We start from the raw sequence: 72,089 nt of genomic DNA, 5'->3' as shown, positions 1-72,089 counted from the left end.
TAAAAAGGTCACGCCAAATGGGGCCTATATACTGGCAAACTCTGATGGAGAAGAGGCAATGCCCCTATTAATGGGCGATACCTAAAGAAGTACTATCCTTGATGTGCTCTTAAAATGAAGTGTATGTAGTAAAGTAAAAGAAATGGAAAAGAAAAATAGCAACCCAACTCAAAAGAAATTCATTTCTTTTATTGCAAACACCCATTATCAGGAAGGTTACAGATACAATATCAACAGTTGTTGTTGCTTCAGAGAAAAAGAGGAGGTTCATGTTGAAGTGTTACTCTTGCTTCTAAGGAGGACCAACCATTTCTGAGTCAGCTTCAATTCATCTGACAAAGTACGGCTAGTTTCCAGGAGAGGGAAGAAGTACTCTGATAAAGTCTATCAGACCTACAAAGCGGACTTCCCTGGCAAGGAGCTGGCCTATGGCGGATGTCCTTCCTCAGAAACAACACGGACTTCACTATTGTGCCGGAGGACTTGGCTTCCAACAAACCACAGTGGCTGGGCCTTCTCATTTGCCATCACTATTGACCCCCACAAGGCATTGTCGTCCATGGCCATCACAGCGCAAAACCCAATACCAAGGGCGATCATCGTCATGCATGGCTTAACGCCGCGGGTGACCATTGTCGCGAGCAGCTCAATGTCGCGTTCTACCATCACCGTGGGTAGGCCAACACCACAAGCGACCATTGCTGCGAGCGGCATGTTGTCGGGCATGACTATTGCTATGTGAAGCTCAACATCGCCTGAAGGCAGCACTGCATGCGACTTAATGCCGTGCATGCCCTTATTGTGCTTCGGTTCTCACCGTCCCCAATTCCTAGGGGGCATTAATCCTCGTGCCTCTTCGGTCTCCCCAACTATCGCCCCTCGGTGATGGTCAACCTTCTCATGACCTTTCGCTTCCCCTGCAACCTTTCGGGTTTATTTGGAAATTCACCTCCGTTTGTCGGGACCGTCTGACCCTGTTCTATCCCCTACTAGAATTTCCTTCCCTCGTCGGAAACACTCCTCCATCCTCCGGGAACCCTCGTCTGACCCTGTTCTTTCCCCTACCGACGTTTTTGGGAGACCCTTCCCCGTCTATTCCCTCTCTTCCACCGGTGACTGAAGCTAACGAAAAACCACCGGAATTCCTGTAGAAGCTCCCTTGTGATCCTACAGGATTCCTTTCTCCCTTCTTCGCACCCCTCCACTCATCAAAATTTCACTGTGTTTTCGATGAGCCCACTGCTGATCCTATTTCTTCTTTGTCAGAGTCCCCTGACCTCTCTGCAGCCTGCCGGCAACAACAGAATAATCGAAAGATCACTTGAACTCCGGCAACGTACCACTACGACCCTTGCAGTTTCGCTAGAGTCTCGGTGAAGCCCTGTGAAGCTCCATGTTCCCTGCTCAGAAGGTCTCAGCACTCTCTGAAGAAGTTCACAAACGCTCTGCGAAGACTCACGACTCGCTGAAGTTTGCTGAAGAACTCTTGAATGCCTGCACACTATGAGTTTTGCCCGGGAAACTCTTGCCAAAAGTCTCTTGACGGAAGCTCCGGCTCTCTATAAAAACTCTCTTCGTCGTTTTACCCTTTGGTAAAATAGTAAAATGGGGTTTTACCCCCTTTTATACTCAGCAATGCGTGCCCCCTCACAACTTCAAAATGACACTCAAGTCATGATCTTCAAATGGCGAAGTTCCAGGTCGGGGCGGGTCAAAGCCCGAGGCCCAAATACGAATCGCTACCGCCTGTGCCTCATGACCATTGCGATCGCTATGCCTTATCACCACGTGCTTCACCAAGAAGCTATCGTCATGTGCTTCACCAAGGAGCTATCACCGCACGCTTCACCAGAGGCTAACATCGTGCACTTCACCAAAAGCTATTGTCACGCGCTTCACCAGAGACTATCGTCGCGCGCTTCACCAGAAGCTTTCGTTCTGCACTTCACAAAGTGTGATCGTTGTACACCTCGTCAAAGGCTTAAACGTCGTGCGCTTCACCAATGAGCTATCGTTGTGCGCTTCACCAGAGGTCAATACCGTGCATTTCACCAAAAGCTATCGCCGCGTGCTTTACCAGAGGCTATCATCACGCGCTTCATTAGAGGCTACCACCGCGCGCTTCACCAGAGGCGATCACCGCGCGCTTCATAAAGTGTTATCATCGTGCACCTCGCCAAAGGCTTAAACGTCGTGCGCCAAATCTTTTACATTTCGTATGTGCCGTGCATATGCTATAGCGCTACCGACTATGGATTTGTCCCACTTTCCCCAGATCATGACCTGTCATCCTCACAAGTAGGCCACCACTTTGCATCCCCAGGGAGTCAAGTCATTGGCTACGGCTTTGTTCCCCAGGGAGTCACATTCCCTACCCACCTAATGGTCTAGATGCACGACCTTAAACTGCATGGTCCAAACTATATGACCATAAACTGTAGCGGAGGTCTAGTTGTACGACCTTAAACTGCATGGTCCTAGTTGCATGACTTTAAATTGACCTTAAACCATAGTGCACGTACTGGCTGCTTGACGATAAAAGGCTTAGCACCATGGTCCAAACTATATGATCTTAAATTGTAGTGGAGGTATAGTTGCATGACCTTAAATTGCATGGTTCTAGCTACAGGACTTTAAACTGTCAAAGCGACAAGACTTTAAAACTATAGCACAAGTCCCTGTAACAAGACGTTAAAATGGCACAATAAATAGTCCATGTGCGTGACTTTAATCTGTGAAATGGACGCACCTCCCTCATCCCCAGTAGGAGTCACATCCGTATAGCGGCCCGTTATCCCCAGTGGAGTTAGGGTCATTCTTATCTCTTTTATCCCCAGTGGGGTTGCACCTGTGCTCCGCCCTGTGATTCTCAGCGGAGTTACATGCATATTATTGCTTATTATCTTTGTGAAGTCATGCTTACCCCTTTAATCCCCTTGGGTCAGTCGCGCACCAAGCTATCCTATTCCCATGAGTTGGGTTACTTTCCCATGAGCCATGGAGTTCCATCTTTCACCTTAGGGAGTCATACTTGTCCCCTAATCCCCAACGAAGTTTGCCTCTCCATCTAAACCTCTTGCTGGTTTTAACCATTTTTAATCCCCAAGGGAGTCAGATTGCTATCCACAGACCTATTCTCCATGGAGAATCACCTGCATGGCAACCCTCCTAAACGGTCTAAGTGTACGACCCTAAACTGTATGGTCCAAACTATATGACCTTAAACTGTAGTGAAGGTCTAGTTGCACGACCTTTAGCTGCATAGTCCTAGTTGCATGACTTTAAACTGCATAACCACGGTCCAAGCTATATGACCTTAAACCATAGTGCGCATCCTGGCCGCATGATGTTAAACTACTTTGCTTAGGTCCTGAAGGCATGACCTTAAAGATGCCCCCACACATGCGCACACACCCTTAATTGTATCTTCAAGCACGCCTTTCCTAACCAACCCGTTCATGTGCACGCACCACCTTCATCATTTCCCCAGTGAATCCATTCACTTCATCATTACTATTCATCATTCCCCAATGAGTCTCACCCATGCTCACAAAATGGCAAACCATCCCACCATTCATACTCGTTGTAAGCTAGTGGGTCACCACTTTTCATCTTCTATTCATACATCTTCCACTTTTCATAGGTAACCTCGTACCATCTCTCCAAAGTGAGTCAAAACCACCACCACACTCCCTCTATGGCCTCTACAAACTGCTATCCATCCCCATTATGGTCCAGCTGTATGACCCTAAACTATAGTGCACGTCTTGGCTGCATGATGCTAAAAGGCTTCGCATAGGTCCCAAAGGCATGACCTTAAACACACATTCATAAAAAAAATTAAAATAACAGGCATGATGTATAATCGGACAAGGGAATGCCATAAGTGAAAATGACGGATGGGCATGGTCACGAAACCATGAGTAAAAGAGTTATGTGAAATCAAAAAGCCAGGCACGGTGAAAACCCTAAAAGGGCACTGTGAGAAAAAACAGATGAAAATGGTGGAAATGGCCGCAATTTCATGGGTAAAAGAGCCCAAAAATAAACGACGTTGGTGAAAACTATATTTACGGCACCACTTATCCAGTCCAAGCAAAAACCCACAAAGGGTGCTTGGACCAATAAAGTAGGTTGACACAGCATCACAGCCTCAGCCAGCACCCAATTGCCAAACAGGCACAATTCTAGCTAACGAGGTCCACACAAAGTCCTCAGCTGCCAGCATCCAATCACAACACAAAATGACTCACCCAGGAGTGAGAGCTTCACAAGATCTCCCAAACTTCAATATCAAAATAAAAAAGAGTCCCTGAGGGTGCGGGCGATGAATAATAAATCCCTCCAAATAAAAAAGAGTCCTTGAGGGCGCAAGCGATGAACAATAGATCCTTCCAAAATAAAAAAGAGTCCCTGAGGGTGCAAGCGATGAACAATAGATCCTTCCAAAATAAAAAAGAGTCCCTGAGGGTGCGGGCAATGAACAATAAATCCCTCAAAAGAAAAGAGAGTCCCTAAGGGTGAGGACGATGACTGAAAGATCCCTCCAAAATGCTAAAGACGCTCACGAAGGTAAGAAATTGACAATGTCAGGGCAGAACCTGTCAAAGACTTTAGGGTGATGCCTCGCTATGAGGCTGCCTCACCAAAATCCCTCCCTAGCCGACATGCCTAGACTTTCGGAATAGGCCAACAAAAAGCCCCTGACTAGACCTGATAGGATGAGGGCCCACAAAGGTACCTTGATTGTCAAAAGCTAACTTGGTGTAGCAGCAAACAATGCCGACCGAAGGCTCATAGCACTTGGCCGCTAGATAGGCCTGATTTGGACCAATGAGGTCCACACAAAATCCTCAGCTGCTAGAATCACAAATAGTCCCTTGAGGGTGAGGATTTCTACAAGATCCCTCAAAGTCTCTTCTCCCCCTAAAGTCTCAACTGATGGACCTGTACATTGCATCCAAATGTCTGAGCATCCTAGTTACAGCAATGCATTGATCACCTTGACGTTCGCGTGGTCTTATGGCTAGGAAGAAAAATGAAATAAAGCCAGAGGAAATTTTTCGAATGTTGTCCTTTTCGCTTCTCTCGAAGCACAACATTCGGTGGGGCATGCTGTTCGAAGGCATTTTTCAGTACCATGGATCCCCGATGTGGAACAAAAAGAGAAGCCTATCAATAAAGCCTGACAGACAATGGAAATTTTGACAGTCACATAATGGCCCTAGAACATGTCAAGATCTTCATAAGGACTCCAAAAAGTCTCCTACCCAAGTTTCGTAGTGTTTCAACAACTCTAAGGCAGTCCATACTGAGAAACAGTTTCGGCATAATCAACCTTTGGCACCCTGAAACCGACCCTATTAATTGGAACCCCACTTTCAAAGCATCAAATGGACGTGAGAACACTGCCATTCACTCTGGTACGGTTGAAAACCCTTCCGGGCCAAATTTCAGCTTAAACAGACACTCTAGGAAGAAGTTATGGGCGAAAGACCGAAACAGGAGAGGCCGCACACTATTCTCGTGTGGCCACTCTGCAAGTAATCTCCATTAAAGGGACAGTCACGAATAGTGACTTTTGGGATCCATATCTCATTCGTTCTTGGTCAGATCACACTCAAATTTTGTGAACGTGTTCATCTCGTCAAGACGAGCGTTTCTATATGCAGCACGCCTTGTGACGACGCCCGAGCGCGGAGAAAAGCTAGAGAGAAGTTGCTGATCCGTAAAGAAAGTTGCAGAAAAATCAGTAGCAACACGCCTCGCTCGAGCGGCCAAATCACGGCGCTTGCGAACCCGATTAACGTGAAACTAGTTGCATCACCGCATAAGGTCCATGGCTATCACTGGTCTGAACCCCGCGCATGACAAACAGTAAGATTTCTGACACAAAGCCGATGAAGTGGCTGTAAATTCCGGTGCTGGAATTCCAGATTCTAGCCAAAACTCAAAAGTTGTGAAATCTTCGTTCGGACACGAAATCGAGTTGCGTTTGTTGCCACACGACCATAACGGCATGCTCAGTGTGATCTAGTGAAATAATTATGGAAAAACATCAAGAAACGAGCACACTATCGATCCGAAGTTTGTAAGATTCATCCAAATTTCAAGTCACATGACCGTAGCTTAAACACACAATCCATAGCGCGAAGTTGGTATCAAATCGATCGCCATGCCGAGCCCTATAAGAAAATAATCATCTTTCGAAAAAACGGGTACTAGAGCAACCCCGAATCATCCATGAAAGATCACGCACATTCTAGGGCAACGACATGGACCGTTATGGAATTTCTCTAATTGTTAGGACGGGGCAAATCAGTCATTTTGTACCCTATTTTTTATTATATTTAATACAATTAAATCTTAATATTCAACAATTAGGTTTAATTTTGATCACTCCACCCATTTTTGGGCAAAACTCTATATATATCACTTACTATCATTGTACATGGACCGAACTTTGCTTACTAAAATTTCCATCTCTTCTTATTGTTTGGTCAAGTTTCGAGAGAGACAGGAAGGAGAGAGAAAATTTTAGGTTAATACCCTTGGGCTGAGGGTAAATCTCTTCTTCTCTCTTCTCTTATTTCCTCTCTTCTTCTCTCTCTTCTTCTCTTTCTTCTCCTTCGTCTGAGTTTCCTCAGAGGCCATGCACGATAGTGGCAGTGTCATCCATGCCTCTCTCTTTCTTTCCTTTCCTGTGGTTTCGCAGGTCGTGCATGACGATAGTAGCGCCATGCATAGGTTTCTTTCCCCCTCTTTTCAGTCGTTTCTATTTCTCAACGAAGTTCGTTGACGACGCTGCTCATCGCTATCTGCAGGCGTATCCTCGGCGTCCTGCGTAAGCGCAAACGGCGATGCCTATTGCCGCCCGCAGGGGTCTCATTTTGTTGCGTGTCTATCACAGATGGCGATTCCTATCGCCGCCCATGAAGGGTTGCGGCAATACCTATCGTCGTTCGCAGGCTTCTATTGCGTCACACACCTATCGCAGACGGTGATGCCTATCGCTGCCCTCGAAGGGTCACGGCGATGCCTATCACCGTCTACAAGCTTCTTTCTTATGCCCTATGCGTATCACAGACGGTGATGCCTATTGTCGCCTGCGAAAGACCACGGTGATGCCTAATGTCGTCTGAAGTTCGTTGCCTGCCCCTTTCGCCATGAGCGGTAGTGTCCAGTGCCGTTTAGAGGCCACGACACTGTTACTCCACAACCGTGGGTGGCGATCTTAACGCCATCGGGACCCTTCCCCTCTTCACCTTCTCGCACCTTCTTTTCATTTTCTTTTCTTCTCTTTTCTCCTCATTCTTGCTTGACTAAAGGACAGACTCAGTCTAGCACTGTTACAGCGGTCTGGCTGTCGAGCAGTATTGTCGTCGTGCTAGTCCTGAGTGTCATGCCCATCTTGCTGCTACACCAGATTGGGACAACCATATCAACCTTGGCTTCGAGTAGTATTGTCGTCGTGCCGGTCTAAGTTACCGTGCCTATCTTGCTACCATTCTAATCATTGTATTTGTCCAGCTATCATGCTAGCCTCGTCCCCTTGTCAAGTCCTCTTATCGTTTCTTTCTTTATTCAAATCTTCTTCTTCATCACCATAACTTCTTATCTTCTCTGCCATATGAATGTACATTGCCCTAAGACAAGGGCGGGTCCTTCGACCCACTTGTCTTGCAAGTTAAGCATAATAGTATTGTGCAGAAAACAAGGAGATTACAAGTCATGAGAGGCGATTCCGAACCAGCTAAAGCAGTTGGGAGGCTTTCCGTCGTGATCTAAGAGGGTGCCCTTGCGAGTCAGCCCGAGTAAGTCATAGACCCAGGTGAGGTTTGTCCCCACCTCATGAATAAAATTCCTCTCTCACTAATTGGGCACATGCCCTTGTTCTGTGAACAAGGTTCCCAAGAGAGCGATCTCAAGTCCCGGGTCTTTCGAACCCGAGACACATGTCACTTGATCACTTAGATCTGGGGAGGCGAGATTGAGGCATCTGACCATGGGGCCGCAGGTTTGCTGCGGTTCCAGGTTATTATGAGGATGAGAAGAACGCAACAAGAGATGGGGTCGCAGGTGCTGCGGCTTAACATGCAGCAAAGGAGAGAGGGTGTAAAGAGAGATGGGGTCGCATGTGCTATGGCTCTAAGAAGACAGGGTCGCAAGTGCTACAGCTCCGAGGAGATGGGGTCACAAGTGCTGCGGCTTCAAGAGTTAACACACGGTAAATAAGAGAAGGACACAAAGAGAAACGAGGTTGCATGTTTGTTGCGGCTTTGAGTTACTATGCGAGAAAGACCTTGTAGAGAGAGAAAGAGAGAGGATAGAGGAGAAAGAGAGGAGAGAAAGTAGGCTTGAAGTGTGACCTAGCCTGGGCACGCTGCCTCAGCCTCTTTGTTTGCACATGAGAGAGAGTGGTTAACCACGAGTCAGGGTTGGTGCGCATGGACTACGGGGTTGGCTAAGGTGTATAGGTTAAGGGTAGTTTCTCTTTCAAAAAATTTCTCTATCCTCACCATTGGATCCAAGTGTTAAAAGCAAAGCCAAGTAGACACATGCTAATGCCTCAATTTCATTAAAGAATGATTCAGCCCTTTTACAATTGACCTATGCATGTTTATATAGACCGACCCCCAAACATGGGTGGACCGCTCAAAACTAAGCCAAATTGCTAAAAATTACATATCAAATGAATTAAAATAAAATCCCTTTTTTGGCACAATGACCAAAGTACCCCTTAAAACTTTTGGGCTAATGACATAACCATTCCTCATTGAGGGGCCTCTTGCCATTGCTAGATTTCGAGAGCATTTTCGGATGGTTGTGGCAGCGGTTCGGACGATGCATTAATGTAGAATTGATGTTGGATCCATTTTGAACATTTTGATGCCTTTGATCATCTTAGAACGGATTTTTCCAAAAGGGTAAAAATCTGGCCAAGTCCATAAACTTTGACTGCCAATGCAGTGCGATCCGTAATGTTTTGAGTCCTCTTTTTTATCTTGAATTGAAGAGGACATCATCACAATTGTTTTGCATCAAGCTTTGTCCGATTTGGTTTCCATTTGAACGATTTCCAAATTTCGGGAAGTCATTGAAAGTGTGATTCCGGTGATCAGAAAATCTTTCCATTTTCAACCTTGAAATTCTCACTATCTACCCTTCAATTAAATGAAAACATTATAGAAAATTGTACCCCTTTGCGATGCGGTCGCAACGGACCCGTATCTTCAACAATATGATACCCGGATCTAAAGTTATGACTTCACTTATTTCAAATTCCTAATTTTCATGCTTTTTGGCTCATCGTCTCTCTAGAGATTCTCTCGTCTCGAGCTACGCCATGACGCGTGCTATATATCAAAATGATCGAGGGGTCGAGACCTAACTCGTATCCGGATTTGAGCTTGTTTCGATTCCAAATGGGTGAGCTATGAGCACTTGAAAATCATCCCAAGAGGTGAAAACATAGTTTCCACAAATGGCAACTGATTCACTGAGGCAGCACCGCAATAGTGTAAAGCCTACCATTTTAGGGTAATTTGGGCCAGAATGGACCTAGAATGTCCAATTGAGCTCAAATTGGGTCACTGGGGGCTTTTCAATGTTTCGGATCAAATGGCAATGGTATGGTATTATTTTGAATCCCTAAAAATAGGGTTGTAGTTATAATGTCCAGTTTTAACAAGATAGGAGCTGATTTTGTGAATTGAGTTTCGTTCTGATCATATCAAAATTTATCAGAATGTAACGAAACTTTGTGAGCATCCTTCAAGCATCCCAAAATACCATTTTCATACATTTTGAAGTTGTTCCAATGCTCTTTCAAGGTTGTCCAATTTTAGGCTTATTTTGCATTGTTCCCATGGTCTGGCGGTGTCTTGGGTATCGACAAGACCATGTTGTTACTGGCTCTCTCCTTATATGACTCAGAAATACAAGTACAACAAAAATATCGTATAACACTATGCAGATAACTTCGAATGATATGAAACTTCAAGGTGAGAGATATAATGCCTCAAATATAATTTCTTGAGAGTCTCGGCTCAATCCCAAAACATAAAGTTTTGGGCTGTGAGTCAAAGCATATTTTAACTGACAATTCATATAGATGTTGGTTTAAGCCAACTCCGAATATTGCCTAATTTGTATAATTCTTGGACTTAGAGGCATATTGGGACCTCATGACATATATTTTTAAGAATATACCTCATCATGATATCATATTGAGACGTTTTCTTATACCATTTCCATCAAGTACCATATCCTTAACTGATAATAAATAAAAATAATCATATTGCATCTCATCAAAACTCCCTACAATATCATCTGGAGAGGCATATATGGCCCATGGGAGTACATGTATCGCAAATTAAAACTTCTTCATGATTTCTTATCATCGACTGTTAGTCACGATGCATATGTGTGACCGACGATGGATGGGAAGCATATCATTTCATATCAAGTTCCTTCACCTATCACATAGAGAGGCATATAGGGGTCTTAGGAGTATATGTATCCTAGAATTTTTCTCGCATTGAGATTGGTTTGATATCTTCTATCATCACTTGTTAATCAATGAACATGCTTGATTGACGAGTCATTAGTATCATATCATATATCCTTAATATCTTGCGAAGAGGTATTTAGGAGTATATACATCCTAGAATATGTCTCATATTAAGATAGTTTGATTTCCTTTGTTATTATCAATCGTAAGTCAGGACATATAGGGGCTTCACTGATGAATCAGGACTTCAAAAGCATATTGAGGCCTTCATTTGATAAATCCTGATCATATCATATTTTTATTTCTTTCATTTATGCATATCACATCATATCATATCAAGGGCATATCTCAGTAGGTATTATCAAGAACTATGCTCATATCTTATCCTCCATCTGTTAAAACAATGATCCAGCATTCGTCAAATGACTTTGCTTTATAATGACACCTTTAACCTATCAAGTGTTGGTTAAAACCAACTTAGTCTCTCATATGATGACTAGAAGTACATTCAACAACCAAGACATAACTTCAAGGTTTTAAGCTTATTATGCCCATATATATTACTAGTCATATGTTGAGACATTATCCAATGGGCGTCTTTTGATCTCTTTTATAATCAAGCCCTCAATCTTATCAAGCATTTGTCACAATGTATCTAGTCTTGTATGTGACTAAAAATACACCAAATACTTAGGAGGTATTTTTCTCATCCGTTGCTGCCTAATAGGCGGCTCTTAGGCTAGAGGAGCTCATCACATTGCTCAAAGGGCTAAGAGGAGAGGTAGAATTCGCGACACACTGGCATCAAGAGATGCAGTGCACATGATAAACTCTTAACCCTACTTTAAGCATAACAATAAGAAGGGTAAAATGAAAAATAAAAAGAGGGGAGAGGAAAAGAAAAGAGGGAGAGAGAGAGAGAGAGAGTAAATTCAAGGGAAAGAGAGAAACTAGATCTTGTGGGCCACATATTAGAACTGTAAGTTCAATAAGACCCCTAAGGCTAATAGAGAACTTGTATGATTCGAGATATTGCTAGCCGACCCCAAGGGCATGTCTTGGTGTCTTTGTTGTATAGTATTTTTGATGCACTTGTATCCCTGATACGAATAAAATATGAGTCAGCGGCAACTTAGATCCGTAGGTACCAAAAATGCCTGTGGACTACGGAAACCCTGACCAAATAAGCCTTATTTTTTAGAGCCTTGATAATGATGTAAAATCAGCCCCAAATCAAGCATATGAGTCTCTTATGATGATCCAAGGATGCCCTTCACGTTTTGTTCAATTCGGGCGCGCATGGGAGAAACAGGTATAACATCAGTTTTTAGGTCAGGCTCCTAGCATGACTACCGTGCACCATAGCTAGAACTCTACTCTATAGGCCTCTAGTAACTATAGGACCACTACCAATGGATTCGGAAGGCAAAAAAAATCACCATGTCAAATTTTAGCTCAATCTGACCTTCCTAGGTCATACTTTCCATAAATGGAAAGATTTTTTTACTGATCACTTGAACCCATGTGAACCAATTACTATTTATGGTAAATGTGTTTTACAAAAATGAGAAAACTTGTGAAGTATTATTTTCCCTCGTCTTGAGGCGGATGGGCCCCAAATTCGAGTATGTTGTTCCTCACACTAAAAACTACGCTATAGCGGGTGGCACGCATCATGAGGACGCTCGAGTGAGAAGAAATATTAGAGAGAAGTTCACTAAAAATGAGCAAAATGCAGGAAATTTCAATAGCATACGCCCTTGCTCAAAGGGCCAATACTCAAGATTTCGAAACCCCATGACATCAATACTAGGTCTATTGCGATCGTGACTCAAAGAGCTTCGTTTTGTGTACTTATTTGCTCCAAATGAATGCTAGGAAGGTGTCCTATTGAAGCTGCAAATAAGACACATTTTTTTGCTCCAGAATCCTATTTTTCGGTGACCTTCAAAATTGCAAAAGTGATCAAACAGATACCAAATCGAGGGGTTTACGTTGCAAAACAAGCACAACAACTTCCCCTTTCAATTTGTGATAAAGAAAGTGACAAAAAAGGTAAAATGAGTACGATCGAAGATCGAAAAATTCAAGTTTATGGGTTTTGATCGGATTTTTTAATCAAGGTCAAAAACTCGATTCAATGCTCAAAGTTGATATCAAATCGATCGTCTTAAGTAGACCAACACTTCTACAGTGTTAGTTTGCTCGGAAGGTCACTAAAAAGCATAAAAACTCGGCCCAAACCGTGAGAGATGCAAGAGGCCCCTTTTTAGAGATGGTCTTGTCATTTCCCCAAAAATTGAGAGGAGCAATTTGGTCATTTTATTACAAAACGAAATTCACTTTTTAATTTAAAAAATGTATCTTTCATCAATTTGACGTTGTTTTGAGCATCTACCCTTGTTTGGGATGAATCCTAGATAAGCACTTTATGACATTTTGTAGCCCTAAGATTGCTAAGTTGGAAATATTATTGAAAAGTGGTGAGATCAAGCGTGTTTTTGTCTTATTATCTTCATTTCCCAACTTAAGAGAGATGCGAGAGAATGTTTTTACCATCTTGAGAGTTTCCCCTTAAACCTCCCACTTACATATCTGACACTCCCAAACTTCCTACTCCCATACACTCATACTCCCTAGACCACCATAACACATACTCCACCCCACTCCCCTAAACTACCGTAGTCCATACACCTTAGCTTCCCATAAGCCACCCAAAGACCTATACAATACATTCCATACGTCATACACCCTAGTTCACCTAGGCTAACCCACTTGACCTTGCACCTTAACCCCTTAACCCCAAGGCCCAAACCTCTCAAGGAGAAATCTACGCAAACCTAACACACAGACTTTAGCCATCGACTCACCACTAGGTACCCGTTCTTCTCTCTCTCCCCTTCTCTTCTACTTCTCTCCTCTCTTTATCTTCTTCTCTCTCTCTCCCCCTCTCGGTTTCTCCTCCTCTCTCTGTCTTTCTCCCTCTCTTTCTATTTCTCTCTTGTCCTCTCATTTTATGTGTCTCGTCCTCTCGGTTTCTCCTCCCCTCTCTCTCTTTCCCCCTCTCTTTCTATTTCTCTCTTCTCCTCTTAGTTTTTGTCTCTCCCTCTCGGTTTCTCCTCCTCTCTTTTTTTCTAACCCTCTCTTTGTTTCTCTCCTTTCCATTTCTCCTCTTCTCTCTCTTTCTCTATTTTCTCTCTTTTATTCTCTCCAGCTCTCGCTCTCTCTCTTGGGTGGTAGCCCAAGCCACCGGCTGGTTGCCCCCTTCCTTCTCATCCTCTCTCTTTCTCCCTCTTTCTTTCTCTCCCTCCCTCTCTCTTTCTCTCTCTTCTCCTCACTCTTTCTCTTCCTCTCTCTCATGGGGCCAGGACGTTGGCGCAGCCCCTCCCCTTTCTCTCCCTTCTCTCTTCTCTCCCTCCTTTTCCCTCTCCCTCTCTCTCACAGGCCAGGCTGCCAGCCTAACCCCTCCCCTTTCTCTCCCTGCTCTCTTCCATCACCATTTCCCTCTCCCTCTCGTCTCTCTCTTTCTCACTATCATCTCTCTCTCTACCATTATCTTGTCTCTCATTCTCTCTCTCTCCTACTCTCGTCTCTTTTTTCCACTCTTGTCTCTCTCTTCCCCATTCTCATCTTTCTCTCCCGATTCTGTCTCTCATTTTTTGTCTCTCTCCCCCCTATTCTCATATCTCCCTCCCTCTCATTCTTCTCTCTATCGTCCCTCCCATTCTCTCTCCCCCTATCGTCCCTTCCATTTTCTCTCCCTCTTTCATCTTCTCTCTCTCACTCTTTCATCTCTTTATCTTAACCTCTCTTTCTCCTTTGTTCTCTTTCTTATTCTCTCTCTTTACCTCTCACTTCACCCTTCTAACTCGGACTACTCTTAGGAGGCTCTTCCAAGGTTCATCTCGTTTGGGTTTGTCCCAAGGTATACTTCCTCAAGAATCCTTTGGGGTACCGTTCAGGTGTTGAAGAGCCTTCTTATCTCAACCCCTATCTGTCTTTTACTCTCTTTATTGTTCTATCTCTCTTCGCCTTTCATTCCACCTTTCTAACTTGGACTAGTCTTAGGAGGCTCTTCTGAGGTTCATCCAGTTTGGGTTTGTCCCACGGTATAGTTCCAGAAGAATCCTTCGAGGTACCATCCGGGGGTTGAAGAATCTTCTTCTCTTAACCCCTCTCTCTCATTTACTCTCTTTCTTGTTCTCTTTCTTCACCTCTTGCTCCACCCTTCTAACTTGGACTACTCTTAGGAGGCTATTCAGAGGTTTACTCTGTTTGGGCTTGTAACACGGTATAGCTCCTTAAGAATCCTCTGGCATATTTAAGACTTTGGTTAAGGTCTAAAGACCCTTCTTGAGAGAGGGGGATGCCAGAAGGCCGTTCGAGTGTTAAGGGGTCTCCTCTTCTTTCTTCATCTTCTCTCCCTCATTTCTTCCTTTCTCTTTCGCATTTATTTTCTTCCTCTCTAAACTATGACTATATCTTCTCAGTCTTCTCTTATCAACCTCTCGTCTTCTCCTTTTCGATCTCTTCTTGTTCTCCTTCTCCCTCTGCATGCATTTACTCATTAGAGGGCTCTTTTGAGGTTCATCTTGTTTAGATTCGACCCATAGTATAGTTCTTTAAGAATCCTCCAGGGTATTCAGACTTCGGTTCGATACCTTTCCTGTTGATACCATTAATACCTCCTAGGGGAGGTGGCGCCAAAAGGCCACCGAATTAGTAGGAGACTCCCCCTCTTTTCCTGTCGATCTCAACCCTCTCTTTCCTTCTTCTTCTTCTCATTCTTCTTCGTTCTCTTCTTCTTCTTCTTTTCCCCGTATGCCCCCCTGTCATTTCTAAATCAATCCTTACCCCTCTCTTCCATCACTCTTAAAACCCCTCTCCAAGGACAAGCCAGGGTTATCAGCCCATCACTTAGCCATCTCATACATGTGTGTTTACCAAGGCACGACGTGAAGCAAGGGAACCTAAGCTGAATCGAGCCGAGAGGCAGGGGGACTTTTCATTTCATGATCTAAGAGGGTTGCTCGCACACTTGGGCTTGTCACGAACCCAACCTGTGAGGTAGGTCCCGCCTCACACCCTTAAAACCTTTCTTTTGTTGGTTATGACCGCAAGTGCACGTCGCGGTATCCGATAGAGTGATCTCGAGCTGGGTCCCACACCGGGTCCCCCAATCCAAATTCTATCGAGATCAAGGGCTGACCAGCTGGCGACTCCATTGGGGACATGCCCCCCCAAAGTCAATATCCTTCGCTTGTCCACACGCAGTGCACCATACACACATAATAAATATGGCTTTAGGGTTGTCCAACTCCTACTTTCGGGTTGGGGATTTCATGATCCCCATTCCTGTGAGAATGTCCTCTGTGAACGGGGTTTTGAAGACCTCGCTTCGCACCTTCCTGCTGCATGCAAACCAACCTGCACGCTCTTGGGCTCCGATCCAGCCTCAGGTGAGAAAGGCCCCTTGGGTCCTTCACTCCCAATCTCTCAGCACCAATGGCCAAGCCATGAATGTCACTTGCATTCGTGGCCTAAAGGCCAGCTTTCATAGCATTCACCCGTCTACTGGCGGCTCACTCACCAATCCTAATGCTCAGGCAACCTAAAGGCCACCCCTCACCCTCATGCAGTCTGCAACTTGCTTGTCATTACTCCCTTGAGCAACCGAAAGGCCACCCTCAATATTACACACACCCGCATCGGCACTCTGCCTGCCACCACCCTCGTCACACACCAAACCTGTGGCTCAGCGGCCGGCTCATCACAATCAGGTCGCCCTAGGGCCACACCACACAATCACTCAATCCGAACTAACAACTTGCTTGCCAATTCGACATGAAAGGGAGGCCCCAAGGCCCCTCCCTCGCACATGCCTCTGAAGGCTAGCGGTCCATCCACTGGTCCAATATCTCGGGGCAACCCTAGGGTCACCCCGACTCACCCACATGCGTCAGGCCTCTTAGGACACGACCCCCACACTAAAGGGTGGCTCGAAGGCCACCCCACCCACCATGCTGAATACCACTCACCTGCTCGGGGTGGCCTAGAAGCCAAACCCCAGCACAACCGTGGGCCCGCCCATCGGGAGCAATCGCACAGACCCGTGCGCACTGTGGGAAGTCGTCACAAGGCCACCTCGTCACACACACCCCAACGAAAGGCCGGTGCTTCTAGAGCTGGACTCTCTGCCCCAAGCCGGGTCGGCTCCAAAGCCACCCGAAACACCCCCTCGAGCCATGCACATGCACACGGACATGAAACTGCATTGAGGTATGAGGGCAAAGGCCGGTGGTGTAAACCCTCTCCTCCTCTCAATCGTCCTACTCCCTCTAAACCCCTGACCATATGGTACTCTAAAACCTTCTCAGCGAGCACCCTTCTCACAACCTCCCAAATGCTCCATACTCCTTCTAGGCCCCGAGGACGAGCCAAGGGCAAAGCCCCACTTCTCAAGAAAGTCGGGCCATCCGTTTTTCTTCCCACCATGCGAGGGCTCACCAAGAAGGCCACAAAGCCTTCTTCCCCAGGTCACCATATCGTCCCCCAGCTCATGGAGGTATCCTTAACCTGCTTAAGAAGGAAAAATCGCATGGAGCCCCACTCTCAGTTCCAGATTTGGGAGAGAATATACTAGAATCTGAGGGTCCAACACAAATAGGGTCTGAAGATTCCCCCTAAGAAAAAGTGGAACGCACCTGCGGTAGCCTTCGACCTTTTAAAAAAGAACCCCTTTTACCCATTGCAGGCGGTAACAGAGCGAAAGATGAAGGAGAAGGCCCGCTCCATGGCCATTGAAGATGACCCAAGTCACCAGATCGCAGGGACCCAGGCCCATCGTGAACCGGTGATGACCCAGTCATTGAGCCAAGCCCAAGCTCATTCCGAGCATTCCCAGCCCCTTCTGACTGGCCTCCTTGACCGAGATTCTAAGCGGCACAAAGCCTCGACTATGCTCGAGACACCCCTCCTTGAAGAACGGGCTGATGTCATGGTGGTCAACCAAACCGATGAGTATTCACAAGACTCAATGGCCTAGGTCAATGAGACTCTTAGGCTGATCATGGAGAGACTCAAGGAAGTCGAGGATGCCAGACCACCGGCAAACTCATCTCACCATGGGCTAACTCACCCCTAGTGCCACCTTTTGTGGACGAGGTACATAAACCACTGCCTCATCCAGTAACACAAACCCCTCCCCTTCAAGCCATGTCAATTCCTCAGATTGCCTCACTTGCGGCCACTTGGGATGATATCCAAACCATGGTCAGACACAGTTTGCGGGGCATGTAGATCCCAAGAATGCAAGAAATGACCTCGTATCGTAAATCATACCCGACTTTCATTGATCAGTTGCCATTCCCCTTTACTTACCAAAATGGAAGGTTACCAGTTTTCAATGGTACCGGCTCACCTCAACAACATGTAGCACACTTCATTCTCGCATGTCAAGAGTCGGATTCAAACTAGGGGTGGCAATGGACCTAGACTTGACCCATAACTGTCGGGTATACCCGATGTGGGTCTGAGTATGAGTCCAAGTTTTGGACCCACCGATAGGGTCCGTGTCTAATAAAGGATACCCGAATAGTCTCGAGTCCGAGTACGGGTCCTGTTATACCCGATCTGATAGCTACCTGGACCCGAATTTTTAGTTTACCCAAAGGCCAAAGCCCCAACCTTAAAATCGTTTCAATACTTTTCGTCTTCCCCTGGTTCCTCAAACGACCAAACCCCATCGTCATTTTCCCTCTCTCGGTTTCTTGGAGACTAGCTCTCTCTCTGGATCTCTAATCATCCACCCTTCAAAAATCAGCTATCTGTTGTTCACCATTGTAGGCTACATAAAAATAAGCTCATAGTGAGGGTAGCAATGGACCTGACCAAACCTAAGACTCGACGGTATAGACCCGGCACCCGACGGGTCTAGTCTGGATCCAAAACCTAGACCAGAATATATTTGGGTCTCGGTCCGAGTCCAGTCAGACCTGAACCATTTCCACCCCTACTTCAGACAGTAGACTCCTCCTTTGCCAATTTGTAGAGATGTTGGATGGATCAACTTTCAAGTAGTATGCTCGCCTACCATCAAATTCCATTCATTCCTGGGATGAGATGGAGCGCTTGTTCTATAAGCGCTTCTATGAGTTCGAGAGAGAAGTTCAAGCCAAAGAACTTCTCACCATGACTCAAGGGCCAAATGAGTCAGTGGACAAGTTTGTCAAAACATGGATAGATTTGGTCGCATATCAGAGCAACCCCATGCTTGAGATGGATGCAGATCAGACCTAGGTTTAGAACATGCGGGCAGAGATCTCCCTACATGTTGAAGCATCTAACCTTCGTACCTTCTCTGAAATGATATTCTAGGTGGTACGCATCGAAAGCTTATTCAAGCACCATGGCAATCCTCTGTCACAACCCTTGGGTGGAGGGGCAAACCGAAATGTTGGCAATAACCGCCCCAACCCGTGGGGTAACCAACAAAAATATGTGAATATGATCACATTAAAATTAAATTAATATTATTATGTTGAATTAATATAATTATGTTAAAATTGTTATTGCTATATTAAAAATTTTATTGTTATAAATACATTAAAATCTCACATATTTAATATGTTAAATTGCTCTGTTATTTAAAATTTATTATTATTATATAGATCACGTTATTTTTATATGGAAAAAGTTTATATAGCGCCGAGGCTCTAAACAATCAAATTTGAGCTTACCTCAAATATTTCACTAAAGAGGTTGTTTTGATGCCCAAATGTCTTCAAATCGATCATCTCACCATTAAGATGCATGGACATGAGAAAAAAAATGGATTTCAAGTTTTGGAAATGGTATATTTTGTAACACATTTTTGGACCGTCAATTTTCAAGATTTTCAAGTTTTCCTAGATCTACTGATCTACACTATTTTTGGAGCTTTAAACTTTATAAATAAATATGAAAATATATTTTAAGGCTATCACAAAGATTTCTAGTATGGAAACCATATTTCTCGACATTATTTGAAGGTAGGCTCTAATTTGAATGTTTAGAGCCTAGGCTTCTATACAAACCAAACTTTTTTTATATTTAGTCTAGATTGTATTTTTAAATAATATATTTTAATTTTTACAAATATTAAAAAATAACTAGTTGTTATTACAATAACTTATTTTATGCATCAATAAAATTTTGAATAATTTTAAATTGTATTAAGTTGTTATATAAAAATTATTGAGTTGTGTTTATTATAATGAATAATTACACATTGATAACTAAATCTTGTGTTTTATTTATTAATTTATTTGCATTATAAAATATATAATGTATTATTTTTCTTATAGTTGTAAATAATATATTTTAAAGTAGACGATAGTATAAGTCATTTTAAATTTGTTCTTATTTGTATAATACAATAATTAGAAAATATAAACTAACACACTCAATTTTAGTAAATAATATTATAGTCAGTTAGGTTGTGATAATTTTGGATGAGTAAAGTGAATTAATAAATGTTTGTTACTTTGATGTGATACTAATTTTACTTTATATGAAAAATTAATTTTTTAATTTTATACTAGGGAAGTATTTTCTAATATTTTTAAGGGAAAATTACAAAAAGTCCCCCAGAAACAGCTATTCTATCAATTTACCCCCCACTTATACTTTCCTCACTATCTTTTTTTAAAACCCATCTTTCCTAATAAATACCCCCCACCTAAAAAAAGTACAAAACTTAGGATCATACTACCCCTCCTTTACCCTACCTTTTTTACTTTTTACTCTCTCTCTCTCTCTCTCTTCACTCTCTTCATTGTATTCACCATTCTCTTCACTGTCTTCACCGCTCTCTTCACTGTCTTCACCGGCGCTCTCTCACACCATTTACCCACGATTTACCCAGCGCTCTCTCTCTCTCTCTCTCACGATGTACCCAATTTCATTGGTGCTCTCTTTCTCTCTCACGATTTTCCTATTCTTCATTGGCTCTCTCTCTCTCTCTCATGATTTACCCATCATAGGTGGTAACAAACTAGGTTGAAGCAACCGAGCTCGATTATAGCCCTAAATCAGCCCACAGGTACGAAAGAGAGTTTACTATTGTAAAAATAAAAAATAAATTACTGTCATCTCTGTAAAAATCGGGCTAGTGGTTTCTAGATGGTTTTCTCTTTGATCACACAAGTAATTTAATTTTTGTGGATTTTATTTAGGTAAATTGTTGATGATTTATATTATGTGACATTCCTTTCGTGGCTAGATAGATTCTTCATGCATGTATTGAGGATTTAAATAAGAGAGAATAAATTGATCAGAGAGAATAAATTGAATCCATGTGTATCTGTTTCTCAATCTTGATTATCCACTTTGTTAAACTTATCTAAAAGAATAGAGATTGGTTTGAATGTGGTATATTTAGGGCTTGAATGTGGCATCTTAACAACGAAACCCACTGTGAGGTTAGCTGTACAAAAAATTGGCTAGAGGAGAGAGCCTGTTATAGAGAGAAGGTCGGGATTATAGAGTTGCTTTTTTTTACAAAAAAGATAGAAAAAATGAAAAGATCAAAACATATGTCCCCTGTGGTCCACTGTAAATCAGAGAGAATAAACATATGTCCCCTGTCCCCGTTTAGTAGTTGTAAATTTTTGTTCCCTATTGTAAATTTATTCTCTACTGGCTGGAATTGAGTTTGTTTCGTTATCAATTTTGGATGTGAATAATTCATCATATTATTCTTGTTAACTTTAGTTCATTAAAAAATAAAATTATGCGCTGCTCTTGTTTTTTGTAGGTTATATACCCCCAATAATATGCATACCTTCTGTTAAAATTTAATTGTAGCTATTTGAAAAAAAATTCTAATAGCTTGCTAAACTTCCGCAAGTTCAAGGCTAGTATTAAGATGTTGTAATGCAATGTGTGGAGTGTAAAGTATTGTAAATGTTGTGCATGACAAAAAAAAGGGTGATAACAGATTGGGTTATTGTATTTTTGGTGGAGAACTCTGATCAAGTGTCGATGAGACTTTGGATTATATTGGTGGTGATGCATGTACATTTATGATTGACAGTAGTACTAGGTTAGATGACTACCATGTGCCCCCCCTCGTAGTCGCAATCAAATGTGCCCCACCTCGCAGGCCATGATTATAGAAATACTCCCATGTGCCCCCCCTTCGCAGTCACAATCCCATGTATCCTCCTTGCAGGCCATGATGACGAGAGGAGACTGATATATTATCTAATTTATGTATTTTATTTTTTATTGACCAAATATATATTCAAAGTAATTTTCTATTTTGTTTTTCATTGTCCACTTGCAGCGATTAACCTGTATAGGGATGCTACAAGCTGCACTTAGGGGTGAAGTATTAGCAGGGGAATCAAGACATTATGTATAGGTGACCCATGATTTGCTATTGCAAAACACTCATATGGAGACAAATTAGGGTGGAGGGAGATGGTGAAAGAGAGAGCGAGGAGAGAGATGGCGGAGATGACAAAAGTGAGACTAAGGAGAGAGATGATGGAGATGACGAAAGCGAGAGCGAGGAGGCTAATAGTGGAGATGAGGAAAGCGAGACTGAGGAAGGAGATGGCGGAGATGAGGAAAGAGAGAGCGAGACCGATGACGAAAATGAGAGGAGAACGAAGAGTAGGAACGACAAGAACCAAAGCAACCAGATTCAAGTTGTGCCGACCTTGCATAAAGAATCAAGGCGGAATTTGTGATCATGAAGAGAGGGAGATGTCCAGGTGAAAAGGACTAGGGAGGAACCCGATGTAAAGGGAAAGGGTATTGCAAGCTGGCCAACAAAATGGCTGAAGCGAAGAAAGTGATTGGCATGTTTTTTTTTAGATGATACTCAAATATGTAATTTGAAAAGTGATTAATGCAAGTTGCAAAGGCTGTGGACCTTATTTTGAGTTGTATTTTTCAATTGATATGTATTTTTGAGTTTCTAAGAGTGAAATGTCCATTCTTTTTGTATAATTTAAGCTACTCTATCATAGCAGCCAGCTAGTGAAATGTCCCATTCTAATAGATTTTTGAACTTTGTTGAATGCTAGTTGGGAAGTTGAGACACTTTCTCAATGTTGCTTTTGTTCTTGGAATTTTTTCTATTTCTCCTTGATGATACTATTCAAGGGGCACCTTGAGACTTTAGGAATGTATGTGGATTATCTTTATGTGAACATGTGATTTTTCATTTTTCTTTTTATTTTGACATGAAATAATTTTCTTGATGATGATGTTGTAGCTGTGGCTGTGTATACTTAGATTAATGTTCGGTACAATGCTGATACCAGTTTGCAAACATCAAGTACATGTTGTGCTTTATTAACTAAAACATGAAACATGAAACATGTTCCATTAACTAGGAAACATAGTTTTGGGATGATCCAGTAGTTTTGGGGGATAGTCCAGTAATTTTGGGGGGCAGTCCGGTGATTTTGGGGGGCGGTCCGATGATTTTGGGGGCAGTCTGGTGATTTTGGGGGGCGATTCGATGATTTTGGGAGGTAGTCCGACAATTTTGGGGGGTAGTCCGGCAATTTTGGGGAGTGGTCTGGCCTTTTAAAGGGGCAATTCGGCATTTAAGGTCACTGGAACTACCCCCGTCCGACATTCTGAGGGGCAGTCCGGCAATTAGATATGACAGTCGGGTGTTTGGAAGGGGCAGTCCGACATTCAATGTCGCTGGAACTGCTCGGTTCGGCATTCTGAGGGCAGTCCGGAAGTTTGGAAGGGCAGTCTGGCATTTTTGAGGGGCAGTCCGACGTTCAGCTTCACTGGAACTGCCCCTGGTCCGATGTTATGATGGGATGTCTGACAATAAAGAAGGTCAGTTCGACGTTTTCAAGGGGCAGTTCAGCAATTATAAGGGGCAATCTGGCATTTTGGAGGGGCAGTTCGGCGTTTAGTGTCACTGGAACTGCCTCGATCCTGTGTTATGAGGGCAGTCCAGCAATGAGGAAAGGCACTCCGACGTCTTCATGGGCCAGTCCAGCGTTCAGTGTCACTGGAACTGCCCCGGTCCGGCGTTTTGAGGTGCATTCTGATAGTTTGTTAGGTCAGTTCGGTATTTTGAAGGGCCAGTCCGGCATTAAGTGTCACTGGGTCCAGTGTTCTGAGAGGCAGTCCGACGATTAGAGAGGCTAGTTCGGCGTTTGTATATGACAGTCCGGGGATTTTTGCTGTTGACTGGCGCTCTGACGTTTACAAATGCAATCCGGTAATTATGGAATTATGAGAGGGCTATTCGGCATTCGTAACCTGGGTCCGACATTTCTTTTTGTTGGACCCGAAAATGAGTTTTTAAATTACGAGAAGGGTATCTTCATCAAAAAAAAGTTCGCTTTTTGTATTGGGGGGTATTTGCTAGGAAACATAGTTTTGGAGAAAAAATTGTTAGAAAAGCAAAGATGGGGGGTAAGTTGAATGAATAAGTTAATTTGGGGAGGGGGGGGGGGGGGGGGGGGTGGGGGGAAAAACATCGTATTATTCACCTATTTTTACAAATAAATTTATTTTAGAAATTAAAATAACACTATGTTTAAAGATTTATAGTCACCTATTTTTATAACGAATTTTTTTTTAGAAACTAAAATAACACTATTTTTAAAGATTTATAGTCACCTATTTTTATAAGGAATTTTTTTTAGAAAATAAAATAACACTATTTTTAAAAATTTATATAGATTTTTTTGAAAACCTTTTGAGGCAAAATTTGCAGCTGATGAGCTTTTTTAAACCTCGGTTTTACATGAGCAACATGCTGACCGTTCCTTTTGTTTAGGTTTGCATATGAAGTTTTTTTTGAAAGAGAGAGAGAGAGACTGCTCATTGCCACTTCTATTGCAAGGGTTCCCTTTATGTAATTTGAAGTTACTAAAACGAATACGTTGTAGGCTTATGCGCTTTGGGAAATAGCAATAGAAGGAGAGAGACGCATTAAGCAATCGGTTGCAGCCATGGCAGTTGAGGGGCAGACCAAGTCAGTCTCTAATGACAACAACGATGGCAGAAACAAAAAGAGGAAATCCCATTACTTGCCGCACAATGTAATTTTCTCTTTCCACAACCGAGAATGTTATCAAGTTCCTCTCATGTTCTTAGATGTATCTTTCCTGATTTTCACTCGTCTGTAACTTTATGATTGTTTTGATTGAAGGAGTATATCAAGGTGAAGCTTCTTGTGTATGTATAAATAAAAATATATATTTTTCTGATTTAAACAGAGACCAACTAAGAAGGGTTCATACCCATTGCGCCCTGGGGTTCAAGGTTTCTTTGTCACTTGTGATGGTGGAAGGGAACGGCAAGCTACTACTGAGGCCATTAATCTCCTTGACAAGGTATTATTTCCATGATAACCCTTTTGGTTCGTCTTTCGGTTTTCTTTTGGATTGATTCATTTATAAAAAAATTATGGATTGCTTATATCTGTTTTTTACTGTTATTTTTTATTTTTGAAACTTCGTTTTTGGAAGATTATTCTTGTCACTGTGTTAAATATGAATTTTATTGGAATATAAATTCCATGGTTTAGGAGATGTTACACTTCTTTTGAAGGAGAATTAATGAATTCCTTTATTTGTTTTGTAATTAGATATGATTAATCTGATTGTTTATTTTTTAGGGATATTAAATGCGGTCCCTTGACTACCTAGCATAGATTTTCAGAGCAAGTTGATGATTTATTGGCACTTGTTTTAGATCGATTTATGGTGAATAAGATATTTAAGCTGGCAAAGTGTTTGTCTTTACTTTCCTACAATTTTGAAAACTTACTTGTATTCAAGGTACAATGTGCTATACTTGTATTCTAGATATAGTAACCTTTCTTACTTATAGGCATGATCATATATGAAGTCTTGCTACTATGGAATGGCCGTTTGTGGGATTTTTATGGTGAGAGCTGTGTTCGGTTCAAGACTCAGCCCTTGCTCGTGCTTTGTGACTCAGTCAAGTCCGATTGGACTCATGTTGGTAATTTCCATCCCCAAAAAAGGGTTAAAATTTTGAAAAAGTACCAAAAAGTTGCTTAAAATAAAAATCGTTAAAAAAAAGAAGAAAAACTAAACTACAAACAAGCATTAAAATTCTAAAAAAAAGGGAAAAATTATAAAATATAGAATTTGGGAAAAATTGGTTTATAGCTGGAAATAATTCAAAGAAATCTAGAAAAAGGGGGGGAATATAGAGTATATGATAGGAAAGATTCACAAATCATCATAAAAAAATCAAAAGTTATATATGAACACATCTATGCATTGATTTAATAAAAGATATAACTTTTTTGACTTTTTTATGATTGTTTTTATATGTCCAAGTTTGTAACCATGACTTGGCTCATCAATGTTCAGAATCCGAGTAACTCGGCCGAGTGTGAGTTGACCGGGTCAAGTCTTAAATACCTTGGTTGAGAGCGAATTTAACTGTCTCCGTTTATGGGACGTATGATGTTCCTATTGGGTACTGAGTCCTGCACTAATAAATAGTTGTGAGGATTTTGAGTCATGTAGCAGTGCTCTTTATCAATGATTTTGAGCCTAGGAATTCCTTTGTGGGTGTTTTTCCTTCTCTAAATGATATTCTTTTTGTAGAGATTGCATACATCTTCTTTTGCTATACTTGGTGGATAAAGAACTAGCCATTGGTTTTATTCCAGGAATGTAATTATGCAAGTTCATTGAGATGCAAGTGAATGCTAGTTGTTGGTTCCATATGAAACTTTGTTATTTATATTATTTTTTTCTTTTATCATAATTATGGTAGCATAATATGTTCCTTCCCATCTCCAGACTAGCAACAGTTCCTAGTACAACTTGTTCGAAATATCCATGGGAACCCCAAAATCTGGAAAATTTTTCCTATATAACTGTGTCATTAGAAACCAATGGTGAATATGTAAAAGATGAATGATTTGAAGGAGGCAAAAAGGAGAAAATGATGTGCGCTCCAGGCTCCTAGAACATGCAGGCTCATTCATGAAGAGATTACGAGGAATTATGATAAGCAATGGGGATGTATTAGATTAGGTTTTAAAATTCTATGCGGAATATATCTTACTGTTTTTTTTGTTTTTGTTGGCCTTTTGCTAGACATTTTTGTCAAGTGTTTCTGTACAACATTTATCCCATGAGAGAGTTTGACCATACAATATAGGCTTGTGATTATGGATGTCTTCCTGAAGATATGGAAGCGAGAATTAAATTAATAGGTGTCCAAGATCTAGGTGGTGGAATTTAAAAAAAGAGAACATAGATTTATTTAGAGACAAATTGGTAAAAGAAGGAAATGAAATTCTAAGCATGAAGTTAATGATATATGAAATGAGATGGTCAACTGTATTACAAAAGTGGCAAGCAAAGTTTTAAGAGAAACTAGAGGGAAAAAAATTTCGACAAGGAAACTTGGTGGTGGAGTGAGGGTTCAAAAGCTTGACAAGGCTATTAGTGAAAAATGATAATGTTATAAAGCTTGACAATATAATAGAAATGATCAAAACTTAGAAGAATATAAAAATGCTACGAAAAACACTAAAGAAATAGTATCTAGGGTTAAACTTAAAGCATATGATAAGCTATACAATAAACTAGGGTTAAAAGAGGGGGGAAAACGATGTGTTCAAACTAACAAAAATAAGAGAGAGGAAGTGTAGGGATTTAGATCATATTAGATGCATTCAGAGTGAGGATAAAAGGATCTTAGTGAAAGATGATGAGGTTAACAAAAGGTGGATAACCTATTTTTAGAAATTGTTAAATGACGAACACAATAGGAGCACAACGTTAGGAGGAACTTACCTTCGCAGGATTAGGATATCTACAGTGTAAGAAATTTTGAGGAAGATGAAGATAGGAAAGGCTTTAGGACCAGATAGTATCCAAATAGATGTTTGGAAGTGCATGGGGGACATTGGTATATGTTGTCTTACCAAGCTGTTCAACAAAGTGTTGAGAACAAAGAAAATGCCATGCAAATGGATAAAAAATCTTGTCGTACCTCTTTACAAAAACAAATGAGATATACATAGTTGTATGAACTATCAAGGGACCAAACTTATGAGCCACACTATGAAGCTGCAGGAGAGATTGGTTGAGCAACGACTATGGCTTGAAGCGAGTGTATTGGAAACTCAAGCCATTTCCTACTTAGGTAACTGAATGAGAGGTTTAGGGTGAAGGAAAAATACTTCCAGATGGTTTTTATCGATTTAGAAAAAATATGATGGGGTACCTGGAGGTTTAATTTGGTGGGTGTTGGAAAAGAAAGGAGCCACCATAGGCTATATTGACATAGTGAAAGATATATACGAGGGATGCTAATTAGTGTGCGGACAATTAGTTGAAAGACAAGTGAGTTTTCAGTTACAATGGGCCTATATTAGGGGTCTAACACCAAGCCCATATTTCTTTATTTTGGTTTTGAATAAGTTAACCAGGCCTGTACAAGATGAGGTACTATGGTCTATGTTGTTTGCGGATGACATAGTTTTTGATTGATGAGACTAGAGGTGGCGTCACCGCAAAGTTAGAATGTTGGAAGGATGCTTTAGAATCTAAAGGTTTTAAAATTAGTCGGACTAAGACATAATATATGGAATGCAAGTTTGGTAATAATAGGAGTAAAAATAAGGAAGTAGTTAAGATAGATGATTGAGGTATACTTAAAAAGAGATTGTTTTCGATATGTAGGTCGATAATCTAGGAGATGGAGAGATTAAAGAAGATGTCACACATATAATTAGAGGTGGCGAAGTGGAGATGTGCATTTGGAGTTTTATGTGATCGTTGTGTACCATTGAGGCTGAACCGCTGAAGGGGAAGTTTTATAGGACTGTTGTGAGACCAGCCATGCTTTATGGGACGGAATGTTAGGCAGTCAGGAAAGAACATATCCATAGGATGAGCGTAACTAAGTTGAGGATGTTTAGATGGATGAGTGGCAAGACAAGAAAGGATAGAATTTGGAGTGAATGCATAAGAGGGAACCTAAGTATGGCTTCAAAGGTGCTAAGATGAGGAAAAATAGACTTAGGTGGGCTGGCCATGTGCAATGTAGACCTAACATAGCACCATTAGGAAGTGCGATTTGGTTCAAGCGGAAGGCCCTAAAAAGGCAAGGAGAGGCTCAAAGGACATGGATAGAAGTATTGAGAAAAGATATAGTGACTTTTAGTCTTACTGAGGGTATGACCCTTGAAAGAGAACAATGAAGGAACATGATTCATGTAGCCGACCTCAAATAATTGGGACAAAGCTTGGATAATGATTACGATGATGTTTATGTACAACATTTTTTTCAAAACCTCTTCAGGCTTTTGAATGTCATTTTAGTACCATGATTAGCATCAAATGTGTTCGCTTATCTTTAACCCAATGGATCTACACTTGATGCTTCTTGATAATGTTAGACATCCACTAGGATCAGAAAGCTCTATGATATACACTCTTAAATCGAAGGTGCAATCTTTTTCAATAAACCTTGCCTAGTATGTACTAGCAAAATCTTTTTTTATATTTATCTCGTGCTTTCTTCATAATACCTTTAAAAGCATTCTATAAATCCGAACTATTTGAATGTCATTTTGTTACCATAGATAGCATCAAATACGTTCACTTAACTTTAACCCAATGGATCTACACTCGATGCTTTTTGATAATCCACTAGGATTAGAAAGCTCTATCATACACGCTCTTAAATCGAAGTGCAATTTTTTCCATTAAACCTTACCAAGTATGTACTACCATAATCTTTATCATATTTGTCTTGTTCTTTCTTCATAATACCTTTAGAAGTTTACTTTTAAGCCGAATTATATGAGAAAAGTAAAGCATTTAATATGCAATGAATACTCATCTGGTATTTAAGCGCATTCTAACAGAGCTGGAGGAACAACAAGAGGAATCACTTTTTCCCTATATACATCATAGTAGTATGTCCCCTGTATTCGGTTGTATGGGAGTTCCCTCCCCTACCATTGGATTGGAAATTCAATGGGTGATAGGAAGGTAATTACCAGTAGTGGTATGGCGGTTATTGCATAGTTGTGTAACTGTTATTCCTTCATTTGTTAGATCGTTAATCGAACTGTTGGGGAGGAAACTCCCATGTAACCAAATACAAGTATATGCACAACTTACTCAAAAATAATAATAATACAAGTGTGTGCATGTGTGTGTGCGTGTGCTCAAGGGTGAACCACTAGAATCTTTGCCCTGCTCAAAACCATAGCTAGGGGAACCTTTTGGGTTAACCACTACTCATCGTAGTTCCCAACTTGAAAAGGGATAGTGAAATGTGCAGCCCAGAAGTGGCTAAAGAAAACCCACGCAATAGTAACATTCAAAAAAAAAAAAGCACCCAATAGTGAAGACTGATGGTCCATTTATTGTATGTTCAAGTCTACGTCTTAGAAAACTCAACTTCGTTTCTTTTTTTAATTGTTTATCTGATGATGATGAGGCAATCTACAAAATCTGGGATCAAATAAATCCGTTTTTCGATCTAACACCTGAAATGGAAGGTACATATTCACTGCATTTTTTATGGCGGTTATTGCATAGTTGTGTAACTGTTATTCCTTCATTTGTTAGATCGTTAATCGAACTGTTGGGGAGGAAACTCCCATGTAACCAAATATAAGTATATGCACAACTTACTCAAAAATAATAATAATACAAGTGTGTGCATGTGTGTGTGCGTGTGCTCAAGGGTGAACCACTGGAATCTTTGCCCTGCTCAAAACCATAGCTAGGGGAACCTTTTGGGTTAACCACTACTCATTGTAGTTCCCAACTTGAAAAAGGATAGTGAAATGTGCAGCCCAGAAGTGGCTAAAGAAAACCCACGCAATAGTAACATTCAAAAAAAAAAAAGCACCCAATAGTGAAGACTGATGGTCCATTTATTGTACGTTCAAATCTACGTCTTAGAGAACTCAACTTCGTTTCTTTTTTTAATTGTTTATTTGATGATGATGAGGCAATCTACAAAATCTGGGATCAAATAAATCCTTTCTCCCTTTCGATCTAACACTATGTTATAACACCTGAAATGGAAGGTACATATTCACTGCATTTTTTCATGATTTTATTTGTCAAATACAAGAGAGCGTATGTGCAAAATTTTTGGGATTTATACTGTTCCGTAGATTGCTTTGAAAAGTATGCCCCAGACATTTAGATCTTTTCAAGATGATCAACAATAAAAAAAGAAGGAAATTTACGAAAAAAATCTGTTTTCCAATTTTATTCTTTTTTCTATAGCCGATTAAGCTCAAATTTGAGGCAGCCATACTTCTTATCATAATGCACTTCTAAAAGTACTAAAAATAGAAATAAGTTAAATAAAAATGGCCAAAATGTCCTTACAAATTTGAAAATTTTATGGATATTTCGAAATTTTAGGCATTTGGCCATTTTTGTTTAACTTAATTATATAATTTAATCTCATTACAAGTGCGTTATATGAGAGGTATGGATGGCCAAAATTTGTGTTTTATCGAATATATAGAAAAAATAATAAAATTAAAATACAATACTCATTATAAAAAAGTGGGACTTAAGTGTAAAATATAAGAATATATAGAACTATTTTAAAATTTGGAAATAAAAGGGATTTTTCTGCTAATTTCCTAAAAAAAACGTTTGAATTCATACAAAAAAGGGAGGAAAATGAGTCAGCAATTTTGGTGGGCATGGGCCATACATTTGGTGGATGGTGGACCTAGGCCTTCAAGAATTGAAGATCACTTTTTAGATCGTTTATTTTCGAAACAAAATGTTGTGCAAGATTTCAACCCAAACAAGTCCCTCAAACTATAAGCGTGTTGGAGAAGCTTTTTCCATAATGTGTGTGTCCTGTGCTTGCATGCTTGTGTTGTCTTAGTAGGAGTTTTTAAGACAATAATTGTTTGGATGATTGATCCTCATGGAGAATGTTCTTTTAAAACAAGGGTCTAAATGCCACTTTTGGAAGTATGTGTGGATGATCTGGATTTCGAAGCAGAGTATCCTACGGTGATATCGATATTTAGCTAGTGAACATTCATGTAGCAGCATCAGCTTCAATAGCCTGTATATTTGCTACGGAGCTGTGGAAAGAGGCACATATGTTTTGCATGCAGAATGCATGAATGATGGATATTCTCAACCTGTTAAAGATGAACTTGAATAGGCTGAGGAGAATTTGGTTGAAGTTTTGATTGTTGCTACTGCTTGTGTTTTTGTGTGTAAGGTGAAGGAAATTACTAACGCTTCTGCTTGCACACTGTTAGCCAAAGTATTTGCATTTGTCTCCAACAATGTAAATTCTTCATCTACATTCTTCCTTTTCCAATTAAATATTCAAATTTTTTTAGTAAATGCACATTAAATATGGCTTCAAGCTGATAGACCTTTAGGGTGACATTTCTCGCAGACTTCATCCTTACGAATGACTTGGTGCTCTGGGTCAAAAAATGGAGAGAAATTATTATATGCTAAAAGGAGTAGAAAAGAGCTTTACAAAGTGATCTATTGTGGTACTAATCTTGCAGCAAGCATTTCGGTCTTAGGAGTATGTCAAGTGGTTCTCTTTTGTTTCCTTTCGGTGATTTCTGTTCTGGTCTGAGCACTTTGTTCTGCAAAGTGATGATCTTTCCTGAGGATTATCAGGAAAAGTTAGTATATGCAGCTTTTTCTCTAGAGCAATTTCTATAAGCCTATAATTTTTTTTCAGATTTGGCTACAAACTCAAATAGCTGAGATTGTTCTTGTCTTCAATAATTTGATTGATTCTCTCTTTTTGCGTTCATTGCATCCAAATGATACTTTACACATGATGCACAGTTCTATGAAGAGCTATTGCATGGAGAAGATTCAACTGAAGAGAGAATTTCAAGTGCAAAATCTACATCAGAACCTGCAAAAGTGCGGAACAATAAAATTCGGTTCAAGGATTCTGATTCGTCTAGTGATGATGAATCAGAAACACATCCTTGCAACGAAAATGGGCACAATAAAACTGTCAGTCAGGAAGGTGAACCAGATTTGAAAAAAGAAACACCAATAAAGAAACAACATCTGGAAACTGGTGTGCCATCAACTGACAGTTTAAGCTGCAATAAAACTGATAAAAAAAGCATCGATAAACTACTTGAAGCTGAACTTGAAGAATTAGGGGACAGGGACAAGGTATGCTTAAGAATCAAAGAGTATGGTTAGGAGTATTATTTATAAATCTGTGGACTTTCAAGTGTGTGAATCTTCTAGTAGATGGGGATATTGCTCTTGTTTTAGTAGATGGGGATATTGCTCTTGTTTTAGTCCACTACTCTGTGCTTTTTTAATAAGTGGAAGTCCATTACTTCCTTTCTAATTTTAAATTTTATGCTGAATGTCAAGGAATGCTTGAAGGTAAGTTATAAACTTAAATTGTTGGGAACAATATTCCAGATATTAGGTTTGCTGTACATTTGGTATGTCTTAGCATATATATATATATATATATATATATATATATATATATATATATATATATATATATATATATGGATGTATTTTCTTCAATCTTGATGACATTTTATCTTGTTTCTTCTTTTTCTCAGTGATTGAATCATGGACACTAGTGTGTCAGGTTGTTCTTGAAAAACATAGAGTTGAAGAGAGAAAAGAGGCACACACTATTCTACCATGAAAACAGACACCATGGCTACACCCTAATTCTTGTATTATAAAATATATAATGTTACCTCTTGAGCAAGGACAGATTTGCCCTTATATATTATGGGTAATGACTTTGCAATCCATAAACCACTTAAAATACACACAAATTACAGAAATACCCTCGTAGGAGAAATAATAAAGAGCATTGAGTTGATAGAGACTAAGAAAATTGATTCGGGAACAAATTGAAAGCTCCATTGCAAAGGTAAGGGCCTAGACATTAATGGAGAAGCTATGGGAACAATGGAACCAGTGACTGCATAAGATTCTATTGAAAATGAATCCTAATGATTCATGGGATGGGATGGCAGAATAAACCAAGAATGAATTGATTTTTTCTGAGAGGTCATAGGTTGATCTGAACCTATAAATGAAGCAGATATTGAAAGAGTAAATATTCACCCGTGAAAGCCTTGTTGGAATTGGGAAATGTTGCTATTCGGATTACCCTTGATGGTATTCTAACACTCCCCCTCAAGTCGTAAATCATGTTTGAACATGCAACTTATTCTTTAAAAACTCATGTCTATCTTTGCAAGCCCTTTTGTCACGATATTAGTTATTTGATTTTAGGTTCCAATAAAGCGAGCATCTATCTCCTCGGCTTTAATTTTCTAAGAAATAAAATGGTAATCTATCTGAATGTGCTTAGTGCCACCACGAAACACTGGATTTGCTAAAATTGCTAGAGCACTCTTGTTTGTCATAATACGTGCATATTTTGTTATGAGAAAAGAAACAATCTCTTGTATAAAATGAAACCTCAGAAACTACATCTACAAATGATCGATACTCAGCCTCAGTACTAGACCCTGCAACAGTTTTCTATTTCTTACTCCTCCATGAGTTTCGATTTCTACCAAGAAAGATACAATGACTTGAAAGTGATTTTCTAGAATCTGGATCTCCAGCTTAGTCTACGTTAGAGTACCCAACTATAGAAACAATATTTAATTTATTCATGTTATTTCTTTCATAGAGAAGCTCGTGATTCATTGTTCGTTTTACGTATCTGATTATTCTCTTCAACACTCCATGTGAGTGTCAATGGGCACATGCATAAATTGACATACTTGGTTAATGACATTTGATATATCAGGCTTGGTGAGAGGCAGATACTGTAATTCCCCTCTCTGGATTATCTAAAGCTATCCTCAGATATCTTTAATCTTTTATTCAGAGCTACTGGTGTACAATACGGCTTATAATAAGTCATATTTTCCTTTTCTAGAAAGTCTAGATTATACTTTTGTTGAGATAACCAAATTGATTCTCGTTTCAATGTACTTCACTTCCTAAGAAGTATCTCAACTAACCTAAGCCTTTGATCATAAATCTATCATGCAAAAATTTCATGACACCATCAATCAGGTCTATAGAACTCCTAGTAATTATAATGTCATCAGCATAGAGAAGAATAGTAATAACACCTTTCTTGATGTGAAAAATAAACAATGGATGAGTTCTTGCTACTCTGATAAAATTCGTTTCTTTTAGCACATTATGGAACACTGAGACCACATTCTAGGAGCTTGTTTTGACCCACATATAGATTTTTTCAGCATGTAAACATGAGTCTTTGGATTTGCTTCATGGAAATTTGGTGGTTGTTCTGTGTAGACCTCTTCGACCAACTTTCCATTTAAAAGGTATTTTTAACATCCAACTGAAAAAGTGACCGACCATAGGAAAAAGCAAGGGAACAACCACTCGAAATGTCACTATCTTAACAATAGGACTTAATGTTTCATCATAATCAAATCCATGCTGTTGAACAAACCCTTTTGCAGCCAGTGTTGCTTTAAACCTTTCCATACTCATATGACTTGTATTTCACTTCTATGCCCTTGATCTTGAATGGGTGTGTGTTTATTGAGGCTGTTGTCTACAACACCTAATTTCTTGAGTCTTTGGAAGAAGCCGGATAATAGAATTTTTAGATGATTGAGAGTGGAGGGTCCAACTCTGTGGAGTAGCATTTAGAACCAGGTCATTCTGTGGGCCCTTGCATTACCATAGTGTTCAGGTTTCCAGGTTGTGTTTTCTTAAGGAATAAGGACTGTTGCCCTTTTGTTGATTACATCGATGAGACTGAGTCCAAGGTGTTCTAAATTCTAAACCGATTCCTAGGTATGTTATGCTAAACTTCGATTGTTGTCTGAAGGGTAGTCCTTGACTAGGCAACTTTCTTTCTTGAGCCCCTTGGAATTTATTTTTGCATCTTTAGCTAAGGCCATACCACTGTTTCATGGCTGAGGGTTTGATCTCACAGGGACCACTCTATAATGGAAGGAGATAGCCTTGATGGTGTACGATGGGCTTAGGGGGAGAGTGTTCGTCCATGGCACTTGGCCATGATTTTTTATGAGCTAAAAAATATTTGACATTGTTATTCTTATCCTACACCATGTTTAATTGAGGTGCTGGTGGGGCACCTCCTTGGGGTCAACTCCCCTGGTAATATTTACAACTTCAATAAAATATGTTACAATCGAGAACATTGTTTTTGGAATGGGCTGAGTTACTCGGTCTCGACCTATGGGCGAGACCAAGTACTATGAACCGATTTTTTATAAATATTATGTATCCTAGCTATAATCACACGGGGTCTAGCTGCCTCAACAGTTTCACGTTTATGGTTCGAATCCCACCAGACATGATCCCATTTTTTTAATTAAAAAATAGATGTTTCTTATTTTATTATAAAATAATAAAATAAGCCTTGTCTTATTTTATTAAAAAAATAATCGTTCTTAAATTTTAAGGGGTTCCTTATTTCTAATAAAAAATAAGCACTATTATAGTTTAATCAAAAAACTAAGAGAGGTTCCTTTTTTTATTAAAAAATAAGCACCATTATGATTTAATTAAACAATTAAGATAGATTCCTTTTTTTATTAAAAATTTACACAACATCATAGGTCCGAGTACCTTGGCCTAGTCGATTTTTTGAGCAATGATCGAGAATAAATAGATAACATGAAATTATTGACTTCTACCTCTAGTAATGTATCTATGGATCTTAAGGATTAAGAACTAGAGGCTTTAGCCTTTGAGTTAGGGCTTGTGCCTATTGTGGATGTCGGGATGGTATTTGGGCCGGGGAAGCATTAGTTTTTTTTTTGAAATTAGTTATATCGAAGAGAAGTGATTTATTTGATGATGAAAAGGTCAAAAGTTCTAGAAGGGAGTGCAGAAGGAGCAGGGTGTGAGAGAATAGTATTGGGCAATTGCGTGAGAAAAGGTTTGGGTTTTGGTCTCCATATTGAGGGTATCTTTTCGTTCATGTTCTTTTGAAGAGTTTAATAATTATGAAGAAAAAAAACAAAATAGTAAGGGTATTAGAATCATGAGTTTCTGGTTGTAAGAAACAAAAATAATATTTTCTAACGGTTGCTTCTCTTGTTTGAAATAGAGGCACTTTGTAAGCCTTGATTCCGGCTGTAATGCTGTCATTTTCATTCAAATGCATAAGAAAGAAGGTGGTCCGTGCCCAGCTGATATTGTGTCTCATGTTATGAAGACCGCTGCTGCTACAAGGAAACATATGTCAAGGTTTACTCTTCTCCATACTTTCTAAGGCAATAATAGCTTGCATCAAAAAGATTCTTGAGGATTGGTTACTAGGACCCTCTTTGGTAACATTTTTGTTTCTCAATCTAACTAATTTCATGCAATTGTGGCCTTTATCTTTAGATTCATCTTGAGACTGTTGCCTGTTGAAGTAACATGCTATGCATCTGGTGAAGAAATCTCGAAGGCAATTAAGCCACTAATTGACCATTATTATCCTAGTGGAGGTGATCCGCCTCAAAAGGTAAATCTTTGATTAATCAAATCTGGATCTATGTGCTACATATCTAGCTTTGGCTTTTTTTTTTTTTTTTCAGAAATGAAGAAATAGATATAGTTCTAGTTTATTTCTTATGATATAATTTCTTTGCAATCTCTTCTACAGTTTGGAATCGGTCCAATTTAGTTTTCCCTTTTTGTGAATCCTTCCATGAAAGAATCCAATATGACATTTGATTACTTCATTAGTTTTCGTACATCAATCTTCACCTTCTTCAGGAGCAGCTTCTGCATCTAATGTCATGAAGTACAGCACCAAACCTCCCTAAACTATTCCTTTGCATCTGCAGTTTGCAGTATTGTATGATGCCCGTGCAAATACAGGAATCGAACGAGCAGCAATCATAGATTCAGTTGCAAAAGCTGTTCCTCAGCCACATAAAGTCGATCTCAACAATCCAGATAAGACTATCGTCGTCCAAATTGTTAAGGTATGTGTCATCTTGCAGAATTATATATTGGGATTGTCTACAAAGAGATCAGTTATCTTTTTTACATAGAGGTCACAATCATTCCCAGATGTCAAATTGGATGGCTTGGGTTGAATCACGAAGTCTGCGAATTTTTCTTTTGAAACTTTGTGTCTATTTAATGACACTCTTACAACCGTCCATTTTGAAATTTAAGGGACAAGAATGATTGTGACCTTCATGTGCAAAAGATAAATTGTCTCTTTATGGATAATCCTTTATATATTCAGATTAAATGTATTACTTGTTCTTAGATATTGAGATGGACTAATAAAAAACAATTTTTCTCCTGTTTCTTTATCATTCATTTCTTTTCCTGTTTCTTTATCATTCATTTCATGTTGGAATATATGTACAAATATGCTACTGTTATTATAAACCTCTGAATCTTGTTGAAATCTAGAAATCTGAAAGAACGCCATGGATGGGTGCTGTAGATTGAATTTCGCAGTGAAATTGGAAAATTAAAGAGGAAGCCTATAAGCCAGCTTCAATGGCTGTACATTGGTTAAACGAGAAATAAGATATCAAAACTCAACTCTTTATGCTAAATTCTCTGCATAGACCCCTATTTACATTAAAAGACCTTACATAGAAACCAAGAAATCCTGATTCTAATAGAAATTGAAGCCCTAATAACACATAATTCGTAATGAGATCTTTAACCCTGATAAAACAAATAATTCAATAAGCACACTAACTACTTTTCTAAACATAACTCCTAAAATCTGAAAATTATAAAAAAGCCTAGAATCCCTAAAAACAAACTAAAAAACCCTAAAACTTTAAAAAATATGTCCCTTAAATTTAATAAGAAAAATTAAAAAATAAGAGGCGTCTTGTCTTGCATTAATCTCCCTTGGTTGGAGAAAACTCTTCATTGATTTTTTTTTGGAGAAAATTAACCATCATTATTGAGTTTTGAAATAGGTTAAGATGAATTCCTTGCTAAGCCCACAATCTTCTTCAACCCGAATATTTTAAACATGATCGTGGGACTTGTGCATTGAAACATAGTGAATGTGCATTGAAATTGGGTTTTTACCATCAATTGATATATTCATGAACACTTTTGGCGAACCCTCGATGACATGGTCATTATATGTCGATGGAATAACTGTGATACATAAGCTCAGTTCAGTCTTGTAAACTAGCTGAAATTGCAGCAATTCATATAGCCCTTCAGCCTTAAAACATACCAAGGGGCATCTTTGGGATGAGCAATAGATTCGATGGTCGAACCAACAACTTCATCTGTTGATCGAAGATTGGTTCGCCCACGAAATATTGTTCATAATCGTAGATTGGTTCTCCTACAAAATATCATTCTTCATTTGAGCATGCATTGAAGATTGGCGGCAAATCCCAATCTACAACTTACTGATTTTGGAAACAACTGGATAAAAATAAAGATTCTCCATGGTCAGGCTCCTCAATATCACGAACCAAATTGTATTCACAAGTAGCAAGATTACCTCTCCCCTGGTTGTGAGTCAAATCAGGCTCATCAAAATCAGGAATGCCCGCCTTCAAATCGAAAACAAAGCCTAGAGTGATGCACTCTTTGTTTAGGTCTTCTTTCACTCTGCTCTTCACTGAATTCTTCATGCGGAGCATGATGGTGAAAAAGTTGTACTCAACGTGTTCTTGGGGCCGAAAGATCACTGTTTTTCCCATGATTGATGCCCACAAATTGTTGTGCAAGCTGCTGAACCTGCTCCTGAGGTCCTCAATCTCATTATCTATGGCATCACGGGGTAGGTCTGTGAGAGTCCCCCTTCGATGACCCCATCTTGCTGAACCTGTCTCCTGAGGGTCCTCAATCTCGCCGCGCATTTAACAGCCTATTGAAAGATGGGTATGCTATGGAGGTTTCACTCATGAACATCAACTATTCTTGAGTGAGATCCTGAAGATCAAAGAGCCATCAACGTACTTGGAGGCAACAAAGGATAAGAGGTGGATTGAAATTTGAATCTATGTAAGAAGAAAATCAAGGCCATGCATGGTTAAAAGGCCATAAAGTAAAAATGTAGTAGGTTGCAAATGGGTATATAAGGTGAAATATAAATCAGATGAAAGTATTGAGAGATTCAAGGCGAGTTTGGTAGCTAAAGGATTAATAAACATCACTAAAGGATTTAACAAACATCACTAAAGGATTTAATAAACGACACGGACTCAATTATGTAGAAACCTTCGGTCTAGTTGTTAAGATTGTGATAATACGCATTATTTTATCATTAGCCTTGGCTTATAAACTGGCTACTCTACCAGCTGGATGTAAAGAATGGATTTCTTCATAGGGAGTTGAGAGAGGAGGTTTGCATGGAGCAACCACTGGGATTTAGGGAAGCAGATTCAAGAGATTAACATAATCTATCAATTTATGTATTGAAACAAGCATCATGAATGTGGTTTCAAAGTTTTCATAATGCATTAAAGGAGTGAGAATTTAAGAGAACAGCAATTGGCCATTTCCTGTTCATCCACAAAAAATGATGCATGTATTATAATTGTGCTTATGTATGTCGAAGATGTCACAATTACAAGTAGTTCATAGATGTAGTTGCTGATGTGAAGAGATTTCTTAACAATAAATTCTAAATGATTTTGGAGAACTAATTTATATTCTTGGGATAGAGGTAGATCAAGACACCAATGAAAAATTAAGCTATCTCAACAAAAGTATGTCTTAGTTTTGTTACGAAAATTAATGTGGTGAACTGCAAGCCTTGATGGACACCTATTGCCATGAATAGTACACTGAGCAGGGATGAAGGGAAATAATTAAGAGAACCAAAGTAGACTGAGCATGGGCTTTACCGTATCTCACATTAATACGACCAGATATATCATATGCAATTAATTAGGTATGTATTTATGCATATGCACACTTCATCTCATATGGAAGTCCTAAAGATAATAATTAGATATGTTAAGGGAACGGTGAGCAATAGCATGATCTATCATAAAAATGATATGAAGAATTTGCAAATTGAATGAATAATAGGATATTTAGATGCTGATTGGGTTGTTGACCCAGATTAAAGAAGGTAAGTCTCTGGATTTTGTGTTTATCTTGGGAAAAACTTGATATAATGAGAAGTAAGAAATATAAGATAGTAGCCAAATGAAGCACTGAAGCTGAATATCAGGCATTGGGAAGTACTATATCAGAGATATTATGGATTGTAGTCTGATGACCGCATTCAGCATGAAAATTCAAATATATCTATAGTGTTTTGTGATAACAAGAGCGCCTTAGCCTTGGTGGAAAATCTGATATTTCATGATAGATCTGAATATTTTCAGATCGATTATCATTTTGTACGGGAAAGCATTGAAGCCATCTTTGTGGGCACGGTAGATCAAATAGCAGAAATATTTACATAAGGGTTATCAAAGGAACCACATACAGTATTTTAAGGACAAGTTCTGCACGTTAGAACACGATGTACAACTTGAGGGGGGGTGTTAGTCATAATGGGTAATGCATATATTGGTAATTTCGTATGCTGCTGCACCTTATTCTTGTATTTGTAGTTCGTGTTTATTGAAAAGGACAAATATGTCATTCTGGATTTATTTGTACCTTATCTAACCCTCAATTAATATGGGGTTAGAAGCAATATAAATATACATCTCTGAGTACATCCCCTCACTCAAGAATGAACTTAGGGGTCACATCACTCTTCTTTCTTCCTCTCTACCTGTACCACACTTACTCTTCTCTCTCAAGTATTCAAAATGATATTTTAACGTATATGGGGCTTGCAAATTTTATCTTTTTTCATATATACAATCAACTATAATTTATCCAATTTCCTTGTGAAACCTTCATGGCAATAAATAAGATAAATCTCTACATTCCCTGCCAATCCGGATACCCATGACAAGGCCTTAGGCCAGGTTCGTTGGTTCAACCTCCTTCTATAGTCCAACTAGGGTAGAAGGGTGTGTAGACCCATAGTTATCCCCAATGAGCTACGATAATATGCTCTTATTGTTCCATTTACTATAACCTAAAAGGAGGCTTGTCAAAATGCAATCTAAGGCGGGGCATCCCATCCCAGGTAATTATAGCCAATCACACCACATGCCCCTAAAGCCCATCAACCGCTTTATGGGCACTGGAATCAACTTAATCGCCAGGTGGCACATGTTGGGAGCCTGGGCATCCCATCCCAAGTAATATTAGCCTCCCTGCATGTGTTAAGACAGAGAGGGATTTGGGGATGTCATAAAATTAGAATCTTTTTGGACTCTGGAGCATATAGTATGAAACTCAAGAGCCCATACTTTGCCTAGGATATAACATTTGTCTATGCTTTATGCTTCCTGAGCTTTTTATCCCTTGTTCGTGTCTAGGGGCATTCTAGTCATTTGTCTTTCTTGAACAATAAGTTCAATGCAGTTTATGGATGTATTTCTTGCTCTGAATCATCATGTGACAATCCTTACTCAAAAGTCAAAAGTGTCTCCACCATGGTATTGAGCCACTCGCCCAAGAGCTTGGTGCTTTTAGAGTTCTATGCATAATCTTCATATTTATTCCTTCTTGGCATGATCTTTGTGGGACCAATGAGTTTTAACTATGAGTATATAGAGGTGTCAAAGGGTCTAGGCATTGGTATATTGAGTCCTAGCACGCTGTTACTGATGATAAATTATGTCAATGAAGTGCAAACAGTTGTAGATCGTGTTGCCTTTTGGGAGATGGGTTCATGGCAGGCTGCTGGCCTTTGTATTTCACTTTTGCCTCTTCAGATGTAGACGATGATCCAAAGGGTGGTTCTGTTGTTTCATGTAGATTTAAACGTGAGTCATTGCTGATTAGTCTATCTTTGGGATGTGGGCTGGACTTGGGTAGGACTGACACAGAAGTTTTTGGCCTTGTTTGGCATTGGTTCCATCTTGTAAGAGGTTGCTTTAGATGCTGGACCAATGGTAGAGCTTGAATTCGTGACTGAGACTGAGAGGGATGTGGGTTTTAGTTGGGTTGGCTGGGCAGATGAGGTAGTAACTTATTCAGTTTGTAGATAGGCTGCTGGTTATAATTTCATTTTGGATACATGGAAGAACTGGATGGTTGATTGACATGGATAATGTGTCGGGTCTGTTCCTAAAAATATATTTCAAAGGTAAGAATGGAAGGCATCAAGCGGGAGAAACAAGAGGTGGAAAATTTGAAATACCTTTTGTCATTCATCAATTATATGAGAAGTTCGCACCAGGGAAGGCGAAAGAGCAAGGACGCAACAGGGTTCTAGCTCTTTGGAAGAAGAACTCGTTGTCATCATGTATCTGGTAATGGCATCCTGGTTGTGTTTTTTTTTATCATAAATTTAAATTTTAGTTATCTGAAAAGAGAACTCTTAGGTATCCTGATTGTTTGGGATGAATAACCCTTCTTTTGGGGACACTAATTAATCTGAAGTTGCAGTGCAATAGTGTGTTTCATTTGGATCATGTTATCAGTCTACCTGGCATTCCTCTTGTTGGGGCCTATTCTGGAGGAGCTTGTAGCTGCAAGGACAAGGTGGCATGAAGCCATAAACCATGGTTCACTGGTGCAGATTTCATTGTTATAAGTCTTTCACTGTTTGTCACTAGTTGGGATAATTCATTCACTACATACATATAATAGCCTCGTGTAAGATCAGAAATTATCGTATTGACTTTGGGCTGATGCTTAAGCACTAAATACCCTGAAAATATATAATAGACAAAACTATGTGATATTGATACAAATTAGTACACTGCCCATAACATATGTAGTATTTAAGAGCTAGATTTCTGTGCTTTAAAAGCAAATAGAGCTTGTTATGATCTGATTAAATGTCTTCCCAATATTGTTAGACTGGAAATCCTGCTTCTTCTTTCTTTGTTTCTTCTTTTTTCTTAATTCAGTTACGACCGTTTCTGAAACAGGTTTTTGACCAAGGTACTGCTTGATATATCACTGTTGAAGTGTTTCCATGCCTTGCATTCAAAAACTTGTAGCTTAACTCCCCTACCATTAATAAACTGATAAATTCATTGTGGAACTCTGTTCTACCGTCTAGTTTGGTGATGTTTAGGACGGTGTGGGAGCTAGAAAGGTTAAGACCTTATTGGATTGCATGTGGCCCACCGTCACAAAGAGAGGTGTAGTTTGACCAATGCGATTATAGGCAGGAGAACATCAAACATGTACACCAAGATATTCTCAAGTTAGTAATTTATTTCTGATAGCTAACTCCTTTCTCAAGGAGGATATTTTTGGCACCAAAAAATATTTAGGTTAACTCATTGGACGGATGTCCACTTTTTGAAGGTTTATCGTGTCCCTTGAGGTTGTGTGGTGCTATGGCAGATGAAAGCAGGGAGTCTTGCTGTATTACCCAAAAAACCGGCAGGGAGGCTTCCTTGTTGAATATGATTAGATGGGTCTTTTGTGAGGCCTATGCCCCTTTAATTTTGTGGGGTTCTTTGTTAAATCGATAGCCATGCAAGTTTACTTGTACTAAAGCCATGTATAAAGCGGGCCAGCAAGGATGCTGAGTCTTTGGCTAGGGTTGGTGTGTTTAGGAGTTCCATGCCATTTTTTTCCTTTCTGAGTTGTTATTATGATACTCTTATTGGTGTTTTACTCCTTTTGATGCTTGTAACTTCTATGATTTAATAAAATGTACATCCCCAGCCAACCAGAAAAGAAGAAAGTTGCAAGTGCTCAACTTGGCTTATGAGTCTTGAGTCCTGCCTTATAATGCTTCTTAATCTGGATTAAGGGTCATTGAGTGTTATTTTCCCTTAGCATCATCCTTTCTCATGAGGCTTGCTAAGACCAATCTCTCTTTTATCAAACTCATGAAGCCTCGAGGTTACTGTTCTTTATACCATAAATCCTTGATAAAAGATTTCCGATTCTTCAAGGCATGGTCTGAAGGGAGTATAGCCTTTCCCATCAGCCTCATTCCACACCTTTAAATGTTGAATTGCCACATCCAGCTTTGAGTTTCTTTTGAATGTTATAACGAGATTGGGAATTTTGTAGTTCTTGTTGCAGATTGAACTGAAAAGTATAGTACAGCAGGCTTATAAAATTGGAGATTTCATAAGAATGAATCAGAGAGCAGAAATGGCGTTTTACATTTGAAAATTTGGAATCTTGGTGGATGTGTATTATAATTGCGTATTATCTTTATTGACCCTCACCAGTTCAGATTCCATAAGAATGAATCAGAGAGCAGAAATGGCGTTTTACATTTGAAAATTTGGAATCGTGGTGGATGTGTATTATAATTGCTTATTATCTTTATTGACCCTCACCATTGCAGTTTTGCTCGAGTTGTATTTTTTTTTATAAATTTTGTTTTGATTGTATTGTTTTACTGCAGTAAGAAACTATATGTGCCTTCATTGCTTTGTGTTTCTCATGGTGGTCAACTGCTAAGTACTTGGAGATTTTGATATGTGCAGACAATATGCTTGGTGGGGGTGGTTGAGAAGTACAAGGAGTGGTCCAAATATAACCTGAGGCAGCTATCTTCTCCACCATCTTAGAGCGCAATGCCTATCTGACTTTAAATATTTTATATTTCAGCTCTTTTTCAAGAGGAGCCTCGTGAAGATGCACTTTTTTTGAGATTTTGTGAGGTACGCATTTCTTAGTTGTATGGATTGTCATTCTAGAATGTATGATGTGTGTATGGTTCTGAACTGTGAAACAAAAGAAGTACAGGTAGAAAAATTTCTTCATATCATTTCGCCATGTGAAAGCTCTCTCTTCTTTGATCAATGACTTGTATAAGTTTTTTCTCTTTTGATAGGTAAATCGGAAACTGATGCACCTCCTCAAGCTTCCTACACCAGGTCCTTTCAATTAAAGGAGGGACCAATGCATCAAAACTGTTTTTAACTAGAGTTAGACTTTATATATTGACAGGCGACTTTCTGCAACTCTGATAGGAGGTAGCTTCTTGAAAATTCCAGGATTGATAGAATCAGCTGGAACAAGAATGAAGACATTGTTTTTCTTTGGTATTTAGATAACTAAAAGATATTCTTGTGGGAGCATATTGTCCATTACTCACTTGGGTAAAATTCCATGTAGGAGTCTCTTTTGGACCGTGAATTTTGAGGATGCGTCCTCTTCAATCTAGTGAACAACTTACCCCAAAAAAAAAATCCAATGACCTCTCTAAGAGCCTGAAAAAAAAAAAAAAAAAACAATCCAAAGATTGGAAGTTGACCATCCAGTTTTTGGGCAGATGCATCCTATTGTTGCGAGTTCAAAATCTTTTTTTTTTTTAAAAAGATAATCATCTGATGAGTTTTAAGTTCATCTCAAATTTTTCGATCTAAAGAAATTTCCTAAGCAACTTTTTACCCAAAGGAGTCGATGGATAGTGTGCTATAGCGAGAACATAGAATACACGCTGTTTAAAAAACTTCAATTATCACTATCGTAAGAGTGAGTTCCCTGTTGTCAAAGGCACTTTTGCGGTCCTTGTGGGGATGGAGCCCCCAAACTAAGATGAAATTTCACCTTTTGCGAATCTTTTGTTGCGTTTGTATTATTTTGGAGAAACTCTTGGCTTTGTGAAACTGCAACATGAAATAATATTTTAAATTTAATAATTAAAGATGAAAATATATTTTAAAGCTATCACAAAGATTTCCATTAATGAAACCACATTTTTTTGACGCTATTTGAAGGTGTATTCTACTTTAGAGCCTTGCTTCTATACAAACCACACCTTTTATAGAAACACCTTAAAATCTAACTTGGTGTGTAGGAAACCTAACCAATACTAAATCATAACCCCTCATATTTTAAAATAGAAAACTACACAAATATTTTTAAAGAAAATTAGGAACCCAAAACAAAGTCAAACATTAATTTTGACTCCTAAAAAATAATAAAATAAAAAAAAAATTAATAGTATCATTTTTCCGGGGTTGAAAGAAACTCAAACCCAAGCTTGTTATATACATTGCATCCTTTAAATGACACTTCAATAATTGGTGGAGTTACACCATTAGTGTTTTACCTTATTCAATGAACCAATTAATTAAACACTTATGTGTAACATGTAGTGAAACTCTAGGATATGAAAGATAATCGTTGTTTCTCCTTCAAGCTCCTTATAAAATTTGACAAGATTGAGCTTGATTCTGATATCATGTGGACCTTCAAGTCATGAATCTTGGATCGAAATTCATTCATTCCATATGGGATCAATCCTTAGAGTATGTGGTGAATCTCAATTTATCCCTTGGATGAGATGTGGTACAGGATCTACGAGATTGAGAGTACTTTCTTTATGATATGCATTTTATACTTGTTGCATTTGCATATTTATTTCTCTAATCTCTCAATGAATTCTGCTATTCTCTCCTCAAATTTCGCGGATCTACCTCGAATTTCTTTCATGACTTGATTTATGCTCTCTTTAATTTATTGATTCACAAGCTCTATGATTTGTGGCAATATTTCATCTATTGTAAGAGCATATTTTGGTGGCATTGTAATTGATGAATCTTCTAAAGCTCGGATACCAATTGATGTAGGGGAAAAGAGGAAAAAAAAATCAATAAATCAGAAAAATATGAAAAGAAAAATAAAAGGATGAGATTATATACCCTCTCTCCGGGTTTGCAAAGGAGCCCACCCCAAAACAATTGTGTTTTTGTTGGCTTTGGCTCCTTTAGGAAATGGTTCCCTTGATCGAATAGCAAAAAGAGTGACTGTTGCATCCGAGAATGTATGAACTGCACAGTTGCTAACGCAAATTGATATTCACATTCCTAGAATCCAAAATGGAGCTACTCCCTAAAGGCACCTCTGATCACTAACTACTTCTAGTCAAGCCTTCTTCTGTAAGCCCTCAAGTGCCGCAGACCTTCTAAATAGTTTGTAGCCTAGGAGTCTGGTCCTAATTTTATAAATGTCATTAGGGATTCTTGGAAAGATAAGGTGGGAGGTTAGATTTGTGGCTAAGCTTAGAAGATTAAAGAGTTTTAGAGGGTGAGGAACCTCACAACAATAATTGATATGGAAAAGAATTCAAGTGTGGATCTTTGATAGAAAGGAATACAAGATGGATAGTTGGAAAGGGAGACAAGGTGTATTTTTGGTTATATGGCTGGTGGATAACACGTTGAAAACATCTTTTCCATATTTGTTTGAGAAAGTTTATTTTCCATTGGTAAGGGTTGGGGAACTTTTTGAAAAGTAGGGGATGAAAACAATGTGAAACATGAACTGTATTGATAATAGAATACCTCATGCCATTTTGACTCAATTCACTTATTTGCAAGGAAATCTTGAGGGGGTTAATCTTTCTAGCACTGTGGAGGATGAGGTGATTTGAGAGAGTGAAAATGATGAAGTGTTTATTGTTAAATTTGCTTATTTTTTCATGATCGCTTTATATGGGCCTTAAGTTCTCTCAAGAAAATCTGGAAATGGCCAGTTCCATACAAGGTTCAAGCTTTTACGTGGGTCGTTGCAAGGAAGAAATCTAACTGTTACTAATCTTATGAAACAATGAAGGATTTCAGTTAATATCTGCCTATTGTGTAAAAACGATGCTAAGAATGGGGACCATCTTTTCCTTCATGTTGTTTTGACTTTACCAAGGAATCACAGAGACATTCATGAGCAGCTCAATCTTGGTTGTCTAATTATTTGGCAGATTTTCAGGGCTTCTTTTTTTTGGAGGTCTGGTTGGATAGAAATCGAGGAACATTTGAAAGGGTGGACTCTTTAAAGCAAATAATTGCTCACACACTGTGGAGTTGATTTTCAGCTACTAAGGAAGTTAAAAAGGGTGTCAAGATAGATGTTATTTATAACCTGTCCAATGTAGTTAATCATAGAATAGTCAAGGTTAGACCAAAGGGTAGATGGAAGCCACTGGTTGTGGATGTGTGAAATTTAATTTTAATAGAAGCTCTATAGGAAATCTAGAACTAGCAAGTAAGGGTGGCATTCTTTGTAACAATGATGGGGGTATTAATTTTTGTTAAGCTAGTCCGCATGATAATGTTAAAGCCAACCAAACAGAGTTGCTTGCTATTTTACAAGGATTGAAAATTGTAGTCGATAGACAGAAGAGTTTCTTGTATTGTGAAGGGAAATTCTTTGATTGTCATTAATTGGTGTTAGAAGTAGACCACGTTGGAGACTTAGATCCATTTGGATGCAGATAATGCAGTGTGTAATAATCTAGAAGTGTCTTTTAGATATGTTTACAGGGAGGCCAATGGTGTGCTGTATAGTTTGGCGAAGCATGGGGGTTTCTTTAGACTATTTATTGGTGACAAACTCTTTGCCTTCCTGATTTGTTTGTAATCTCTCCTATGATTATCAACAAAGTAAGTAATGTTGTCAAAAAAATAAAAATAAATAGAACAATATTTTGTGGAAGTCAAATAAAAATCTTTTATTATAATATATACAATGAATTATCAATTTCATTTTAAAACATGGATAGAAGCACTGAGAAAAGATGAAGTGATTTATACTTTAATTGAGGTATTGCCCTCGATAGAGTGGAATGGCAAAACGAGATTATTGCGGCTAACTCCAAATAGTTGGGATCAGGCTCGGATGATAATGATGATATTCATTACTATTTACCTAGCGTTAACTTGTCAAATTCAATCAATATATAAAACCAATATATTTGCCAATGTCAAACTTGAATTAGTGTTCTGCATATCCAAAATCAATTAGTTCAAAATGAAAAAAGAACGCAAGATAACTCATGAAAATCTTAAAGAAGGCCATTAAAAAGAAGAAGAACAAGGAAAAGAAGAAAAAACAACTAAACCATCTCTTTAGCTCATCAAAAAAAATCTCTAAGATCAAAACTAGGGCAAAAGCACCACATTAAGCAAATTCAACACCCAAAATAAAGGAAAACCAACACCTAAGACCCCTTTCCCTGAAAATAGGATTTCTGGGGAAATGTGTATAATGGAATTGGTATCTTTTGGAAGTAGCATTTCCTAAAAGACTGGTTATGTTGTTTGGATAGCATCGGCAGAGACCAGGAAGAAGCATCTTCTCTATTAGGATTACCTGAAAGATGTATCTTCATGAAATTCAAAAAATTTGCATATTATTATTATTATTTAAAAAATAACCATTCTCAGTGTTGTGATTATTGTACTTAAGAATCATTAAGGTCATTCTTTTTAGCTTCTCAGAATTTGAGAGTTGTATCTCTGTTTCCGGTGTTTGTCCAAGTGTGGAATAAATGATGACATTTCAAAATTGATGAGATTGTCTCTGATATCTAACAACAACAAAATTTGAAGCAAATTTCGAAGATTTTTTTAACAAGTTCAAATATAATATCCATATTGATAAAGGTGAGATTCTTTCATTTCAGCATTACATCTCACAAAACATGTGCATTCAAACATTAACATCTTAATTATAATAAAGAAAAAGTTTATATATGGCCTAAGCTCTAAACAATCAAATGAGAGCGCATCTCAAAAATTTCACTATAATAGGTTGTTTTGATGCCCAAATATCCTCAAATTGATCATCTCGATATCAAGATGCGTGGACATGAGAAAAAAATAGATTTCAAGTTTTGAAAATAGTGCATTTTGTAACATATTTTTGAACTGTCAATTTTGAAGATTTTCAAGTTTTCATATATTTGCTCGATCTACACTATTTTTTAAGCTTTAAATTTTATAATTAAAGATGACAATATATTTTAAAGCTATCACAAAGATTTTCAATTTTGAATCCGCATTTCTCAACACTATTTGAAGGTGGGCTTTACTTTGATTGTTTAGAGCGTTGGCTCTATACAAACCGCACCCTTATAATAATAATAACAAAAATAACATTAGGGTCTATGCATTTAACTTTTGACTTCCAATAATGTCAATTCCACTTATTTGGGAAAGTGATATTTCTTGAAATTTGGTTTAAAATGAGGATACATGATTCCCCAAATGAAAGTGAATTCCATCTTCAGAAAGAACCAAAAGTAACATTTCTAATGAACCAAACATGCCCTAAAAGAACAAGCTCCCACATACAAGCTATACTCTTTTTGAAATGGATATTTTGAAGGTCGGGAGGAAAGAAAATCCGTCCACTAGAGAAGATTAGGAACAGACAAAATAGATAATATAAAAAGCAAGTAAATATCTTACAAACCCTAAACAACCAATCAAGAAAAGGGGAGCTCAAACTACACAAAAGCAATGCATAAAAAAGAAGAAATACAAAGTGAGAGGAACCTATAGGAGGGAGAGAGGAGAATGAATGACAAAAACCTAGAAATGGAATATGTGTGTAATTGCATCATAAAGAGAGTGAAGAGAGGAGGTTAAAAAAAGAAGAAAGAACAACTGAAAAACAGGAACATGAGACGTACAAAACAGAAAAAGAATATAAAAAGAGTACAAGCAAGGTGATAGAGTGTTCACATAAAGTTGTGTACCTTAGATGGGTCGTTGAAGAGTATTAACCTTACAAGATTGAATTAAGGCACATCTCAAAAACATATCAATAAATATTGTTCTGATGTTGGAAAACCTTCAAAATTATCTCGACCTTAAGGTATATATATATATATATATATGGAAAAGTTTATATAGAGCCGACCGAGGCTCTAAACAATCAAATTAGAGCCTACCTAAAAAATTTTACTAGAAGAGGTTGTTTTGATGCACAAATCTCCAAATCTGGCTGGAGCGGGCCCAAATATCGCCAAAAAAATCCGGTTCAAAATGCCGAACAGCCCTCTCAAAATGCCGCTAAGCCATCATGACCTACACAAAAAGTTATCCTTCCCTCACCAAACAAATTATTTTCGTTGGAGAAAGCTGTTCGGCATTTTGAACAGGATTTTTTTTGGCGATTTTGTTTTGCTGGAATAGGCGGTCCGGCATTTCATGATGGCGGTCTGGCGTTTCATGGTGGCGGTCCGGCAATTATTATTTTTGCTGGAATGGGCTGTCCGGCATTTTGAAGTTACGGTTCGGCATTTTGAAGGGGCATTTTGGTATTTTGATATGGAGGTCCGATATTTTGTAGGGGCAGTCCGGTGTTTTGAAGTACGTCGGACTGAACAGTCTTGCGTTTCTTTTTATTGGGTTCCGAAAGTGATTTGTTATGTGAGGACAAGGTATTTTTTTCAAAAAAAAAAAAAAAAAACTATTTATATAGGTGTATTAGCTAGAAAACATCATTTTTTGGGGAGGAGTTGCTAGGAAAAGTTGGTGGGGTGTAAAGTGGGTAACAAGTCCGTCTGGGGGGTTTTAGCTCTTTTCTATGCTCATTTCTTTCTCTCTCCTCCGTGGTTTTCTTCCTCATCCCTGTGCCAAGCCATTCCCTGCTCAAACCGGTTGCTCGCGCACTCTCTCTGCCTCTCGCTTCCTGTCTCTCTTTCTCCTAATCGTTCAGAAAACCCCATTGGCCCCCCGCCTTCCCTGTCCAAAGGCCATTCCCCTGCTCGAACCCACAGGCCGCTCGCTGGCTCTCGCTGCCGCTCGAGCACCATCTCGCATAGGTACTCTCTCTCTCTGTATTTGATTCATACAACTTCCATAGATTTCCATCGATTTATTATAAAAACACGTTATTCTCTCTCTTTCTCTTCCAAATTATGGCATTTTCTCTCACTCTCTCTCTCTTTCTCTCTCCTCCCTGGTTTTTTTCCTCATCCTTGTGCCAAGTCATTCCTTGCTCAAACCAAAGGGCCGCTCGCTCACTCTCTCTGCCTCTCGGTCCTTGTCTCTCTCTTTCCCCTAATCATTCAGAAAAATCCATCGACGCCTCGCCTTCCCTGTCCAAAGGCCATTCCACTGCTCGAACCCACAGGCCGCTCGCTGGCTCTCTTTGCCGCTCGAGCACCTTCTCGTGCAGGTACTCTCTCTCTCTCTCTCTCTTCATATTTGACTCATAAAATTTCCATCGATTTTGTGTGGTGTATGTATTTCAAATGGAAATGCACCCCCATTAGCAACAGAGGAAGATGAGGGACTTTTGTGACACAAAGGAGATTCATGTGACTGCAATACTCTCCTTTATTGCTTGTCCTGTTGCAGTCTTGGACTATGAAGTTCTCCATGAAATAGCTCGGGCCAAAGGAAAAACTGCTACTCAAGTAAGCATTTACTTCGATCTCTCTCTCTCATGCGAGATTATTTATGAAAAAAGTATGCAAAATTTATTAAATTATACTCAAGATTCTATTGAATACCTTGCTCATATACTTTGATATAATTGCAGTCGACTCTCATCCTTTTGATTGAATTCAAATAGGCTCATCAAATGACAGCTAAAAATGTTTTGTTCTTATTGTTTGAAAAATTTACAACAGATCATTTCATTACTTTGGTATAAAAATGTAAAATAGTAAATTTCAATAAAGATAGGCTGAAGGGAAATTTACAAATGTTAGATTGGGAGCTCAATAAAGAGGACCTACTTACGATAAGTGAACTCCCCACAAAGGAAGGTATTTCCAGCTCAATTTTTTGTATCACCCAATGGGCCTTACAAGACTTTGGAGGAAATGTCGCATGATGACTACATGATTGATATTATTAAAAATGAAATAAATTGAGTTTCTGATTTCAGTTAAAATGATATGTTGCAATTTTTCATTTGCAATTGTATTATTGTCATTATTGTTGATGTATTTGATTTATAATTGTATTCGCTTCAATTGAATTTATCTTCCTCTTACAGCGTTAAGGACAAAACATGTCGTAAGCTTCGAACCCATAAGGTGGCAGTAGATGTGAGTTGATGGTAAGAAGCAATTATTTGGAAGGTATGTTTGTAAGTTCATTTTGAAACATTTTTATATGCGTGTAAGTTCATATTTGTAATTTCATTTGGAACACTATTATCACTCATCATAGTGCGTTTTATGTCTCAAACAGATAGGACAAATTCATATGGAACAACTTCAAAAGAGGGGTTATGTAGCTCTTTTTTCAAATGAAGGGCTATGCCATTCACTCAAAAAAAAGATGTAGGTTGTATGCCATTGTACTCTTTTCACGTTTTTTTGGGTTGTAAGAAAGTGATATGTAAGGTGATTGGGTATAAGGAACGAACCATTTCGCAAGTAGTTGATGAATTGTATGTAATATTATAGTTATAAAATGCAATGCATTATCACTATGGCAATAGTTTATCAACCTATTTCTTGAAAGGTTTTTAGATGCATAGAATGTATGCCAAATTGTTATCAAATGCTATATATTATCACTAGAGCCGGTCTCACTGATTGTGAATCTTTCAATTTGTTAGGTGTACAATCCAATTAATGGTATACTACCTGTGCAGAGAGAGAGAGAGAGAGAGAGAGAGAGAGAGAGAGAGAGAGAGAGAGAGAGAAATTTGTGGTCTCCTACACTCAAATTCAGAGCACTATAGCCATAGGTACACATAGCCAAAAACACCATGTAAATTTAATATATTGTTTAAATTTTTAGCAAGCTGCAACATGAATTGCTGTGTGGTGATAAAAAATTCAAGAATAAAAGTTGCAGACTAAGAGAATCTTATGGACAATGACATATGCCCAATGACCTCAAATTATAGAGTAAGTACCATGGAGGCATTTGACCTCCTGATTTAGCAGTTAGAAACTTAAAGGCACAAGGGCCCCAAAAAAACCCAGAATGAAATTGATGATGATATTCGCGAGAGAGGAAAAAAGCGATGGTCGAGAGAGAGAGAGACTTTAGAACATAAGATTTTATATAATGCAGTATCAAACATAATGATGCACGTTTCAATTTTTCAGTTGGTAAGTCACATCTTATGCGAACAATGTGTGATGAATACAGAAACGCCCATCCTTCATTAGCAATCATCAGCAGTCAGCACACCCAGGTAGTTCTATTACCATCTAAAGCAAAAAGCACTTACTGAATTTGCGACACTGATAAAACCAAATCAGAATTTGAGACACTGATAAACCAAATCATTGCATTTGACAAACTGGAACAAGAATATTGCAAAGTCAGCACTCTCTGGCTGCAACCCAACTATCATATATTTAAACGGAAAAGACACGAAGTAACTTGAAGACAATATTACATCATCATGTTATAATATCAACGCAACTAAGTTTTATGCCGTGGTAAAGCATAACATGTAAGGTTGAATTGTTGCTTTCTCCATCATCATTATTTCAAAGAACCATCAAGAATAATTGGCCTTCACAGTTTCCTCGTACAAATATATATATATATCAAAATATGGACCATGCCCAAAATCTGGTCAACTTATAAATGTTCAAATTGATTATTCAGATATTAGATTAGATAAGTACCAATCAGCTACATGGCCCAAGCACCATGTAGCATGTAGCTAAGTACCAATCAGCTACATGGCCCAATCACCTCAAAGGAATACCAATCATTCACAATGTACTATAAGCAAGTAAATTGTTCACCATTCAAACCATAAAGCCACAAAAAATTCACACATGCTCCTTCAACTTTCAACATTCAAATCACTCAAGAATATTTGAAACTTGAGAGAGAGAGAGAGTTCCAAATCACATTAATGTACAAATATATTAAATTGAACGTTATTGTTTCATAGAAGATATAGAACTATAAGTATATACAATTATAAGTATATAGTTACCATAAAGCAGATACTCATTCCTTTTATAAAAAAAAGGAGGGCAAATATTAATATCATAAATAAAATTACACATACGAGAGTAATTTTTTGAACTTCTGATTTCTCAGGGACAATAGCAACAGGTTTGCGATTCTTTTTTTCAAATAGAAATTCATCTACTCGATCCGCAACACAAGCATCTTGTCACACCTCAAGAATTTACAATACTGTTATTCTTGAGATGTGACAGACAAAACATATATACATCTATTGATAGGACAAATTTACAGTGGCGAGGTCTTACAAAGTAAATAAAGAAAGCTAGCACAACAACAGTATCTTCCAAGGTTGATCTTGACTAGCACTCAAAATGAATCCGTTGTTATCCTGAAAAAATGTTTACCATAGTTTGATGAGTTTGGCTACTCAGTAAGTAATCATCATAATCCTAAAAAAATAATCATGGTTGAAAGATATCAATATTTTCAAAAAGAAGATCTATTAACAGAAATGCATCAACAATTTCACTTTCAATAAATGCATAATTAAGTATAATCCGAATAATTGAAATGCACATAACACTTTAACGCGTCAATGCATAATTCAAAGGATTTCACAAAATACCCTACTGACGTCCCAAGTAGGTCACCTATATACCCCATCAGCGTCCTGATAGGTCCACTTAATCCCTATCGGCATCCCAGATAGGTCCACTTAATCCCTGCAGGTCCACTTATACCTCACCGGTGTACCGGATGAGTCCACTTAATCCCTACCGGCGTCCCGGATAGGTCCACTTATACCTCACCGACGAACCGGATGAGTCCACTTGCATACTTAAATTATTTCAAAATCTCTTTAAACATTCGAAAGCAGCAAATATCATGTACTCAACATATCACTGAAATCACTAATATGAATTTCACTAAAACCATTAATAACAGTCACTTTCAATAACATTTCAACCAATCAAATATTTTGGGCTCAAATTTAGAAAGGTAGCAATTCGTAAGGACATTCTAGCATAATTGCCAATATAATATGTATAGGAAAACTCTTATAGAAATTCAAGAATATGGAATTATCACAATTTATGGGATGTTAATTTGCAAATAAACATTTCACAATAATGCTATAATCAAATGCAAAAATATCAATTTTCAGATAATAAGGCAGTCATTCGCATATGAAATTTACAATGTCTAAATATTTAAAAACAATAGAAAGAAATCTCACAATTTTACTAAAAGCAGAAATATCACATTTATTTCTAATAATTTGATAGTATCTAAAATTTTCAAACAATAGACAAGAAAAATAAATAAATTTATTTTTCTAAAAATTTCTACCATAGATAAAATATCACAATTTTTATTAAAAATATTATTTTTCAAGATAATGAGGTCGTGTGCACATAAAATTTATCGCACCTAAAATTCATGTTAATAAGCAGGAATAATTGTTTCATTTTATTTTTAAAAAGAATAGATTATTTTTCGAGACAATGAGGTCACTTACACATAAAACTGATAAAATAAAAATCCTAAACGAAAATATCACTATTTATTAAAAATAGACTATTTTTCAGAAAGACGATGTCACGTACCTAAAATATTTGAAAGAGAACTTCTACAAAATTCGGCTAGAGAGCGAAGAGCGGTGAAAGCACCATGGGTAAAGTCCTTAGAGGAAGTAAAGCCGAAAGGCTTTTCAGTGACACTCTTTAGACCAAAGGACAACTTCTTTTATAAAACATACATGGCTTAACACGCATGATGCAAAACGTTACACATCATTTAAGTGTGTCAATTGAGGGTTAACTGCAATATATGGCACTGCCACCACACAATATTACAATTAAGCAGCATCTTATGGAGGCACGTCAGCTTTACTTAAGCTGGCAAGAAGAAAAGTTTTGGACGCTTGCAAACAATTATGATAAAAGAGCTGATGGACCAAAGGTCTACCTTAAAGGAATGGACTAGCAAAAAAAAAACTATTTGAAAAATAGTAAACTATTTGAAAAATAGTAACTTTGAATTATTAATCAAATATCCAAGAAGCCTGGGTCCATATTTAAATAGAGGAGTTTTTTTTTTTTTTTGCGTAAGAGAAAGATGGTCCCCGTTGTGCATTTTGCCACCATGAATTATCGTTCTAAATATTTCATTATGTATTTTACTTTATTTTATTTTATTTATTTATTTTTATTGTATTTATTCTATTAAAACTATTATTATTATTATTATTAATTTTTTTATTTTATTTATTTTTATTTATTTTTTAAAAAAATTTCAGGATTATTACACATCTGGCTTCTGAGACACGAACCTTTTAACCACAGGCTTCCTATCTTCACCTAGAATTTTATCACATCACTCTAGATAGCCGCATCCAGTCTCATTCTAATGGTTGTCATGATAAGATAAATGTGTGTTAGATATATGCTTACAAATTAACACCAAAATGCTTCTACATTATGTTAATGAATGAATAATACATACCTTCCAATTAGAGCATTTATAAAAATGTCTATTGTAGTTACCGTGTGTCTTTGATATAAACACACACATCCGACTATATCATGGTTTACGTTTACAAATCCTTGGAGGGAATTGGTCATTGAGATCCGTTCTATAAAGAAGTCACAACGAATATATTAAAAACTTCATCACTCTATCGCATCCATGAATTGCATCAGCCATTAAAGTGAAAAGAGTTATTTTGAAACTCAAAAGTTTGGAACAAATACATAGAGAGAGAGTACCTATACACAGAGAGAATACCTACAACAGATTTATGATATAAACTCATTTTAGCTGGTCAAATGCATAGCGAGAGAGAATACCTATAAATGAGTTTACACTGAAATAAAAAATACAATTTATTTCAATTTTAATAATACCATTCATATTTTATCTCAACCTATAGAAACATATGCAAAAATTGCAACATATGGATATCACAGATCTGTGATACAAACTCAATACAGCAGAAGCAAACAACCCCAAGGTTTTTGAAGCATATCAACATATGGATATTATAGATTTGGATATTTACTTCTTTGAAGCATATCAATTTTTTGCTGATTGTGTTAATATGTGCAAGGCTTTTGCAAAAAAAATATTATGATTATGTTTTGAAGATTTTTTGTTTTGCAGTTCAACAATTGTACTGATATTGACAAATATGTAGGCAACGTTTGATCCATTTATCCTTTTTCTTACATTCATATGAAGTGTTGTTGCTTAATTCTTTGATGCTCTACTGTTGTTTTTTAAGTAATGGGCTATTTTCTTAGTGGAACGTGTTAATTTTACAGGAACCTAAAATCAGAAGCAATGCTTGGTGCATTAGTCCTAAAAGAAGAGTTCTGGTTGTGTAAGGTTTTTAATTGATAAATAAGTTTAATTGAATTTGATTAACGAAACATTCTAAATGAATTTTGTTGTTTTCCAAAACAGATGATCCAAACAAAGCCTTGACCAGGAATGTCACTGTAGAAACTTCGTACTAACTTTTGTGCTATATAAACTCATATGCAAACAAAAACATTACAGAAGAACCAAACAAGAAGAATGGTTCCTATAGTAGCATAAAATCCCACAACCCAAAGCATTTGATTAATGAAACACCCTAAGGGAACTTTATTTTCCAAAACAGATGATCCAAACAAGGGCTTGACCAGGAATGTCATTGTAGAAACTTCATACTAAGCTTTGTGCTATATAAAACTCATATGCAAACAAAGAAATTACAGAACCAAACAGGAAGAATAGCTCCTGTAGTAGTATAAAATCCCACAGCCCAAAGCCTATATACACCAAAATTCACCAACATATCCACTATACTACTTCAAGCATTGAAATTCACCAACATATCCACCATTCTACTTCAGGCACCAAAATTCACTAACATATCCACCATACTACTTCAAATACATAGAAAGAGAGAGAGAGTACCTACCCGAGATGGTGCTCGAGCGGCAAAGAGAGCCAGTGAGCGGCTTGTGGGTTCAAGCAGGGGAATGGCCTTTGGACAGTGGAGGTGGGGGGCCAATGGGGTTTTCTAAACGATTAGGGGAAAGAGAGAGACAGGGAGTAAGAGGCAGAGAGAGTGCACGAGCAGTCTATGGGTTTGAGTAGGGAATGGCTTGGCACAGGGATGACGAAGAAAACCACGGAGGAGAGAGAAAGAAAATGCCCTGAGCTTAGAAGAGAGAGAGAATAGCATTTTTTTATCCCTGTGTCAGCCGATCATTACTCACGTCAGTACCTATGTGTCAGCGGCGACTTAAAAATTCATTTTTTGAATGAAATTTGGCTAGAGCGGGCTAAGCCATCGTGACCGTCAACTTGAAAACTTTTTATCATAACCATTGGGCGCATAAGAATTGGGTGGGTGAGCGGGCGAAGCTCATCTTTTCCCTTTTATATATATATATATATATATATATATATATATGGAAAATCTTCCTATTAGCCCAAAGGCTAACATAAAGATATGAGCCCAATGGCCCAGATTGAATCTGAGCCCATTTGACGGTCATGATCTCATTTTGTGTTTGAATTTTATTTTATTTTCTACAAATCCAAATCACTTGACATTTTAGGCATGTGTTCTTCTCATCAAACAGTACCTAATAAAAATATATAAAATTAATAATCTGTAAAAAATAAATTGACCAAAATACCTCCGAAATTGTTTAGGGGTATTTTGATCAATTTTTTTCATGTAAAATATTTTTTTGATGGAAAAAGATGGGATTAGCCCACTAGCTCATATGATCATATGAGTTCAACGGCTTTGATTGAATCTGTGATGATCTGACGATCACCAATATCTGGTAGTGTTTGAATTTTTTTTTTCTACAAATCCAAATCACTTGAAATTTTAAGCCTGTGTTTATCAAAAAAAGGTGAATCTTCGAAAAATATCAAAAAAATATTTTACATGAAATAAATTGATCAAAATACCCCCAAAATGTTTTGGGGCGTATTTTGGTCATTGTTTTTGGGAATAAATTTTTATATTTTTATTTGATGCGCCTTGATGATAAGAACACACACCTAAAATTTAAGTGATTTGGATGTGTAAAAAAAAAAAAACATTAAAATTTAAATACTACCGGACATCCATGATCCTCAGATCGGCCTAGATTCAATCTGAGCTGTTGGGCTCATATGTTCATATGAGCTAGTGGGCTAATCCCAGCTTTTTCTTATATATGAGACCCTCCCACACCTATGTGTAATGATCCTATGAGACCCTCCTACACCTATGTGTGCAAGACTCCAAATGATCACCATTAAATTTGGCACAGATCTCTAAAAAAGTCAAGTCTCACACCCATGATATATGTGCCAAATTTAATGGTGATTCTTTGATATGTACCATATATATATATATATATATATATATATATATATATATATATATATATATATATATATATATATATATATATATATATATATATATAGATGTTGGCAGCCCACGGGCTGACTGCTACAGTTTTATATATATATATATATATATATATATATATATATATATAGATGTTGGCAGCCCACGGGCTGACTGCTACAGTTTTAGCCAATGGCGCAGATTGAATCTGGGCTGATCTAACAGTCACAACTTTATTCTGTATTTGAATTTTTATTTTTTTTTTACAAATCAAAATCACTTAAAAATTTAGGCGTACATTCTACTCATCAATGCACACCTAATAAAATTATTAATTTTTTTTTTTAAAAAGTATAAATTGATCAAAATACCCTTAAAAATTTTCGGGGGTATTTGGTTACTTTATAGTTTTTGAATTTTTTTTTTAATATTTTTATTAGATTCTACCATTTTTTATGAATAGACGCTCAAAACTTCAAGTAATTTCAATTTGTATAAAAAAAACATGAAAAATTAAATACAAAATAAGGTCGTGACCATTGAATTGGACCCATATTCAATCTAGGCCGTTGGCTAACATTGTAGTTGTCAGCCCATAGGCTGATAAGATCTTTTCCCATATATATATACATATATATATATTTATATTGAGTCATAAAATTAGTGCATATTGTTATGCATTATTTAGACCATCTATTTTTAAAAAAAATTATGTTAGGGTGTGATCACACTATAGAGCATTTTACAATTGTACTCAACAAATTTTGGATGCTTATATATTCTCATTTTGTACATGGAGCATTTTTTTAGTCAGGGTATTTTTAGTAGATAGGAAGGGTGTGATATTATCCACATACCATGTGACATCACTCATATAGAGCATTAAATGACTAATGTGATCCATGTGAGTGATGCCTCACCCTATATGGATGATTTCACATCCCTCCCAATGGCTAAAAATAACCTTACTAAAAAAATGTACCATATACAAAACAATAGTATATAAGTAGTATCAAAAATTTGTTGATAAAATTCTCTATAGTTTGAGCACCCTATCATAACTTTTTCAAAACTTTAATTATTTATGGATCTGATCAATATACACCATTTTGGGAGCTTTGAATTTCATATTTAGATGTGATGAGGCAAATAATTTTCATGCCAATTCCAAGGCTTTCCAGCATTAGGCATAGTTTTGAGGTGTGCTTCTGATTGTTTCATATTGATACCTTATACAAACCTTGTTTGTATTTGATATGCGGTTGCGGAGTTTTATGGTTGAAAGTTTATTCAAATAGGTGATCCAACATGATAAGCCATTTTAGTTTTTTCAATCCCCTTAAAAATGTGAATATCACGTTGATACCCTTTTCTTTTCTTTTTTTTTGTAATTTTTTCTAGACTATCCTTAATAATTGGATTATCAAAATTCGAAGTTTTGTCAGGAAATCCTTAGCCTCCAGCTGGGACGTGTGAACTTCGGATTCTCAAAATCCAAACTTCTTTGAATAAAGCCTTAGCCTCTTGCAAGTATTATAACCACTGTCCAAGTAGTTTTACTAAGTAGTTTTACTAGAAATGTTAGACTTCAGACTTACAAAATCAAAATTAGAGGCAAAATCATTATTTTAATCACATAAAAATTATGTATGAATGCAATAATTAAATTAAAGCCCATTTAAAAAATTTCACTAGAAGATGTTGTTTTGATGTCCAAATATCCTCAAATTGATCATCTTGACATCAAAATGCATGCACATGAGATTTTCAAGTTTTCATATATTTGCTCGATCTATACTATTTTTGAAGCTTTGAATTTTATAATTAAAGAGGAAAACATATTTTAAAGCCATCACAGGGATTTTCAGTATTAAAACCATATTTTTTGACACTGTTTGAAGGTGGGCTCTAATTTGATTGTTTAGAGCCTCGGCTCTATACAAACAGCACCCTTTCTTAAATAGACGAAACTATATGAGGATATGCGTGTAAATTTCCCTTTTCTCAACCATGGTTTGGCCCAATAGTGGCATCTAAATGTGCCCTAAAGCTAACGAATCATAACGCAAATATAAAAAATCCGACCGTTGAGGGTATTAGGCCAAAATTTCACTCATTCTTTCTTCAATGATTTTCTTCTCCTTCTTCTCTGCAACATCGTGTTGTTTGAAAACACACACACACACTCTCTCTCTCTCTCTCTTCCCTTAACATCGGAAGAATTAGAATTGCAGGCCTCCGCCTTCTTTATTTCTCTTTAAGAGTCCAAATTCCTGATCTCTCCAAAATCGAAATTGCAGAGGTTAAATTCCATTGCAAAGAATTTGGGTTTGAGGAAGAAGGAATTTTAGAGATGGAAGAAGGTAGCCGGGAATTTGATCAGTTCCAAGATCATCTTTGGCAAGAACACACCCTCGCTCTTCTTCATAACCATGGCATCGGCCAAGGTAACCCAATTTCTTTATTCTCTCGGATTTTGTAAGTCTTAGCTGATTTCCACAAATTTTCTTAATGATATTGATTTATTCGCCTTACTTTACAGGGTTACATGATCTCAGTCAAATAAAGAAAATCTGGCGCAAGCACAAGCTTCAGTGGATGCAGCGGAGGCCAATGGAGATTCCGGAAGTGATCCTGGACCTTCAGCGTGAAGAAAACAGAGAATACGCTCTCAGATGCCTAAGCAGTTTCCTGATTCTGGTTTCTCTCTCTCCCTCTCTCTCTTTCTCTCTATCTCTACCCATCTTATTTTTCTTGTATTTTGTGATAAGTGTTCTGATTATTGCCACAGAGGAGGGAATATGCTCTCTGATGCCTGAGCAGTTTCCTAGTTCAGATTCTTTTCCTTTTTCTTTTTTTATAATTTATATTTTGGTGACGTGGGTTTTGTTTGAATCAACTTATTGTAACAGAGGAGGGAAGATGATCCAGAAAATTATCAGCGAGCAGGCTTCTTCTTATTCAATTCTTGTGCGACCATGACTATCTTGTTGCAGGTCTTTCTCCAATAATTTCTACCTTTCCTTTGATTTTATGTTTCAATTTACAGTTTCTAATGGTGGGTGTTGCGGAAACAGGAGTTGGTATCTGCTTACTGGAAAATGGTGGATGGGAGCCTCACTGTAAGAGAAACGAGGCGCCTTGGCAATGTTCTCACCCTCTTTCAGGTAATCCAATTTCAATTTTGTTCCTTGTTCTTTTTGTTATTGTTTTTATTTTCCTCAGTGTTTCATCGGCAAAATGGAATTAATGAGTCAATAATTTCTGGGGTTGCAGAGTATGGCAGCAAACAATGAAACTAGGCTCAAATTTGTGCAAGGTGAGAATCTTCTTTCCTTGTTCATCAACTGCTTTTTCCTGGAATGAATACTTCTGTTTTTTTAGCTTCTCTGTATCTCAGTGAAGCTGATTATATGAATAAGAAACACCTTACTCTATGAAATGCGGTGAATGATCTCTGTTGAAATTCCATTTAGATAATAATTACTGTGACTTATCAAATTAAAAGGAAGAAATACTGATTCTATTAGGAATTTGAATTTCTTATTTATCATTTTGAAAGTTTACAGATTATTAAACAATTCCTTGACCAAGTGAGGAGCTATCAAATCTTCCTCTTCAAGCTATTTTTACTCGCTTAGGATCCAATAATACAGAAGGCTAATTTGTTTGTCTTTATGTTACCTGATCTTTTTTGCTTTTCTGAATCCAGTGAAAGTTAAGGAAACATTTTCTACATAAGTGGCCGTTCAAGTTTATATATGTGAACTTTTTATCACTATTTGAGGGTTGAATATAATCTAATCGACTTTATTCAAATGCTCTAATAGTCGTGAAAAGTGTATATCAGCAACTGCAATACTCAATGTAGCTATAATAACCTGATGAATTTGGTTTCTTACTCATTGCGGTTGTATAAATGTTTCAGCTTTTATCCCAAACTTTCTGGTACCCCTTATATTATTCGAAAGCACTGAGGAGGCATATGAGAACATCCGTGGCATGTCCCTCTCTGTCATTGGAATCATATGCCAGGTAATCTCTATCTTCATATTCCATGCTGTTCTCTCAATAATCTGAGAGAGAGGGAGGATGCTATGAAGATGAAAAGCTTTTCCGTCCTTCAGCTCTGAATAAGAAACCTACTGTTTCCTTCTTAGGAAAGAGAACCTGATATCATTAAGTGGGCAGTTGATAACAATATTGTGGAAATTTGTCGACGGGGGATCCAGATTGGTGGTGAACTTTCCAAAGTGGTAAATTTAATTCCCTCCCACTATCTCCTTTCATTTCCAGCTAGTAAATTAATATCACCAGGCTGTTTTGTTTGGTAGATTATTACCACTACGTTCATATCATTCTGCTTTCTCCTATACCTCCATTTTGATTTATTCAAAGATTGACTCGCTATCACCGCCACTGATATCCATGTCAAGTTTGGTTTTCTTTGTAACTTAATTCCTGTACGTCCCTCACTGATCTTCTTGGTTTCCACTTACTGTAAAATATCCTTATTTGGCTTCATCTGTTCCATTATTTCTGCAATTCTCCCTTCCTTCTTTATCTCAAAATGAAGAATATACTGCTGCAGATCGCAATGCACATTATTGAAGCTATTCTGCAAGATAAGTCTGGGATTTCCTACATATGTAAACCTGAGGCTGATCATCTACTCAAAAACCTGCTGGAGACATGGGAACATATGGTATATTTACCATCCTTGCAAATCTACACCCTTGTATTTCATTATCAAAGTAAATTTCACACTTAAATTATATGCCAGAATCAGATACGAATTGCCATTTGAAAGGTTAAACCACGGGTTTCAGGTTATGGTTCTCTCTGTGAACAAAGACCACTCACCTCGTCTTCTCTTCCATATCATCAGGTGTTATGTTCTGCTCTGCACTGATACCAGGTTATTTACAATATCAGAAAAAAAAATTTGTTTCATTGCTTGGAGTTTGGTTATTCTTATGGGGAACTATCTAAATCATATGTATTTTCTTGCAGGGGTTTCAATATGCTAATCGATTACCTCCCTGAACCCATTACAAACAACTCATTTCAACAAATCACAGAGGTAATATTAGTTAGTTCCTGGCCCTCGCAACATAGTATTGTTTATTCAAGAATATCTTACAATTTATTTACTGTTAACTGTGAAACTTGTAGGAGTTTCCTGTGATAAGAAGAATGCTAGAACAACTTCTTATGAATACTGGGAAAGTAGTGGAAGTTCCTTTTAGCAGAAGAAGCAAGAGTAAGTATCCAGATCCAATTGAGGATAAGTTACCCTCCCAATACGCTGATTCTTGTACTTCTTTGGTGGTAGCCAATGAGATGATGCCATTGAATTCGATTGATCCAAATACTGAGAGTTGTTCCCTTGGAAATAGTAAGCGTGACTCTTCCTTACAAAAAGCAGCTTCCAAGGGCAAAGAGAACTGGAGTGATCTTTGGGCTGGGCTCCATGATTTTGTGCTTCAAGAGAAAAATGACAAATGATTTGTGAAACTTGCCACTATCTTATTGTTATGCATGCCTAACTTTTGTAGGTCAATCATCTGTGTCTTACTTCAAGAGATTTGGTTCTAGTCTTTTACCTTTTCCTCCCTCATACCTATTATATTTCTCTCTTCCTATTGTATTTCGGCTTTAGCACTTTGTCTTTGGAGTTTCTGTAATCAACTGTCCATCAGATGCATGTACAGTTTGAGCTTTTTATATTTGTATTGCCAAGTGTACAGCATGAATTTTTTTACCACAGCTTTGGTATAATAAGAACTAGTATGGCTTCCTTTATTTGCTTATTTAATTGAACTTTCTGTGATTCTTCAATGGATTTCAATTGGGTTCTAGGTAATTCAAGTTCAAGATAATTTATCAAATGCTTTTTTCATCAGTTTCATTGCAGCATAAACTACTGTTTGACTGTTATACCAGTTTCTAGACATTCTTTAACTGGTGTTTCTTGTTCCAAATGACCCACATTCTCAATGTCAATATTTCTATTAGAAGGGTTTGTTTTTTTTTTTTGATAACTTCTATTGGAAGGGTTTGTTTCTTAGTCATTATCATTAGATGAATAAGCACCCTTAAAAACCGGATTTTATTGTTCGAAAGATTTTGCTAGTAAATTTGCTTTGCATTTTAACCTTCTCCATTGAATAGCTCTTCTAGCACTGCACATGATTGTACCACAGTGTCTTGACAAATGACTAAGGCTTGTGGTATTTATATAAGCTAGAGTACACAGGTGAAAAACTAAAATTTTAGATCATATATGGGGTGAAAAATTAACTTTTGTCCCATTTTTATTCAAAAGGGCAAGTTAAATATGTCTTTTGGGGTGAAATATCAATGGTTTGCCATTAGAAGGCTTTCATTCATCTTCTACCACCACTTTCCCTTGTTATTTTAGCCAAAAATTTTTAAAATATGGATTCATGATTATTTTCTCTCCATAAACTTGTGCATAATTAGGTTGAGGTCATTTTGCCTCAAGTTTGAAGTTATGGAGATTCTACTGACAAAAGATCATCTTGGAGCAGTATTTGTTTTCAGCCATATTTGTGTTTCAAACTTGTAAATAAACATGCAGTAGGTTATATTGATATTCAGTAAATCAAGTGAGGAGTTTATCAACAAATTTTCAACCCCAAATACCAAAGGATCAGCCAAAGGTTATGCTGCCTACAACCAGAAATGACTCGTTTGATTCGCTAATTTGATGTTCATTATGGTATTAATCCATGAAAATAGCTTTCTCTCTCTCTCATATCTATATATATATATATAAATTTATATAGAACCGAGGCTCTAAACAATCAAATTTGAGCCTACCTCAAAAATTTCACTAGAAGAAGTTTTTTTGATGCCTAAACGCCTATATATAAGTCTTCCAAACGCCTATAGGTGAAAATAAACAGTGATTTCGCCTACCCTCATCATCGTCCAAAATTCATCGCATGGTCACGATTGTCCGGTAGTGTTTTATTTTTTATTTTTTATTTACATATTAGAATGACTTGAAATTTGGTGCGTGTGTGCATCTTAGTGAGGCACATCTAATAAAAATATAAAAAAAAATAATTCGTAAAAAAAATTGATCAAAATACGCCTGAAAAGTTTGAGGTTATTTTGGTCAATATTTTCATGTAAAATATTTTTTTGATATTTTTCGTTGATTTGGCTATTTTTTATGAACACACGCTCTAAATTTCAGGTCATTCTGATTTGTAATAAAAAATAAAAAATAAAACACTACTGGACAATCGTGATCGTGCTATGAACTTTGGACGGTAATGAGGATAGGCGAAATCACTGTTCATTTTTACTGATAGGCGTTTTGTAGTATCTTCTTTCACCTATAGGCATTTTGTAGTATCTTCTTTCACCTATAGGCATTTTGTAGTATCTTATTATTATTATTATTATTATATATATATTAGGAAAGGAACTCCTCCAAGCCTATACCAAGCTAGTCATGCCAATCCCAAGCCTAGAAAAATGAGGAGGGTTGTGCTAGGTTGCGTACAGGTATAAAACAATTTGCCACAGCTTGATCCAATGTTAAAGTACACTCATGTCACGGCGTTCCCCATAAGTGACACACTGTGTCAGCACCCAGGTAAAATAAGAAATGAACAAGGGTTAGCTAGGGTGTTCCCTATAAGAGATGCACTACAATGACGCTCTGTTGCAATGATAAGTAGGCAAGGTTCCTGTGCCATTTTAGACAAGCGTGGGTTAACAAACTAGTTTAAGAGAATATTTGTCGTCTTGCCACAAAATGTAGGAACATACAAATGCTAACATGTCATGGATGGAAATAGTGAGAAAAGTTATGGTGAGTTATGGTCTAACTGAATATATAACTCTTGATAGAGCGAAACAAAATTTGTGTAGCCGACCCCAAATAGTTGAGAGAAAGCTCAGATGATGATGATGATGGTAATATACAAGTAAAAGAGGTTGAGTGAGGAACGGTCGACCAAAATTTTAACTCATTTCACAATGGGATTTATGGCTCCGGAAATCTCACTGATGCTAGCCAACAATACATGGGCAGCATAAATTTCTTAGTTCCTCTGAAATCATATTAAATCATATTTAGTGGTCATGAATTTTGAACATAGACTTTTCAAGCCTCAATCCATGTTTAATGTCCATCTTTGGGGGTCGTTTTGTAACCCTCCTTCCAGGCTATGGGCTGCATGAATAGTGCATCGGTTGCATCCTCAGACCTTGAAATGTTAGCTCTTGGCACTTGATATTGGAATGCCTCGAGTTTTGGAGTGTATCTTAGGGCATCTGAGGTTAAACTTTGGCCCATTTTAATGACATTTTGAGCACATTCTTTGACTCATCTTCCCTTTTGGATGACAGTTATGTGTCACGATGATATCCAAACTTATGATTTTTTCCCGAGAGGTCCTCTTTCATATATTATGAGGATCCTTGTGGCCTTTTTTATGGCCTTTAGTGGGTTCCAACAGTTCCAGTGCATATAGTACCACTACTTGTTTTATCAGTCAATCCTGTGTTTCTACAATTGGCGGGTTACTATTATTTGGATACCACTGTATCCCCTACCTTTTAAGACTTTGTTGGGTAATGTGAGCTATCAATGTCCATCTTGGGTTTTGTTCCAATGTTTTTGAGATAGGGTGACCATAGTGTAGTCTAGCCTTGTGCTCTAATTTAAGGTCATGTTGGAGGCACGTCTACAAAATGTCCATTTATGTTTTGTATATGGAGGTCATAATCAGTTTCACTCATTAGATGTCAAATTAGATGACTTGGGGTGAGTCACAAAGTTCGAGAATATTTTTTTGGAACTTTGTGCCTATTCAATAACACTCTTACATCCAACTATTTTGAAATTTAAGAGATAAGAATGATTGTGGCCCCGGTTCACAAGATAAATGGTCTCTTTATAAAAAATTCCCTGGATATACAAAATTACAACCAAACAAGTGAAACCAATGATTATATTAAGGGTTTAGTTTGTATAAGGTGGAGGCCCTAAACAATCAAGATAAGATGCAACTTGAAATAGCGTCGAAAGATATTATTTCAGTACTAAAAATGTTTGTGATGGTCTGAAATTTTATTTTCATTTCTCATTATAAAATTTAAAACTTAAAAAATAGTGTAGATCAAACAAATCTATAAACACTTGATAATCTTGAAAATTGACAGTCCAGAAAATGCATTACAAGAGGTACTATTTTTAAGACTTGAAATCCATTTTTTCTCATGTTCATACATCTTGATGTCGAGATGATTGATTTGGAGATTGTTGGGCATCGAAACAACCCCTTCTAGTGAATTTTTGGGGTGCGCCTTAATTTGATTGTTTGGGATCTCATCCTCATATAAAAAATTTCCTTATATTAATAGTTAAATTGGTAATACTAATTAGTACTAATAATATATATCGATGATTGAATAATACTATTTATATTGATAATTAAATAGAATATGCAAATGTACTAATATATTAAAATGTATGAATTATATTGACAACTAAACTAATACTAGTGATGACGTCTAGATAAGACGACCATTGAACCAATGAGAGATTTAGTCTAGTTGAGATTGGTTCGACCACAAGTCCAACCAATTGGATTGGATTTTAGAAAAATAAAAGAAAAATTATAAATAATAGTTTAAAAGTATAAAATCTATTTAAAAATTAACTTCATTAGGTCGGTCGATAGGTAGAAACTGATTGGTCCGACTAGCCAAACATTGGTTTTGATCGGTTTTTTACTAAACAGGGTTTTTGCTTTAGACCAACCAGCCAAATAACTAGTCGACAATCTGACCAGAGGGACCGACTGATCCGGTTTAGTCCTGATAACTATGATATATATTCAATATTTTTGTACATATACCTATTTTATTAATTATATGGTACTTATAATATAATGTTGATTGTATCGTGTTTACGTTATGATTCTGAATTATATTACTTAGGTTATACGCTGACATTACATAATTTGATTATATCAAAGATGCTATGAATAGAAGATGATATATTTTTATTGTCTTTTTCTTCTAAAGATGGAAGCAAAAGGAGAATCTTATGGATACGAGAGACATGATGGATGTCATCAAACAAAAGGAGACATCTTGACAGTTGCCTCGAGTTGAATTGTGGGTTTCAACGAATGTCATTCTAGAAATTATTTTCATATTGTATTATCAAAATTGAAAAGTCTTCAATTAATTGGGAAAATGTTATGACGATGATGACAATTATCAAAATTGAATAATCAAATATTGAAAAATAAAAAATAACCAATGACTTAGAGCAATTAGATGCTTTAAGTTGATAAATCCATTTGTTTAAGTAAACAACACCTAGCAAAAAGGTATTTCTACTTGAATTAGTGGATAAATCAACTTGAAGGATCCAATTGCTTCAGAAGCTACTAAAATTTTTTAATTTTTCATTGGATAATTTTTTCAGTTTTAATAATAATAACTGAAAATAATTTGAGCTAAGAATGCCATTGTCCTGCTCCCTTTTCTCCTCAAGATACAGTTTTAACATTAGAGAGAAACATACCTATACTCTAATATTTATACTATTTGTGTCTCAAACCTATGTCCTTGGAGATCCTTGTTATTGGGTCAATCCAAAACTTATATGAGATAGTTATTTGATATGAAATTATTTTGCCGCAGTTCTAAATTGTTGGCAACATTTTATGTAGTAAACTATTTGATATGTATATTGAATATATGGTTGAGATTGTTATTTGAGAATAAATTATTTGACAGGACTTTGATTTGTGGGAAAGCATTTAGTAAGGCCATTTATCTTTTGGGACAATACGTTCACAATCACTCCTAACTATCAGACGCAAAGTCGTTAGACCATTTTACTAGCTCAAAATTCAAATGATTTTTCTAGAAACTTTGAGGCATAACCCTAATGATCCCTTGATTTGTTGGCAACATTTTTTAATAGCAAATTATTTGATATGTATTTGCCAAGGCTTAGTTAGGCAATAGTAAATAATTAGTATATCAAGCAATAGCTAGTAATATCATATGATATATTTGATTGTATAGGATACACAACATACAAATGTCCAGTGATATATGCTCCCTTTGTTATATATTACTTCAACTACAACCATATACATAATTTTTAGAAAATCAAGAATTTAATTTTTTCTCTATTGAAAATACTCATTTATGATTAAAAATTTGATCCCTAAATTTTAGATCTAAAAAATGCATACGTAATAGAGTGACCATATAATATGCTCCCACGAGAGCATGTAATAAAGCTTTTTTCACGTAATAGTTCCCACCTTTTTGCAATATTTATGGGCATGCCCACCTGTTTATAAAGAAATAATAATTACTTTAATTTTTTAAACAAAATAACCAATATCTTTAGGCAACATGACAATAGAATCATTAACCTATTTAATAAATATATCACTAACTTAAAAAGAGAGAATGTTACATATATATTCAAT

General features: G+C 37.6%; 2 protein-coding genes and 2 long non-coding RNA genes across 9 annotated transcripts; 3 read left to right on the top strand and 1 right to left on the bottom strand.

Moving 5' to 3' along the window:
• Positions 1–24,225: 24,225 nt before the first annotated feature.
• Positions 24,226–46,186, top strand: LOC18433284 (THUMP domain-containing protein). Of its 2 annotated transcripts, XM_006843378.4 has the most exons (8): positions 24,226–24,582; positions 24,760–24,876; positions 32,359–32,703; positions 36,650–36,789; positions 36,931–37,051; positions 37,377–37,517; positions 45,021–45,197; positions 45,371–46,186. In XM_006843378.4, the coding sequence occupies exons 1-7, from the start codon at positions 24,493–24,495 to the stop codon at positions 45,102–45,104; spliced, it is 1,038 nt and encodes a 345-aa protein (XP_006843441.1). In that variant the 5' UTR covers positions 24,226–24,492; the 3' UTR covers positions 45,105–45,197; positions 45,371–46,186. The 2 variants fall into 2 exon arrangements, with proteins under 2 accessions (XP_006843441.1, XP_088719453.1); XM_088863327.1 differs by lacking the exon at positions 32,359–32,703 and having other exon boundaries at positions 24,266–24,582.
• A 5,585-nt stretch (positions 46,187–51,771) lies between these two features.
• On the top strand, positions 51,772–53,735 carry LOC105420575 (uncharacterized). Of its 2 annotated transcripts, none has more exons than XR_966646.3 (5): positions 51,772–52,093; positions 52,344–52,449; positions 52,632–52,690; positions 53,278–53,362; positions 53,475–53,735. It is a non-coding gene; the product is annotated as an uncharacterized LOC105420575 (long non-coding RNA). The 2 variants fall into 2 exon arrangements; XR_016053020.1 differs by having other exon boundaries at positions 52,260–52,449.
• Positions 53,736–54,279: 544 nt separating this feature from the next.
• Positions 54,280–59,388, bottom strand: LOC148783794 (uncharacterized). Its single transcript, XR_016053025.1, has 2 exons — positions 59,143–59,388; positions 54,280–55,563 (listed from the first exon to the last, which is right to left on the bottom strand). It is a non-coding gene; the product is annotated as an uncharacterized LOC148783794 (long non-coding RNA).
• Positions 59,389–62,566: 3,178 nt separating this feature from the next.
• LOC18433286 (uncharacterized) lies at positions 62,567–66,387 on the top strand. Of its 4 annotated transcripts, none has more exons than XM_020666545.2 (11): positions 62,567–63,029; positions 63,125–63,282; positions 63,495–63,578; positions 63,660–63,749; positions 63,859–63,901; positions 64,511–64,617; positions 64,743–64,838; positions 65,174–65,287; positions 65,412–65,470; positions 65,596–65,665; positions 65,758–66,387. In XM_020666545.2, the coding sequence occupies exons 1-11, from the start codon at positions 62,936–62,938 to the stop codon at positions 66,088–66,090; spliced, it is 1,248 nt and encodes a 415-aa protein (XP_020522204.2). In that variant the 5' UTR covers positions 62,567–62,935; the 3' UTR covers positions 66,091–66,387. The 4 variants fall into 4 exon arrangements, 3 of the variants coding, with proteins under 3 accessions (XP_020522204.2, XP_006843443.2, XP_088710934.1); XM_006843380.3 differs by having other exon boundaries at positions 62,569–63,029; positions 65,412–65,500; XR_016046786.1 differs by having other exon boundaries at positions 62,593–63,029; positions 64,774–64,838; positions 65,412–65,500.
• Positions 66,388–72,089: the final 5,702 nt, after the last annotated feature.

Source organism: Amborella trichopoda, chromosome 1, assembly GCF_054954075.1.
Source record: "Amborella trichopoda isolate Santa Cruz 75 chromosome 1, AtrichopodaSantaCruz75HAP2 v2.0, whole genome shotgun sequence".
Classification (NCBI taxonomy): domain Eukaryota; kingdom Viridiplantae; phylum Streptophyta; class Magnoliopsida; order Amborellales; family Amborellaceae; genus Amborella; species Amborella trichopoda.
This window is presented reverse-complemented; position numbering and strand designations above follow the sequence as displayed.

Coding starts and splice junctions, on each gene's coding strand:
- LOC18433284 (XM_006843378.4), top strand. CDS start 24,493: ATGGCAGTTGAGGGGCAGACCAAGTCAGTCTCTAATGACAACAACGAT. Junction 37,052..37,376: donor GAGGTGATCCGCCTCAAAAG/GTAAATCTTTGA, acceptor TTGCATCTGCAG/TTTGCAGTATTGTATGATGC. Junction 37,518..45,020: donor TCGTCGTCCAAATTGTTAAG/GTATGTGTCATC, acceptor TGATATGTGCAG/ACAATATGCTTGGTGGGGGT.
- LOC18433286 (XM_006843380.3), top strand. CDS start 62,936: ATGGAAGAAGGTAGCCGGGAATTTGATCAGTTCCAAGATCATCTTTGG. Junction 63,030..63,124: donor TAACCATGGCATCGGCCAAG/GTAACCCAATTT, acceptor CTTACTTTACAG/GGTTACATGATCTCAGTCAA. Junction 64,618..64,742: donor TCATTGGAATCATATGCCAG/GTAATCTCTATC, acceptor TTTCCTTCTTAG/GAAAGAGAACCTGATATCAT.